This window comes from Marmota flaviventris, chromosome 17 (genome assembly GCF_047511675.1).
Source record: "Marmota flaviventris isolate mMarFla1 chromosome 17, mMarFla1.hap1, whole genome shotgun sequence".
NCBI classification, from domain to species: Eukaryota; Metazoa; Chordata; class Mammalia; order Rodentia; family Sciuridae; genus Marmota; species Marmota flaviventris.
Window position 1 is genome coordinate 3,491,545 of NC_092514.1, and position 72,089 is coordinate 3,563,633.

The window sequence follows — 72,089 nt, forward strand, 5'->3', positions numbered from 1 at the left end:
GTCCGGACAGAAGGGACATGCTATCAAGTTGTGGCTTTGTCAAGTTGACCAAGCTGTCTGGAGACAGGTGAAGCCATGAAGACACATGAAAAATAATGAGATTCTGATTCAGAGAAACAACCTAATTATGAATGATTAAGAAATAAAAAGAGAATGTAACATATTTACTTTTAAATAGAGCATGAAGTATAGTCATACCATGCCTAGTACAATTGGAAGGAATATATTCCTGCCAGCTGCCGGGCTGATGAGATGACCTGGGTTTAAAGGAGCTGATTTCAACAATACACCTAGAAAACGGTGAAGAAACCATGCAACACATGAACATGAGTGTTGAGGATGGGACTCCTCTGTAACCCCAAGAGTCAGCTCCACGCTCAGCAGTGCTTGAAAAAGCAAGAGTGAGAGAGCACACCTGGAACCCCCCTATTTACTGGTGAAAATACATTTGGTAGAATATTCCACCCAAATTAGGCAAGGGATAGGGTTTCAAAAGGTGGAGTCTTGCTTGGTGATGTCCTGTGGTCAGCAGATGATTGATATCTTGGCAAGTCACACCCACCTCAGGTGCTGTGTGTGGGATCACATGCAGAGCAAGAAAAAAGGCACACTTGCATCACACAGACCAATTAGTGCACAAGGCCAGACCAGTCCTCTCGTATGCTCAAATGCACATAGCTCACAGACACAGTCCATGGATGACTCCCAACAATGTATGATCATTTTTATATCTCAAAATAGTGATTTTTTTAGGCTTTGTGAATTTTTGCTTTTTTTTGTAATATTTATTTATTTATTTTTTGCATTACAATTCTTAATACACCCTTATATCATAATTTATCATATGTCTGACTATATATATCAAAATAGTGATTTTATTACTTGCTAAATGATGAGGAAAATATTTGGATCAATTAATCACTCAGAGTCTGTAAATAAAAGAATACACAAGATAGTTTATGGAGAACTCACAGAGAACCTTAACCACACCAGGGATATTGTAGGTAAAGAGGAAGAAAAGTACATTGAGATCACAAGATAATTCCAGGCAGAGGGCTTCAGACTGCTTTCTCAATAACAAAGGAGACACTTCATCTTTGGACTTGAAAAAATCAAGACCTGTGGGAGGAACCTGGCTTTCATGTTAACAGCCCAAAACTTTCTAGTGAGATTTTTACATATTATGGGAAAATCATTTTATATAACTGGCTAAATAAGAAATAAACTGCCAACATAGAGCATATAGGAATGCTGTACCACCTGACCTAAAATTTATAACAGTACATTATGTGAATTAGCTAGTCCACTTGGCTTTTTCTTATATAAGTGTCTATACCAGACTTTAAAATTCAATTATCAGTGTTTGACCAAATAAACTCCTTCCTCTCTCTCTCTCTCTCTCTCTCTCTCTCTATATATATATATATATATATATATATATATATATATATATATATATATATATTTGTATATGCACAAAAAAATGGGCGTACCCATACACCCAATGACTTTTTAAGACATATAGTTTTTGAGAGTGTTAAACTGCAATATATTCCAACATGATATAAAATAAATACATTTCAGTAAAATAAAATAAGGGGCAAAGGAACCTCTCATATGGATGAAGATAAAATATTGGGGGAGACATGAAATAAGATTTGTGCACATGCTAAATTGCCTGAAGTGCAGTTTACTAATCCAGCATTTTCTCCAAAGAATTTACACTGATTTTTAAGAACAGGCTTTTTGCAAAATAAATATTTATTGAATGACTTAATATCTGTCTTTTATTTAAGCTTGTTATTGAAAAACAGTGATGTAATTTCTCCTACTAGAACCCCAAGGTAACAACCAAGGAAAAGTAAAAATGAAGAATAATTACATGACAGAAAAATAATGAACGATGCCATCCATTTACATGCCACACAATTTAAATACTTTATAACAGTTATAATGAAAACTGAACTTAAAGAAGATAGACCAGTTTTATTCTGTGTGGAAATAAAGGTGGAGAGGAACATTTTTCTCTTATTTACCCTAGTGTGATATATCTCATTTATAGAGCTGCATATGTTTCACTGCCATTGCATCCCTGGGATAGATTCCACTTATTGCTGTAGATGGTTCTTTTTAAAGGGCGGTTGAATATAGATTGCTAGTGTTTGTTTTTTTTTTTCTTTTTTTTTTTTTTGAGGATTTTTGCAATTATGGTCTTTAGGAGTATTGACCTATGGTTTCCTTCACTTGTAATGTCCTCATCTGGATTGAATATGAGGATAATGCTGCTTAAATAGGAGTTTGGAAGTGTTCCTTCATTTTTGTTTTTAAAAGAAATTTGAAAAGGATTGGCACTTGTGTTTCTTCATAACTTTGTAGAATTCAACAGTGAACTCATCATATCTTACACTTTTCTTTGGTGGGAGATTTTTTATTACTGATTCAATCTCCTTACTCATTATTGGTCTGTTAAGAATTTTGTTTTTTTCAAGGTTCAGTCTTCCTATTTTAATGTGTCTGGGAATTTGCTCACTTCTATAATAAATAAATGAATGTAATTTGCTGGGATATAATTTCTTATACCAATCACTTTTGATTCTTTGTATTTCTCTGTCATAAGTTGTAATGTTTCATTTATTTCTGATTTTTAAAAAAATTGAATCTTCTCCCTCTTTCCTTAATTACTCTAGCTAAAAGCTTTGTCTATTTCTTTTAATCATCAAAACACCATCCCCTGGTTCTATTGACTGTTTTTTTTATTGTTTTTCAAGTCTTTACTTCATTTATTTCTGCTATGAACTTTATTTCCTCTCTTCTAAGTTAAGGCCTAGATTGATTTTGTTTTCTAGGTATTTGAAGTGTAATGTTCAATTATTTATTTGGGATCTTTCTCTTTTTGATATCAGCATTTACGGCTCTAAACTTTCTTAAGAGTACTTTTAGTATTTTGCATTTACATTTTGTTGCATCCCATCAGTTTTTCTATGTTGTCTTCACTTTTGTTAGTCTCAAGATTTTTTTTTAATTTCCCTTGTTAATTTTTCTTTGAACTTAGTTTGTGTAAGAATATGCTGGGTTTTTTTCAGATTTGTGGGTTTTTTTCCAAGAAACTTCCAGTTATTAATTTCTTATTTCAAACCATTATTATCAGAAAGTATACTTGATATGATATTAATCTTCTTCAATCAACTTGGACCTGTTTTCTGGCCTAAACTATAATCTACTCTGGAGAAAGTTGTGTGTATTTGAGAAGATTATGTATTTTGTTGCTGTTGGTTGGAATTTACTGGGTGTATACATTAGGTCCACTTGATCTAAAATACAGTTGAAGTTTTTCTAAAGAAGATTTACAAATGACCAACAGATTTATGAAAAAAAATGATGAACATAATTTTATCATTAAGGGAACCTGGATTAAAATCAAAATGAGATATTGCTTCCCTGCTTAGAATGACTATGGTCAAAATGGTAAAAGAATTTCTGTTGGTAAAAATGTGGAGGAACATATGTTAGAGGAAACACAAATTAATATAGTTACTATGGATAATCATTTAAAATTCCTCAGAAAATTAAGAATGAGATTATTATGTGATCTAAAAATCTCACTTTTGGATACACACACACACACACACACACAGGAAATGAAATCAGTATGTTGAACAAATATTTACATGCTTATGTTCCTTGCAGCATTATTTATAATAACCAAGTCTTGGAATTAGCTTAAGTTTTCATCATTGGATAAATGAGTAGGGAAATATAATATAGTGTGTGTGTGTGCGTGTGTGTGTGTGTGTGCATGCGTGTATGTATGTGTGTACGTGTATATGTAACCCAATACTATTCAACCTTTAAAAAGGAAAAAAGAGAGTATGTCTGCCACTTGGGACAACATGGATAAACCTGGAGGGCATTTTGCTAAGTGAAATTAGACAGACATGGGAAGAAACTTCTCATTTATGTGTGCAAACTAAAACCATCAAGCTCATAGGCCCAGGGAGTAGACTCATGGTTACCACATGACAGTCTGGAGGTGAGAAATTAGAAAAATGTTGATAGATTTATATAAAGTTTTAATTAGAATAAAATAATAAAGGATAAGTATTTGAAAATAGAATGCATGTTACATGAGTAAACTATTATGCAAAATAAATTGAGAGGAACAAAAGTGCATATTAAAAAATCATTAACTAATGGATCCTTTTCACAAAGGTTAATGCTAATAGAGAAATAAAAATCTTCTGTCCCTGATTCTGCTACTTATTCATTTTATACAAGCTGCCAAATTACTAAAGTGTTATTACAATTTTACATATACTCTAATATTCGATGGGCTCTAGAGAAATCATGAGCAAAGATGATCTCCATGTTCTTTTTTAAAAAATTCTAATCCCAGGCAGAATCCACACCTGCAATCTTGATGCAAAATTCTTAAAAATGTTTGTGAAATTTACAAAGGGAAACGGAGTATTCAGAAAGAAATGAAGGCATCTGTGTTCTGGATGTTAGCTTTTGAGTCTCTAATTTGCCATTGTTGGGGTGGTAGAATGTTGAGGAGGTGGAGCCCATGGTCATGGGACACAAGAGAGATTCAAATAGTTCTGGTGGGACCAGAGAGTTTTTTTTTTTTTTTTCACTCAGAGAGTTATTACATAAAAATCAAGCTCAGCTACTCCCCAGTTTCTTTAGCTTCTATCTGATGATAGGTTTTTTCCATATGGACTCCCAACATAGTGATGCCTTTTAATTTGAAATTCTTCTCACATCCCAAGTCAAATTTGCAACTGTGACCTTGAACCCTCAGAACTATGAGCAAAATAAATCCTTTTTTCTTTATAAGTACCCAAACACACATATTTTATTATAGTAACAGAAAACAGAAAAATACAGATATCATCCTCTTGAAAAAAGAAAAGATGTTTTATAGTTAACAAATTTATATTTAAAAGAAGAGTTTGGTGTAATAAAATACTAATGAAATTTTAGAAATAAATGGATTGACAGGAAGAGTAAAAGAATGTGTTCCTGAATCAATGGAATAGAATAAAAAGGCAACTATATAAGATAAATGTACACTTCTAAGTAAATCAAAACAACACAGTGGAATTTTTTAAAAGCCTCCCAAGTGATTACTTGAAACTTAAATTATAAAGCTAAATTGTTTTGAAAATGATTAAATATACGTGAGGGCTGAAGAGGAGATACCTAATATTGCTTAAGGAATCAGAACAGTTGGGACATACACATTTATAAAATTGCAACAGAATATTAATGGAGGTGAAGGTAAAACTGATTGTACTGAATTTCTGTCTAGCCTCAATAATTAGAATATTTTAGAGAGAAAATACTTCTTTCAAATGTATAGGACCCAAATACTTACAGGGAAACTACAACACTTCAACTTCAAATAATACAAAGCAGAATAGATTTTGATAATTTTTATTTCATTATATAGCAAACATACAGAAAATTGTATAATATGTGAATGTTTGCCTGAAAAAAACAAAAAAAAAACACATTTACAAATGTACATTCATGAAATTAACACCAAATCTGAAAATAAACATAGAACACATTATCCCCACTGATCTCTTCATGATTACATTGCCTGCTTCTATTAACTGCCATCCTTATCTTCTTAAGCTGCCTAGATATTAATAACAATAGTGAACATGAAAACTTACTTTGCCTATCTTCATATATAAATATATATATATTTTATATATGTATATAAAATATATATATTTATATATGAAATAAATAAAAAGCCTCCAAAGTAATATTAATTATCTATATGTTGATAGATAGAGTTTATGTCTCTAACCTTCTTAACCAAGATATTATATGATATTCATTCATAACTTGGGTTAAGTGATCATTTTCTCTCAATCTTTTACAAAGTATTCAACATCTGAAAATAGCCATAATTTATAATGTCATCAATATTGACAATTTATTAATATTGGGGAATATGGAAAAGACAAGACATGCAGTGAAAACTTCTATAAAATTTGTTTATGTAGGGCATGTGCCCACAAATACCAATCCTGGGACCTATGGCATATATACAACAGAATTTGTTACTTAGTGCTACCCTATTTTCCAAATGGTTTTACAAATTTACACTACTCCAGCAGTATGTGAAAGGTCCAGTAGCCCCACAACTACACCAATCCTCATTCATATTTTTCTTTTTGGCACTAGGGATTGAACCTAGTGATGTTTTACCATTGAACCATATCCCCAGCCCTCATTTTTCTTTTCTTTTCAATTTTTTTTTTTTTTTTTTTTTTTTTGGTGGGGGCAGTCAGTGGTACAGGGAATTGAACTCAGGAGTACTTGACCAATGAGCCACATCCCAGCCCTATTTTGTAGTTTATTTGGAGACAGAGTCTCATTGAAGGGATTAGCTCCTTTCTTTTTGCTGAGGCTGGCTTTGAACTTGTGATTCTCCTGTCTTAGCCCCCGGAGCTACTGGGATTACAGTCAAGCACCCAGTTTCTTTTCAATTTTGAGACAGGGTCTCACTAAGATGTTTACAGCCTCACTAAACAGATGCAGTTGTCTCACCCTCCTGAGATGCTGGGTTTACAGACTTATTTTACTTCACCCAGCCCAATACGTGTTCTTGTTGAATTTTTGCACCTTACCTATTGTAGTGGTGGCATAGTGAAGTGGTAAGAAACAACCAGAGTGACATTAAAGTAAGACTTCATTCGAAGTGCTTTCATGTGCCTGGTCCAGTAGTCCAACACCTGTAATCCAACTACTCAGAAGCCTGAGGCAGGAATATGACAAATTCCAGGGTAGACATTGTCTCATAAGTAAATAGATAAATAAATAAATAAATAAATGACTTCTGACTGACAGCAGTTGTACTGTAGTGGAGAACATTATCTCAGGTGGGCTCTTTGTTTTGTGAATTCAAAGAATAAGATCCAGGGAAAAGAGAAAGGTAGAGCAGCAATATTTATTTGAAAGAGAAAAATGTTCCCAGGTAAAGGACAGCCCCAAGGGAGGTTAAGGTGTAGAGCAATGTAAATAGATGGTCTCAAATGCCATTATATCCCTGGCTCTTCTTTATCTGGAGGGTCAAATGGCATTTCTGATGGCCCAGTGCAGGTGATCAGTGGAGACTTTGTAAAAGATAAATGCTACCAAGGACCAGTAAAACCCTTCAAGGTCCGATTTTGCGAGGCCTATTAGAGGTGTGCACAAGTTTAATCTCTTAATTACATGATTGAAAGGATGACCCCAGCTTTGGGATTGCACATCAATTAGTGGGAGGAAGTTCTTTGGGTTCCTGCACATTTTGTGGTTGACTATTGCTAAGGGTAACTAAGGAAGAGTTCCTGTGAAGAACTTCTGTGGTTGAAACTAGCTGGAGAAGCAACAAGATGTTCTCAAGACCTGGTGACTTTTTTAGAATGGCATGGTCTCCTTTCCGTCTGTCCCTGGGGCCCTTATTCCCATCTTCTGTAGGTGGTCTATCTTTCTGTCTTAGTAGCTCAGTGGTAGCACCCCAGGCTCATCTCCAGTACCACCAAAACCAAAACATATATATGGTGCTTCCACATGCAAAACAGTTTGAGTTTTTTCTTGGAGAAGAGGGTGAAGTTTGCATAGAGCCTTAATATAAGAGGGGTTAACCTGAATACTTCTAGTTTAGGAATAGCTGGATGTAAATTGTATTTCTCAGAAGGAAGAATTGTATGGTCATTTAGCATCCATTATGTAGAAACTACACAGTGTTGTGTAGGGAGCAAAATTTGTGATGAATAAGGTCAGAGGAAGTCCACAGTGGAAAATTGGATGTTATTTAAAATTGTTATTTAAATAGCTTTCTTTTTAATGCACTTATTTAAGTCTTTGTCCTTGACACAGGTTTGGCAGGCATTCATTTCATTTTTCACTTTAGATACTCGCTACAAATTCTCAATATATACTCTGTGATGGGATTTGGAACCATTTAGTTGCATTGCTCTATGCCTTATAAACAGTTTTATTTACTATGCAATCTAACACAACTTTTTCTCTATGATTAGTTTTTTTCATAACTTATGAAGAAATATTTCTGTACCAAAGTTATATATATATATATGTATGTATGTGTGTATATATATATATATATATATATATATATATATATATATACATATGTATGTATGTATACATATATATATTCTTGCATATTAATATTATTTTAAACAGCTTATTTTGCCTTTCAATACACTTTAAGCAATTTATATATTTATTTGCATGAATTAGGTAGGGTAAATTTAACTTCCTTTTTTTACATATAAATAGAAAGTTATCAACAATGACATGTGTAAGCAAAACATAATTTTGTTTTACTTTGGAATGCCATCATCATTATTTGTTCATACATGGCAGTGTTATGTGCACATCATTTTTGAGACTGTTTGACTGCATTGACGTATATGTCTTCCTCTGGGACAATGTTATTTTGTTTTCATTTCCATAATTTTAAAATAACCTGAGGATCTAGTAAAACAACTCTTTCTTGTTTTCTATTTCTATGGTTTATTATTAATTTCTTTGTTTCTTTTGCATTTTCATGTAACTACACATTTTCAAGTGGCAATTATTCATGTATCTAGATTTTTTATATTCCGTGATCATTAAAGCTTATAACTTTGTAAAACAAAGGGAAATAAAATTTGATTAAAATTTAAGGAAAAAGTAATTGCACAATTCCAGAAGATATATGTGTACTTAAAAAATATGAAATAAATATGAAGAAGAAATAAATAAAATGGAGAAATTAATAAATTATGTTGAAAACATAAAAAAGAGATTTTTCTAATTAATATAGTATTCCATAATATAAATTTAGAAAGTAGACTATCAACATAATTACAATTGTGTAAATTTTTAAACTAAAATAAATAATAGCATGTATTACTTTCTGAGAATGTTTTAAACATATAAATAAAGTTAAAAATAATTTAGTAGTGTATAAAATACATAGGAAAATTATTTAAAGTGAAATAGAAAAGTCAGAACTACTGTTAGTGTAGTTTGAGGTGGTGAAAGCCTTTAGTCCCAGTGACTTGAAGGGCGGGCTGATTGCAAGTTCAAGGTCAGCTTCAGCAATTTAGTGTGACTCTGTCTCAAAATTTTAAAAATCTGGAAAAGCTGTTCAGTAGTAAAGTGCCCATAGGTTCCATTTCTAGTACTACAAAAAACAGAAAGAAGGAAAGTAAGAAAGAAAGGAATAAAGGAAGAAAAAAGGAACTAAACAACTTGAGTCTAGTGTTACAATCTTTACATTATAAATGAATATTTATTTATATATGAAACATATAATATTTAAATTTATTTAATTAGTTTATTATGTATTACTGAAAAAAGGGTGAAATGCTTTCATTTTATTTAACAAACTTAAGTAACTACATGGAAAAATTTAGTGAAATTAATTCCAAATGGATACTGTAGCTTAAACTTCATTAGGAATATAAATGCAAAAATTCAAAATAAAAATCTATTGTTATAAATATCTCCATTAATTTAACAAATGCAAACACTTTATCAGTTTAATTATTTTAGGAAATGCATAATCTCTTCTATTTTGTCATGATATTATATAATTTTGTGATTAACTATTTGCAAGGACAGTATTATGGTTTGGCTATGAGGTGTTGCCAGAAAGCTTCTGTGTTAATGCAGGGATATTCAGAAGTGGAATAATCAGATTTTGAAGGATGTAACCTAATTAATTCATCCTAGTTTGAATGGCCTAACTGGGTGGCAATTGTAGCCAAAAGGGATGAGTCTGCTGGAGGGTGGATCACTGGGAGTGTGCCATGGAGATGTTCATCTCCCTGCAGCCCCTTTTCTTTTCTCCTTCTGCTTACTGGCTCTCTTGAGCAAAGCAGAGCTTTTCCACCATTTCCTTCAGCAATGATGCTCTCCTCACTTTGGGACCAGAGCAATGGAGTTGGCAAACCATGCATTGAAACTTTGAAATTGTGAGCCAAAATAAATTTTTCCTCCTCCAAGTGTTCTTGTCTGATATATTCATCCCAGCAATGAAAAGTTTACTAACCCAGACAGGTTCAATAGATAATATTTATAGAAGGATGGAAATTACCAAAACCAATAAGGAAGTGTGAGTATGTGGACTGTCTCTCCATGTACTCTTCACATACTAATTCAATAAGAGCAAGAATTAAGAAAGATCTAGGTATGTGCATGCATCCTAAGTGAATGAGTGAGTGAAATAATAGAAGAATCAATCAGTGTCACTGGCACAACAGAAAATAGTTCTTTGAAATTAATTGTCCTTCAAACAATAGTATTTTAAGTATTACTTGTCTGAATTAAATTTTGCATTCTGTTTTACTTCCTCCTTCCCACAGTAGCTTTTCCATTCACAGGTATAACTATTATCTTGGTTAAACATCTTTCTCTTCATTAAACTTTGGATATCAAGAAATACAATTGCTAGTATAATGCCCTTTATTTCATCTCCATTCGAAAAGTAAGTATTTGTAATTTTAATGTGAATATTAATTTTTACAAACACATTCGTATTTCTATACAATCAACTCTCAGGGCCTGCCCCAAACAGGAGCTATGCACATACCTTTAAATCCTGAGTAAAGAGGTACTGGATGGGTATTGCACCCTGCAATGCAAGTGGAATTTACTTCCACTTGGAAAAGAAAGGTGCAGCTTTGGGAGTGGGAGTCACCCGATGAGGTTGAATTACACCCACCTATTGGTTGTAATTCTATCATTTTGCCCATTTTTGGACAGAATGTACCATAGATTAGCTTCCCCTATTAATAAAACCTGGGTTCAACGTGTGCTCCTTCTCTTTCTTGCCTGCCCTGCCCCACTTTGTGGTAGCTCTGGCTGAGGAGTGGTCACTGAACCCAAAGAAAAAAGTAATATCTGTGTCTGTGTCTTTATTTAATCAGCTCAAATTCACTTGGAGTGACCCTGATTGATTTAGTCATGCGTCCCCACAATCAACCTTAAAAACATAACATTATTGCTATTTTTTTTCTAAAATAAAATAGCATCTTTTTTCCCAAAATACTAATTGGGATCATATTGAATAAATATACAAATTTGGGAAGAACATACTTCTTGGCACTATTGATCAATAAATATGGAATTATATATATATATATATATATATATATATATATATATATATATATATTCTTTACCATGTCTCAATAATGTATTATAATTTTCAGAACAGAGGTCTTATGCATTTTTCTTTAGGTTAATGCTTATATATTTTATATTTGGGGTTACATTGTATTTTCTTTTTAACACAAAGTATACAGTTCCTAGGGCTGTGTTTGTGGCTCATTGGTAGAGTGCTTGCCTTGCATGTGTGAGTCATTTGGTTTGAGTCTCAGCATTGTATATAAATAAATGAATAAAATTAAGGCCCATCAACAACTAAAAAAACTAAAAAAAAATACAGTTCTTAAGGATATAAATTTATTTTTAAGCAAAAATTCAGCCACTAGCATTATTTCAATCAATTGTTTTTCTCAGAATATTCCTTCCCAGAAGAATGAGATACTTCAGTCTTTGTAGTAACTATTGCTTTTAAAAGAACTGTGTATAAATCTATCAAGTTTTCCAATGTTTTCTGCAGCTATGAATGCATAGTTTTTGTTTTATCAAATAATAACCATTTATATGATTTTAATATATTCTGAATCCAAAATCATACTTCAGTGCTTGTTTTTAAAGAAAACAACATTCAGCCTTTAGTAAATAATTTCTACTTCTTTTAAATGATCATTATTGATTGACTACTTGCTACTTTATATGCATTATGAAATGCATGTGGTATGAATGATTTCATTAGTGAATTCACAGTAAGCCTGAGAAATAAGACACTGCTACATTGGAATTACAAAGGAAAAAGCTGAAGCTTACAGATGTTGCTGGTCTTGCCCATACTCCTTGATCAGAACTGCATAGAAGGGCTTTAATTTCAACCTTCCTGACCTCAAGATTCCCTTGCTTAAATATTTCATGATGTTGCCTCAACTTTTGCAAAACTCACTATTTTCCTGAAAATCATGGTAAAAGTTTTATCTTTATATCACCATTTTATTTCAATAAAAGCATCAGCTTTCCTTGACCCATATGCTTGTGTAATTCTGAGCTTCCAGAATATCATTACTCAACATTCCCTTAGTCCTAAGTAGAACATCATTTTAGTAGATTTTATGTATTATCTGTTATTGAAAATTGGAGCCATCGCTCAGACATTTGATTTATGTCTTCTGATATACTAACTAGAATTCATTGAAAGAATAAGGTGATTTTTTTAAAGTATTGATTAAAGTATACTGTCACAAGAGAGTGAATTCTGAAGAGCAAAATGCAAGGAAATATAAGGTCATCACTAACGTTTAGTAAGCACTTAATGCTCAAAGGAAAAAGTTTTATATTTAATCATCATTTGGAATGACTAGTATGTACTATATTAGGATAAGACATAGTTTTCAACTTGAAGAATTTTAAAATAAATGGCTTACTTATGGCAACTGGCATTCCACTTATCTGTGATGAACAGAACTGATTTGCACTACAAAGAGTGAAGATTCAGGGTTTTTTACTAAATTTCTAAAGCATGACAATTTCCAGCTACATAGTGATTTATAGAGAGCACATTGAAGATTAGCTCAATTCGTTTTCAGTTTTCAAAGAATAATTGACAACTGCGAAATATATCTTGAAACAGATTATTACCACATGTTCATTTATAGTATTTTCCATCATTTTATTATGAACGTTTAAATTGTAGAAAAAATTGACAGAATTTACCAGTGAACATTCATATGCCTTATGAATACTAGCATGAAATTTGTAAAACATTTGCTTTATTTGTCCATATTTCCACCTCTTTATGAATCAATCATCACTTTTGTTTTTGATGATATCATAAGTGAATTGTTGGTGCCTCCATGCACTTCCTCTTACTTGTTCAGCATTAGCACATACTTCTATACCAAAATTTAGAAAATGCTATTTTGTATATTTCTGTATCTTTGGAGATTTAGAACTTAAAAAAAAACTGTTTGTATATTTCTTTTAGTCAGCTTTTTTACTGCTGTGACAAAAGAACTGACAAGACCAATTGGAAGAGGAAAAATTAATTTGGGGGTTCATGTTTTCAGAGGTCTCAACCCATTCCATTCCTTGAGGTTTAAGGTAAAACAGAATATCATGGAAGAAGAGTGAGACTGAGATAAAACAGCTCAGGGCATCATATCAGGAAGCAGAGAGGTAGAGTTCCACTCAACAAGGACAAACTATATATCCCAAAGACAAATCCACAGAGGCCCACCTCCTCCAGCCATACCCTACCTGCTTACAGTTAGCATACAGTTAAGCCTAATCAGTGGATTAATACACTGCTTAGATTTATGCTCTAGTAAACCAATCTTTTCATCTCTATGGCTTTTTTTATTGTCTTCCTCATGAGGTTTTGAGAGACACCTCACATCTATGATAGCAGTACTGTTATCTTTTCATCCTTTCAAATTAATGCAGCTATAGTGCTGTCATGATTTATAAGTAATAAACGATGTAAAAAGGAAATGGCTGTTGTTGTTTCTGGCCATGCATAACATGTCTAAATTAAAAACATGGTTGTAAACTGGAGATTCTGTCACCTTTGCTGCAGCTCAGCAGGCAATTTTAATTCATAAATTCATCAGCAGTGTTGTCTCAGATCTCTGCTCTGAATGCTGATCCTCATCATAGAATCTTTTTAATTACTGTCTTCAACTGCAAGTGAGATGTTTATGGCAACAGACAGAACTATATGGCAGTAGTCTACAAGGTCACTGTGTGACCTGTGAGGCAACAGCACAGCAGATAAAATTGCTGAGGATTTCAAACACTTCAGGTTTTGATCAAATTAACTCTATTGGAAGCAGTTAAATAAAACATTACTGAACATGTTAAATTGAAATTATTTCTGCCTAAGAGACTTCAGTTGAACTAATAAGACTGTGCTTTCCTAGGGATTCCTGAGTTTTCATTCATTTGAGGAAAAATGATTTTGGTTGTTTGAGTTTTTTATTGTCCCGTTTAATCAGGACTCCAACATTATGAATACAGATTTAATTTTAACTGGCATTTAACCCTTTCATTCACCAATTTCTACTGATGTGTAAGAAAATGCTGTGACCAATATACTCAATTATCAAAATATGACCAGCCTCTTATCAACTATACTATCAACTCTTATAGACTGTAATATTCTCTGTGGAGAAAAAAAAATAATATGCCCTTAAGGAATTTATAGTTTTGGGGCTGGGGATGTGGCTCAAGCAGTAGGGCACTCCCCTGGCATGCTTGCGGCCTGGGTTTGATCCTCAGCACCACATACAAACAAAGATGTTGTGTCCGCCGAAAACTAAAAAATAAATATTAAAAAAAAACCTCTCTCTCTCTCAATATATATATGTCTCCAGCCTCTTATCAACTATACTATCAACTCTTATAGACTATAATAGTCTCTGTGGAGAAAAAAAAATAATCTGCCCTTAAGGAATTTATAGTTTTAAAAATAAACACATGGTCAGTAGTGTATAAAATGTTTAATTGGAGGGCTGTGGATTTGGCTCAAGCTGTAGTGAGCTCGCCTGGCATGCTTGCGGCCCAGGTTCAATCCTCAGCACCATACAAAAAAACAAAGATGTTGTGTCTGCCGAAAGCTAAAAAATAAATATTAAAATTATCTCTCTCTTCCTCTCTCTCTCTCTCTCTCTCTCTCTCTCTCTCTCTCTCTCTCTTTCTCTCTCTCTTTAAAAAAATAAATAAAATCTTTAATTGGAATGTATTTTGCAATGAGTTGCCTTTAGGAAGTATAAGTAATAGTGCCAGCCTGTTGATTAGATAAGAGTGTGTGGTTGTTATAAAATTCCAGCTTATGTATTTGAAGACATAATTTTAAAATTTCTTTTTTCTCTATTTTCAGAGATTTTCCCATAGCAGCTTAGTATATTCATTAATATTTAACACAAAGTTTTATTAATGTTATTGATGCTTTTTTTTTCCTTTTTTTGGTACTGGGGAATGAATCCAAGGACACTTAACCACTGAAAAACACCCCCAGCCTGTTTACTTTTAATTTTGAGAGAGGGTCTCATTAGGTTTCTTACAACCTCAATAGGTTGCTGGAGCTGGCTTCAAATCTATGATCCTCCTGCTCATGCTCTGAAGGAGCTGGAAATACAGGCATATGCCACCTCCACTGGCTAAAATGAATTCTTTTTAACCTGTTTTTTGAGTGGTAATGAAAATTGTATTGATGATTTCAGTATGATTTTATACTTTTGATTAAGGAGGGTGATGTATACATTAGAGATGCTGAACATTAACTTGATTCTGGGGTTTCTGGTTAGCTGTGCAAAATGAAAAATTTTTAGGGACTTGATTCCCAACAGTCATAATCCCCAAACCTGCTTTGATATCAGAAGACTTGTAATTAATCCTATTGCATTGAAAAAAGAAACTCTCACAAATTCTCATGAAAATAAAATGATATAATTACTAAATAATAGGTCAACAATATGAGATATGTAAATGTAGGCATCATAGAACTTAAAAATCCCTTATAGTCAGCACTTGACACTAAACTAATTCTGTCTTAATAAAAACCATTATAAGATGTACCAATTAGTGTGTTTGAAGTTGGTAATTTTCTGATTATCTCAATTAACACAAGTACATATTTTGAACTTCTATTTAAATGGATATATTTTTCAAGAAATTCCATGTAATTTAAATTCGATCTGAAGATACATGTAGCTCCTTATCACATTCATAAAATTGAAATAAATGCAATTGGTAACACTCAGTTCTACTTTTTAAAAATCTCCATTTCTCCCAGGTGCATCATGCACTAAATTATTTTAGAAATGCTTTGTTTATATTCCTCCCAATTTTATCATCTGCCTTATCTCCCTCTCACATACCACAGAGCATCAGCAGTGATATCAACTGCAAAATTTTCCAATGTCTTGACCCACCTGAGTTGGGGTTAAAGTGCTAACCATTGATGTATTTCTGTAACTATGATAATGCTCTCTATCCCAGATGTTCTCTTACCTTCACAGTTAATTTGTACCTGAAAAGCTTTATAATCAGGGCTGGGGTTGTGACTCAGTGGTAGAGCGCCCACTTCATACATGTGCAGCCCTAGGTTCGATCCTCAGCACCACATAAAAATAAATAAATAAAATAAAGGTATTGCATCTGACTACAACTAAAAAAGAAATATAAATAAAATAATCAAAAATCCCATAGGAAAATTCATTTCCAAGAAAACCCAGCTTTAATTTAATGCACAAACCAGCAGTCCTGGCATATTTCCAACATTTGAGGGAATGACCACAATTTGCTAATAACATTTTTCTTCTGTTGGTTAATAAAGTACCATAGTCCTCTGTAGAATTATTCCTCCCAGGGTTAAAGTACCAGTTACATAAGAAAAAACAAAAACTAATGTTTGCTGGTTTGGGGAAAGGACAGATGCTATGGTTGTGGAAGGACGTGGCCCCCCATGACCTGCAATCTATTCAGATAGCTACCTTGAAGGACTTGAACTAATGAATGCAGACATGACCACCTCCATGAAAACAAACAATCAAAATGAGAACTCTTGTTAATAGAAAAGGTCAATGAAAATGTAGTTCAATACACATTTCAGACTTCCTAATTTATTGAACTCAGGTAGGACCACAAAGTTCTGATTCTTTATTTAAAACATAGCTATAAAGTGCACAATGTTTCCCCAAATGCAGTGTATTCATCAGTGTATCATATCACACCAACTTTATCTCTGATTCTAAAATTCTAATAGCCCAGGTGTAATTATTCTTCACTTCTTTAAATCTGAATCCACTCATTTGGCTAATAGGGCGAAAATTTACCCCCTGCTCATATCAATGATGATTTTTTTCATCAAAGATACAATGGGACATTCATAAGATATACATTAGGATCAAAATCTAAGAGGGTGGTTACAAAATACATTTCTTCCTTCATTTATTTTATTTTGGAGTATTATAATTATACATACTAGAAAGAATATTTATGCCTTATTTGTACATGCATAGAACATAATTTTATCATTTTCATTTCTTATTCTTTCAATTTTTCTCCATACCTCCCTGCCCTTGATCCCTTACTTTACTAATTCCCCTTCTATTTTAATTATTATTATTTTAATTAATGTGTTATAATTCTATATATTCATTGTAGTATATTTGTACACGCATGTAGCATAATTTGGTAATTTTTTCCCTCAATACTTCTGCTCCTCCCCCCTCTAGATCCCTTTCCTCTACTCTCTTAATTTCCCTTCTATTTTCATAAAATCCTTTTTATTCTTTTTTCTTATATACATTCTGTCTTCCACATATGATAAAAAAAAATTTGACCAATGACTTTATGAGACTGCCTTATTTCACTTACCATGATATTCTTGAGTTTTCTCCATTTATCAGCAAATAACATAATTTCATTTTTCTTTATGGCTCAGTGAAACTCCATTGCTCACATAAACCACATTTTTCTCATATGAACTTTCACTGAAACAAATATTCCAATAAAATATTAATGATTACAAGTTTTACTTGCATTTCTCAGACACATTAAAAGCCATCTGATTTTTAAGATGTAACTAATCATATAACTACTATGCTTTCATCATTTTCTCCTCATTCACTCCCTTCTAAAAGGACTGAGTTCTCACAGTGCTTGTCATTCTCCTTTATATTTTACAGATCAAACAAAACAAAACAAAGAACATTATGCTTCCATCTTCCTTGGCCATCCTTTGAGTTTGGAAACACCAGGAGGGAGGCAGATAGGAACTCTGGTGACACTTTTCTTTGACATACACATTACAGTAAGATCTCTGTATCTCCAGGATCTCTATCCAAAGATTTTGTCAATTGTGGATTGCAAATGCCCAGGATGGTAAGAGGGAGGGGACTTGTATCAGTACTGAACATGTACAGACTCCTTTTCTTGTCATTATTCCTTAAATAGTATAATAGCTGCTTACAAGGCATTTAGATTACATTAAGTATTATAAGTAATCTATAGATAAGTTAAATATATGAAAGAGTGTAAGTCAGAATTTTGGTATCTTCAGGGGATCTACTACCAATTCCCTTTGGATAACAAGGAACAACTGTAGGAAGTGTGTGTGTGTTTGTGTGTGTGTTTCTGTGTGTGTGTCTGTGTGTGAGTGTGTTGTGTTTATTCCATTTTAATTAGATTATTCCAGGCTCATGAAGCTATAAATGTGTGCATGACCATAACTAAATATACTATATTAAAACTATCAAGTGGTATATGCAAATAATTCTAGTTACATCTTCAAAGTGATCTAGGCAGGATAATGACAAATGTTGCCCCAGTCTGGTTATGAGGTTGGTTTGAGGGAAGAACACCTTTTAAGTGGGTTTAGCCCATTTATAAACAAAGAGAGAAAGGAAGAAAGAGAGAGAGGGAGGGAAGGAGGGAGGGAGTGAGGGAGGGAAGGAAAGAAAGAAGGAAAGAAAGAAAGTTAGTTTAGATGAATGAATGTCTGGGCCTGGGCAAGGGAAAAAGGAAGTCAGAGGCACTGTATGTGTGAGACATTGTAATTGTGCAGATGATATCAGTCATACTTACACATGTTAGAGAATGATATGGACTGACCTTAGCTCCATAAATTGTACTACTTTGATTGAGCCTGATAAAAGATAAGATAATCAGAGGAAGTATATGGTAAAGTAACAATTTTATAATAAATTTAAAAAAAATAAATAGAAGGTTAAAAAATAATACAACAGAATAAAAATTTACTCAATGAATGGAACATTCAAATCTTTATTGAATTGATTTGAGGATCACAAAGCCCTGCAATGATTTCTCACCTGATCTAGAATGATCACCCATAGTGTCACAAAATGACAGCACTGAGAATATGTATCCAATAGAAATAAAGTGAAGTTATTAAGGAAATGTCCTTAGGAGCCTGTTGTCACACAGAAGTAGAATTTTGTCATAGAAAAACTTAAATACTAAATTAACAAAGGGAGATCCCATACTTAATTTAGTATTATTTTGTAAATAACATATAATTGCACATATTAGTGTATTTCACAGTATTCCTACATATGTGCACAGCATTCATTGATCATGTCCCATTACCAACTTTTCCCATATCCTGCACCGTTCCCAGTTTCTAGTAATCTCTATTCTACTTTAAAGACAACTTTTGTTGTTCTTTTATAAGTTTTCACTTATGAGAAAGGGTATTCACTGTGACTGGCTTGTTTCCTTTAAAATTTTGTCCTCCAGTTCCATCAGTGTTGCTGCAATTATAGGATTTTTTTATGGCTGAACAATATTCTTTTATTTATAGGTATTACACTGTCTTTATCCATTCATCCATTGATGGGTATTTGAGCTAATTGCATGTTTAATTACTGTAAATGATACCACTATAAACATGAACATGAAGATATTCTTTGATATATTGAATCTCTCTATTTATCTATCACTCCATCTAGCTCCAATCAGGAGTGAGATAACAAAATTATACGGTAGTTCTACATTTATAATTTTTGAGGAAACTTCATAGTGTTCTTCATAGTGGCTAAACTAATTTACATTCTTACCATGGATATTTAAGAGTTCCTTTATCTCTATATCCTTGGAGGTTTTATTTTTATTTACTTTTTGATTGATTGTTTTTGATAATAGCCACTCTAACTGGGGTGGAAAATGAAATAAAACTATATGATACCATCATACTCCAGTTTAAGTGTCAAGGTTTTTGTATAAGAAACACAGAAGGAAACTGGATAATATTTTTGAAATATGTGTTTTGGTTTAGATATGAAGTGTCTCCTAAAAGCTTATGTGTGAGGGGCTGAGGTTGTGGCTCAGTGGTAAAACTCTTGCCTAGTATGTGTGAGGCACTGGGTTCGATTCTCAGCACCACATATGAGTAAATAAATAACAACTAAAAAAACAAATTTAAAAAAAAAGCTTATGTGAGATACAATGCTAGAATATTTAGAAGAAAATTGATTGGGTTATGAGAGTCTTAACCCAATCAGTGCATTGATCCTTTGATAGGGATTAACTGGGTGGTTAATCCCTAGGCAAGTAGAGTGTGGACCTGTGTCTTTGGGGTGCATGTGTGTTAGCTGAGCTTAGTCTCCCTCTCTGCCTCCTGATGTGATGTCCTAAGCTGCTTTCCTCTGAAACACACTTCTGCCATGATGTTCTGACTCACCTCAGGCCCCAGGGAATGGAATTGACTATGGACTCAGGCCTCCAAAACCATGAGCCCCCAAATAAACTTTTTCTCCTTAAAGTTGTTCTTGTCAGGTCTTTTGGTCACAGTAGCAAAAAAGTTGACTAAAAATATATACAGAAAAAGAGAATAAATCACCTTTAGTTCACTATCATAATCTTTTTTTTTTTTACTTTTCAAGAAGGTAGATGATTCTGAGACACCATTTCCTAAAAACAATTGTTTAACATACAGACTCTAGACATTGTAATCCTAGTTCTGTGTGCATATATTTCTCCTAATTCAGAGTAGATTAAAACTGAAGGATTTTTCTTTTTTTGTACAGGGATTAAACCTGAGTGTTCAACCACTAAGCCATATCCCTAGCCCTTATTTATATTTTATTTAGAGGCAGGATTTCACTGAGTTGTTTAGATTCTCACTAAGTTGCTGAATCTAGCTTTGAACTCATGTGACGCTGCCTCAGCTTCCCAAGCCATTACAGGTGTGCACCACAATACTTCGCTCAAAATAGTGGACTTTTAAATACAGCAGAAGTGGCATGTCATCTGGCAAATATGCAGTCATAATTTTTACCAGTAATCTTTCATCCTTCATCCATAATAAGCCATTGCTATCATTTTCAGTACCTTTAGGTACTAATCATACTCATCTTGAGAAAATTTGAAATGATGGCTTCCTCTTGGCATTGTCTGGCTTCTGAATTTGGTAGATGTGAGCACAGTGCCATGCTTATCTGTCCTATTATACATTTAGAATTTTTAAACAAATCAAACAGTGAAGAGCTTTCATATTGGAGTAATGAAATTTTGAAACTCAGGATGCAATGGCTATTTCAATGGAAACATATCTCAGGCCATGGAAACAGATAATTTGATTTTCAAAAGCCAAATTAAAACTCTGAAGAGGGCCAGATTGATACATATTTTATTCTTTAATTCAGAATGTTAAATAATCTTATTTTGTACTTTAACTTCTGTACATTTGTATGTAATAATTTTGATCTTTTATTTTGTTATAGTTAAAGCTTCGTCCCAGGGTTTCATAAACTAACTTCCAGACCACTCAAGTATAATTGAATCAAGTCTTTATTGAAGCACACCGGTGCCAGCTGACCAGAACATAAAGCTGTTCCCCTGATCAGCCCGGAACAATTGCAAGGGCACTCCTTATAAGCCTCAAAACCACAAAAGGGATGTTCAAGGTCTAGCCAATGCAAGCAAGCCAGGTTACAGAAGCCAGAGAGTGTAGTCAAGTGGCGGGAAGCCTAACCAATTACAGTTAGCCCAGTCACCCCAGTTATAGAAACAGCTCCCCTGCCCCCATTACCCTAGTTACAAAAACAATGCCCCATTAGGTTGTTTTATGTTCTTAAAGGTTTCTATAGCAAAAGGAAAAGAACATTTTGCCCCAGTCATGACCCTTCTACTTGGCATGGTTGTTTTACAGGATGAAGTCATAAGATAAAATGGAGTCACATTTGCTCCTACTATCACAATTTGTTTGGATTTTAATTCCCAAAGGAAATTTTACATTTAAATTCTGCTTGCAAATTTTGTAAAAGTGAGGAATTTATAATCAAATACAGGATATATAAATATTTGCATTTTACTTTGAAACTACTTAAAATTTTGACATTTGATATCATTATAGATTTTTAAGTTCAGTTGGATAATAAATCTGAGAATAATTATAATAGGATAGACTAAGCATATTTAGCCTTGATCACAGAGACACACTAGAATTAAGGCTGTAATTATTCTTTTATTATGCATTCAAAATCTTCTGGTGTGAAACTTTCTCAGTGATCTTGGTGCTAGGAAGACTTGCAAAGGAGAGGTGATTGGTATTAACAGAGCAGAACAGAAGGTGTATGACAGCACACCTGATATAATGCACATTTTCCTCAAAGTATAGTCAGAGACTACTTGATTATGCTCTTAAAAGGTTGCCTTTGGGTTGAATTAACCCCTACAAAAAGTGGAGGTTTGTTTTATATGGTTTGGAGAGATGCTTCTTATCCATCTTTGATATACTTTTACTCCCTGAAGGAGAGAATTCTGGATGATTATGTTTTAGATAAAATGTTGTGCTCTAAAATTTCGTATATTAAAGCTCAGGGCCCATTGTGACTACTTTGGGAGATAATTAAGGTTAATTGAATTCTTAGAATGAGGTTCTATTTTCAAAGGGCTGATGTTATAAGAAGAATCACAGATGTTATAAGGTTCACTGTCTCAGCTTGAACATAGAGAAAAAGACATGTGAAGACACAGTAAAAACGTATCATCAGCAAGTACAGAGGGAGACTTCACCTGAAGGCAACTCGATCTTAGATTTTGGCCTCGAGAACCATCAGAGAATAAATGTCTCTTGTTTAAACCACTCTGGGTGTTCTGTTAGGGCAGCTCAAGCAAACTAATACAACTCCTGATCTATTTGTTATTTGCGTCCCTTCAAATACATTAACATACACAGATGTTAATATGATATTTGTAAAGAAACATCAGTCTTTCTAACTAAAACATTAAAATATTAGCCTTAAAACAATAGCATTAAAATCTTAATCACAAGAGTGTATCAAGTTTGTATTGACTAAAAATTTCCCTCCTGCCTCTGCTTAGCATCAACTTTCAAAATCCCTGTGTTTGTGCATGCATGTAATCAGTGTGAATATGTGCTTGTTATTGTCTCAGACTTCTGTGGTATATGACTATATAGAGTTATGTGGTTTTAGAAGGAAAGTTAATGATATGTACTATTTTGAGAGATATATGAAAACTTGCACCTAAAAGTTATTTTGAGCTATTTTAAAAACTACCCCTGAATCTCAGTGGTAAAACATAATAAAATATTTCATGCTCAAAAATTTTATGTTATCTCACCAGGATGACAGTGCCACATGCATTGCTCTAGTTATCCATGCTGTTTTGATTCTGCAGAAGCATGTCTCAAAAAAAAAAAGAGAACTTTCTTCATTTACCATAATATGGGAATAGAAATTTGTCCATGTTTCACCAAAATTTAATATTCTGCTTCCCAGGAGAATCACAAGAGACTAGTAGTTGGTGAGAGTTAGTCACATGGCCCCACTCAGCCACAAGGTATAATAAAATGTTACCACCTTGTATGCTCAGGAGAGGAGAGTTAGATATAAGGTAAGCAACTGAAGCCCTTTTCTAATTCAATTGATCATATGTGCATTTCCTTTATCACACGAATGAGCACACTGAAACTCTGTAGATTAAACAATAGTTACATGACCTTGATTCTGCACCTGTCCAATGATTGCCCTCAAAACACTTTTCATCCAGACAGTGATAAAATGGATTGTGAGAAGACATTTGGATTCATACTGAAGACTGTAAACATGTATTTTATTCTACTGTACCATGTTAAAGGTCAAACAATGTCATGAATACACAAACAATCAGAGAGAAGTTTATAATTGTACCCATAGAGAGATTCTCTGGAAACTAATTGGGTCTGAAGCAGGTAACTATTTTCACACACCTTTTTCTCAATTAGAAACAGGCACTCATTTGCTGACTACCACTGGTGTCAAAGGTGTACCTGGCACATAATACTTTTTTTCCATATGAACATTATTTTTGAGAATTTTGCTAATTTAATCTATTACTTCTACCTTCTCCTGTGCAAAGTTCAAATCAATATAAATCATTTTGATGGATGCATTTAGTTCTGTGTATTTGATAGACTAGTATGATAAAGTTTTCTAGATTGTCTTACTCCTTGAATATGATTACACTAAATGCAGGGGATGCTATTATATTGGAATAGGCACAGTTTTTTTTTTTTTTTTTATTTTCCCTCAATCTTTCCAACTAAAGATTGAACCTAGAAGTCTTCTACAGTTGAACCACACACCAAGTTTTGAGACAGGGTTTCACTAAGTTTCCCAGGCTGGCCTTGAACTTCCTAAGCCTCCTGAATATCTGGGAATACAGGAATGTGCCACCATGCCCAGTTAAGATAGATGTTCTCTTTTGTTTGTTTGTTGTGGGGCTGTGAATTGAACACAGGGCTTTGTGCATGTGAGGCAAGAACTCTACCAACTGAGATATATTCCCAGCCCAAGGTAGAGTTCTTAAAACAATTGTTAGAAGTGATTTTCTTGAACAGATCTATTCTAAATATACCATAGAACAAGTATAATTTAAATTTGTTAGGAAATGCATAAAAAGCAAGTCTTCAAAACATTGTCTTTAGATGCTTAGTCTTTTCCTTGTGAAAAAAAAAGTCATTTTTCTCTCTGAATATAGAACACATGAAAATCAGGTAAGAATACATGTTCTTGTTAATTCAACCTTGAGGTAGTGCTAACTTAAATATTTGAATAAACTGCTACTGTTTTGACATTCTCCAATGTTCACTCTACTCCCACTGGTCTCTTAGGTCTCTCTTTCTTTTGCCTGAGATGCTGGGATTTCAACTTGTCAAGATCTTTTACCTCCATCAAATCTTTGCTCTCACCTAACCTTCTAAATATAACCAGTGTTATATATATATATTCAATATTGCCATCTAATTCTCATATGCCTTATCTCCTTACACCACTCTATATTTTGTCTTCTTTGATTTCTTTCTTTGCTTAAAATGTAACCTTGATGAGAACTCCGATCTGTGTCTTTATTCTGTTGTTTGTGTATTTTCTGCTTCTGGTATAAACCTGTTATAGAGTGAATGCTAAAGTCCATTTAAGATCTATATTCTGAAACTCTGCCTCTTAATGTGATTTTTATTGGGAGGTAGTTGTATATGGGTTGTAATCAGGATTAGATAAGGACATGACAATAGATCCCTCATGGATGGGACTATTGTTCATATGAAAATTCTAAAACAGCCTGCTTTTCTTTTCTACCATGTAAGGTCATAAGGAGAAGGTTCCTACCACCTATTAACTACAATGAAACCCCTCACCAGTGTCTATGTCTACCAGCACCTTCATTTTTGATGTTCTAGTCTCCCAAGTTACCTGATTAAAACCACCCAATTTTTGCTCTTACATTTCACTGTAAGCTAAGACAAGCATGGACTAGATGTTCAATTGGTTGGGTATTCCCCTGAATAGATTGTGGATAAATTTACTTGTGGAACAGTTATTATTCCTGGGGCTGGGGATATAGCTCAGTTGGTAGAGTGCTTGCCTTGCATACACAAGGTCCTGAGTTCAGTCCCCCCAGTTCCACAAAAACAAACAAACAAAAAAACTCAGTTATTATTTCTAAAGGGGTCATAAGAAACCTTCATGATGTGGGTTCTCTGCAGTTCCACAGAGGCACATGCCTCCAAACTCCCACAGCAATTCATGCTTCATCCATAGCAAATTTGATTCACATAATGCTTTCCTGATCCTACTCTAGTCAGGCTGATGAATGGTTTAAGCATTTTACTTTTATACCAGAGTTTGGACTGCAAAGTTAGTTGTCATTTAGACCTTATAACCACTAAACAATATGTAAGATTCTACTTATGTTGATATCTTATATTGTCTGCTTAAGGATTTTATCTAAACTACAAATAAGTGTTATATTATCTGTATTTTTTTTCATATTACTTGAAAGAATTTTGAAATTTCTCTCTATGCGTTGTGCTTCTTATATAATTGCATTTTTATGTCATAATATTGTTTACTTACTTTTGACTCTACAGCTAGACTCAGTGTTCTTTGATTTTTTTCTTTTAATATTTTGGTATTCCATGCACCAAGTGTAGAGTCTTACACAAGGAAAATATTCTTTAAATATTTAAAAAATGTGCAAAAGCTGCATTCATTTGAACTCTTCGACCTGTCTTATGTTAGTATCTGACAAATTTAAAATACAACTTGCGAATAATTCATGAAACCTATTCCAGGTCAGGATCCTCCTTGGTCCATTTAGCTGACTTGTGTAACTCAAACTATCATGCCAAGTAAGAACTGCAACATTTTTATTTATTTTAAATAAAATTATAATCCCTATGAAACTGTTTTAAGAAGGTAGAAATGTATCATTAATTCAGCATTAAATCATGAATTATGGCAGAATAAGAACTATTGTCTTAAGGAGGATGGTCAGGAGAATTAGAAGGACTGAACAAAAAGGAGTGATTTTAGAAGTTACACTTTTGAAAAAAGATTAGTTTTCTTTTGTCTATTAAATTGTTGTATGTGGATGCGGAAGTTTTGTATCTCCTCTTAGCATTTGCTTCTATCAACAAAGATTAAATTATATATCAAAGAAAAAAGATTATTTGCAAATTATGAACACATTCAACATAATGAGAGTTTATGAAAATCTCCAATAACCTCTAAGTTTTGAAATCAAAATTTAGATCACTGTGGTATAGATAATCACCTTTATTTTATAATGCAGTCAGTATAAAATAGATTTTCCTTAATGCCTATTGGTGAAAATATTTAAAACTAAATTATAAAATATAATCTACTAATTGAGAAAATATTAACAAATCATGTATTTAATAAAATTCTTATTTATGTGGTTAAATAAAGTTCTATTTCTTAAGATTTTAAGATTTGTATTAATAACATACATTTCAGCCTGTCGTGGTGGCTCATGCCTATAACCCCGTGGTTCAGTAGGCTGATACAGGAGGATAGCAAGTTCAAAGCTAGCCTCAGCAAAAGTGAGTTTCTAAGGAAATCAGGGAGACCCTATCCCTAAATAAAATACACAAAAGGGCTCGGGATGTGGCTCAGTGCTTTAGTGCCCCTTAAGTCAATTCCCAGTACCCTCTACATATGAACAAAAAACAACAACCCAAAAACATACATTTCAAAAATGTTTGTAATTAAATTAATTAAACAAGTGTAAGTATAGCTTAGCATTTAACAAATATTTTCATATTATTTACTTAGAAGTCATTTTACTTCTGCTCTTTACTTTTAATGATAATATGATAAATATTACTACTGAAATTTTAAAAAAATTGAGTATGTATTTATATGTGAATTGAATGAACATATGATTTTTATGATAAGATATTGTTTGTAACAGATGCTAGTGTTAACCTAGCATGGCAGCATTAGCACTCAGAGAACCAATCAATTGAGAGTAATCAGTTTGATCCATGTTCTTTAATTTATATGCTAAACAGATGAACTGAATGGATTGTTATTACCAAACAAATGGCTCCTTGTTATTAAAGTTCTCCTGGATTTTATGTGGTTGTTCATGACACCTAATCCATTGTTCTTAACTAGGCAAATGGAAATTTTAAGTATGCAGTATAAAAATTGAATGAAAAACTTACCATACATCACTAACATTTATGAAATGATCACATCAGAATATTATTATATTAAATTCTTTTTAATATTTGCTGTAGAAAGTGGTTATGAACTCTAAAATAAATAGCATGTATTATGTAAAAACATAAACTGGAAGGATAACTTAGTGTTGATTTTATAGTATAAATTTTAGTGTATAATAACATTATTTCAAGTGGAGTTTTTTATGTAATTTACTTCATTTATTTTAACCTATACTAAGAGAGAAACATCAGTTAGAAATATGAATTTATGAAAAAGAAAACAGGAAACCAACATGCACAGAGCAGTTTCTTTTTTTCTGAATTTCAATATACCTTGAAATATTAAGTGTGATTATGAAGATTGCTCATTATAATGATGTTAGGACATGGTAAACATATTTTAAGTATAGGTAGTGATTAAACATGGAAGAAGCATATCAAATTATTAATACAGGTCATCATTGGAAAGATGTTGGGGTCTTTTCTATTGCCATTATGATTGCCTTTATTGTGAAGTTGTGGATGAGAAGGAGCAACAAATCCCAGATCAGTATCTTCACAGCAATTGGGCTAGATTGGTGGAGTTAAGTGTCATCCTCATTATGTTAAAGCAATCAGTATTTATTGGAAGCCTCAATTATTTTAAAATAGAAAGTTAATATTTATCATTTCAATGCTTAATTATAATTAATAATCATCATGCTATGTCACTGAAAGAGTTTGATATCCTAAAGTCAGCCAGACAGCATGTTTCCATGAAGATCCAGCCCAAAACAATGATGTTGATTATGTTAGAATGAGGTAATTATGTATTCTGCCCCTTCTTAGCAGGATTTCTTTAGACTCTGGTAGGAAAATATATTCTTCCTAAGTACATAAATAAAGGCTTTTTGTACATAGAAGTATCCATGATTTTTGTTGGATATTGTTATACATATTAGATGAGTAACTAATGTCTAATTAAATTCTTATTGAGTTGTAGACTGATTTTTATAACAAATCACCAATAATATGTTTGTTCAGTTCTATGTGCATTTTTTTCTATCAATTTTCCACTTGCATTTTTTTTAATATTGAAAATAAACACCTAGTTTCACTAAGTGGGCTACTCGATGACAAAGAATTTGGAGTGTGATGTTAAATGTTTGAGAGGCTTTGATTCTCTCACATGCACTGTCTGCCAGGGATACACCCCAAGATCCCAGTGTATGCCTGAAACTGGAGACAGTACTGAAACCTCAATACACTGTGTTTTTTTCTAACACATACATACATATAATAAAGTTTAATTCATACATTCAGCAATGGCAGACATTGTGACATGGAGTTTGGAAAAAAAATCACATCTTGAGTGGGATGGCATAAGAATTTACCACAGTAAGAATAATGTAGAATTAAAACTTGTGAGTGATTTTTGAAAATTAAATGTAATATTTTCAGATTCCTATTGACCATAATCAACTGAAAAAAGGGAAATCAAAACTACTAAATGAGGATCACTATGTGGCAAAATAAGCTGAATCATCACTAAATGTAGGTTTCCCTGTTCAGATACTATAACTTTTGCCCACTTTGTTCATCTAAATTCCACACATGCTCATATAAGCTTGCTAACTCCATTGGTGGGAAAATGTTTTTCTCCATTAAACCATTGTGAGTTGCTTCTGGCTTACATTGAATATAGATAATGAAAAATAGACTGATATGTTATCTGGCATTGAAATAAGAAATATCCTTCTCTATTTTGCTAGGATTATCAAGGAAAATAAAAACTTTACCTGAAACCAACCCAAGAACTGAGGTTGCTATGAAATTATTATTTTGTGATCAGTGAATCAATAAGTAGAACATTCTCACATACAATCCCTTTTTTTATACTCAACAGCATGTTGATATTTCTATTTTTCCACTTTTTTTTTTTTTAACTTTTGTGATATGTTTTATTTGACCCTAAATATCCAAATTATTATCATCACCATATGGAATAACATAAATGTTTATTTGATGTTCTTTTTTTTTTTTTAGATATTTTTATTTGTTTTTTTTTTTTTTTAATTTTTTATTGTTGGCTGTTCAAAACATTACATAGTTCTTGATATATCATATTTCACAATTTGATTCAAGTGGGTTATGAGCTCACTCCAGTTAGATTGGCAGCCATTATGAAGTCAAACAACACCAAGTGCTGGCGAGGATGTGGGGAAAAGGGTACACTTGTACATTGCTGGTGGGACTGCAAATTGGTGCAGCCAATTTGGAAAGCAGTATGGAGATTTCTTGGAAAGCTGGGAATGGAGCCACCATTTGACCCAGCTATTCCCCTTCTCGGTCTATTCCCTAAAGACCTAAAAAGAGCATGCTACAGGGACACTGCTACATCGATGTTCATAGCAGCACAATTCACAATAGCTAGACTGTGGAACCAACCTAGATGCCCTTCAATGGATGAATGGATAAAAAAAATGTGGCATTTATACACAATGGAGTATTACTCTGCATTAAAAAATGACAAAATCATAGAATTTACAGGGAAATGGATGGCATTAGAGCAGATTATGCTAAGTGAAGCTAGCCAATCCCTAAAAAACAAATGCCAAATGTCTTCTTTGATATAAGGAGAGTAACTAAGAACAGAGTAGGGTCGAAGAGCATGAGAAGAAGATTAACATTAAACAGGGATGAGAGGTGGGAGGGAAAGGGAGAGAGAAGGGAAAATGCATGGAAACGGAAGGAGACCCTCAGAGTTATACAAAAGTACATACAAGAGGAAGTGAGGGGAAGGGGAAAAATAATACAAGGGGGACAAACGAATGTCAGTAGAGGGGGCAGAGAGAGAAGAGGGGAGGGGAGGGGAGGGGAGGGGTGATAGTAGAGGATAGGAAAGGCAGCAGAATACAACAGACACTAGTATGGCAATATGTAAATCAATGGATGTGTAACTGATGTGATTCTGCAATCTGTATATGGGGTATTTTTCCACTTTTGTCTTAAATTTACTTATTGCTTGATTTTTTCTTCTTATGTCAATAAATGGATGCCACATTCTTCCTGTTACTCTACCCAAAATATTCACAAAAGAACCTATAGTACATATTAAATGTTGTTATAAATGGATAAATATATTCAATATTAATTTAGCTTTAAAATAAAGAGCAGAATAAACCAAAATTTTTAGAAATTAAATTTTCATACTTTCTAAAATATGTAATTGTTTGATTATTTAATAAATTCTTTATGATTTTTCATAAAATACATGATTTATTTATCATTTATAAACTGGTGAAAATTGACTATTTTTTCCTAAATAGTTTGATATTTGTCTCATAATAAATTTTACAAATAGAGGACTGGGATTGTGGCTCAAGCAGTAGCGCGCTCAGCTGGCGTGCACAAAGCACTGGGTTCGATCCTCAGCACCACATAAAAATAAATTAAAGATGTTGTGTCCACCAAAAACTATAAAAAAAAAATAAAAATTCTCTCTTTAAAAAAAATGACATTAAATTTTACAAATAGAGTCAAACATATAAGAAATTGTTTGACAAATAACCCAATCATAAATGGGCCAATCACCTGAACAGACACTTCTTAGAAGAAGATACACAATCAAACAATAAATATATGAAATAATGTTCATCATCTCTAGCAATTAGAGAAATAAAAATCAAAAGTATTCTAAGATATCATCTCACTCCAGTCAGAATGGCAGCTATTATGAAGACAAACAACAATAAGTGTTGGCAAGGATGTGGGGAAAAATACATTGCTGGTGGGACTGCAAATTGGTGCAGCCAATATGGAAAGCAGTATGGAGATTCCTTGGAAAACTGGAAAAGGAATCACCATTTGACCCAGCTATCCCTCTCCTTGGTATGAAAACATTACCCGTTTCTTTTGGGTATTTTATTTTTGGAGAGTACCTTGGTAATACCAATTTCAAAGAACTGGTGTTCTATAAATTCCGCTAGTAACTCAGTAATTTATAAGCAATCCTGAACATTTGCTAGAGAAAAAAGATTTCAAGAGTTTGATGGGGCATATACTGAAAACTGAAAGGTACTTTTGCCCCTCTGTACTTAAAAAAAATAATGCACAAAAAATTATGTTGTGCTCCATTACAATAAAGCAATTAAAATTGATTATATAGACCTACATGTGTCAACCAAAATAAACCTAAAAAGAAATAATATTAAATAAAAAAATAATTTAGGTAGAACATAGACAACACTATTTATTTTATAATACAACAAATTACTTCAAAATTTAATAGCTTAAAACAACAATTGCTTTGATTATTTCTCACAGTTTCTGTAGGTCAGAAACACATGGGAGTGTCTTAGCTATGTTCTTCTGGCTCCAGGTGTGCATTAGTTTGCAGTCCAGTGTTGCTTGAGGTACCATTATCTATTAAATTTAAAAGATGGAACTTCTGTCAAGACGGATCACTCATGGGCTGGCAAGGTGATACTTTTTGTTAATGGAGGAGGCCTCAGTTCCTCCTCATATGATCTTCTCCAACTGGCTGTTTCTGTGTCATCTTGGCATAGCAGGTGGCTGAACAAAAGGGAAAGATCAAGATACCAAGGAAGAAACTTCAATGCCTTTGTAACTAGAGAAGTCACACATTGTCACTTTTCTCAGAGTCTACTGATGATGTAGACTTGGCTGTGATGCAGTAATGGAAGACAAGATTCAAGGGCAAGAGTATGAGCCGGCAGAAATCATTGGGGACTCTCTGAGGCAGGATACTAAAATCTTTTCTATAAATGTCAATAAAATTAAAAGCAATGATATCTATTTTTAGATATAATATATGTCACCAAATGTAAAAGGACCGTTATGGAGATGATAAACAACATGTTTAGAGAACACTTACTTCATAGGAATACATAAAGATAAGATTGGAGAATGCCACAGAGGATCACTAAGGGTGCCAATTCAATTTAATTGAAATTCAATTCAATTGAAAGGCTATCTAAATTAATTATAGAAGAGCATGAGGATTGCTTTGGACATTAAGAGCTTATGATCAAGTTTTCTGTAAATTCTTATAGATTAATAGGACTTCATATTTAATAAATATACATGAGCAGGCTTTAAAAATTGCATGAATTATAAATGAATATTTTTTTCTACATGCATTTGGTAAAAAAGGACACTCTGACAGATATTGGCAAATGTTGACTGCCCAGCAAGAGTCATAACTTCATGCCTGAGGACTGGCCTTTCTTTAGTTTCCTTTGACAAAGCCCTCAGTTGGCAGGAGTATATCCTTGAAATTGAAGATGTGGTTCTGGAAATCCAAATGTGTGTCAATAACAAATGGGAAGAAGAATATTCTATTAATAATGATATCTATCTATATATATATGAGATTATAAATATATATACACATATTACCTTAAAAGGTGAAGCTATGGTGCTGATAATATATAATATAACAATACATTTTATAATGTATAATCTATATAATATAATATGACATATTATATAATATATAATATATGATACATAATATAAAAATATATAATATAAAATATAAAACTATTAATTGAAACAATCCTGTTTTCAATTTCTTGTACCATATATATGTAATATATCATATGAATATTATAATAATATATATATAAGATATCATTATTAATATATCAATATTATAATATATAGTGCATGCAATATTATATATTGTGTTATAATATATATAATATACAAAGTTATATGTAGTATATATTAATATATTCTATAGTATATTATTTATTGTATGTGTAATATATAATATGTTGTATGTAATATATATAACATTCTATTCTATTATGTTATGTTATATTACATTACATTATAATATATGATGCAATATGATATATCATATTATATTATATAATATGATGATATATTGCATAATATAATATCTTATATAATATATATTATATATTATGTGTGTGTGTGTGTGTGTGTGTGTGTGTTTGGTACTGGGAATTGGAAACCGTGGTGCTTTAACATTGAGCTACATTCTCAGGCCATTTTATTAATTTATTTTTAGAGAGAGTTTTGTTAAGTTGCTTAGTGGCTCACTAAGTTGTTGAGGCTTGAAATGAACTTTCCATCCTCTTGTCTCAGCCTGCACAGGGATTACTGGTTTGTGCCACACTCCTGGCCCAAAAAGGGCTATGTTTTGCAAGAACACTGTCCTCCTTCATGACAATACTAGATCTCCTCCACCTTAGAATCTATCTCTAAATCTCAAATCCATATTAATAGCCAACATTTCTACAGCAGTTATACTGTGCCAGTCACTGAGATAAGTACTTTAAATATAGTATGTCATTTATTCTTAAGAAAACCACACAAATTTATGAAATGCCCTGTAAACAGGTAAGATTATTTAGGCAAGAAAAGTTAAGTAATTTGTTATATAGCAAAACTATGGCAAAGCAAATGTTTTACCTAGGAAACAGGTGCTGTGCTGTGGTGCTTCATTGATAGTGATACTTGTCACTGGTTTTCCTATCAGCACCATATCTTCACCTTTTAAGGAGTCTTCAGAGTTCTGTGTATCCTACTTTCAGCTTTATATTTGGCAATGCTAGTGCTATAATCTTTCCAATGAGAACTCAAAAGCTGTGTCTTTGTGGCTTGCATATCACATAGAAGATGGTTAACATGTGCCAATTTGAGTTTGGCGATGCTCAACATGCCAGAAAGATAGGAGATCACCAACAGTCTTCTCTAATGGGGTACAGGTACAAGATCAGGTAGGTGAAACCAAGTTTTACAATGGGAATCTGGAAACTGGATGTTTCTGAGAACACTCCAATTCTGAAATTTTATTAGTGGAATATTCTATGTGGTACCCTCCATCCATGTCAGATGGCACTTTTACTAGGAAAGATTGCTTATCTTTGCCAGATTTTCTACCAAGTCATTATTGTAGTTCATCTATGCTCTCAGAATCCACCCCTCAGAAATTGTAGTCATGGATCCAAGGATAACATCGCTTTGTTCATGACACAGCCCAGGACTTACAATGGCTCTAAAACAGTCATCAGCCCTGAGTTTCAGTAAATTTTTATTCTTGGAACCTCAATGTCCATAACTCTGGGAACTGTTCAAACCACTTTTTTTTTTTGTGAAGATGTGTAGTAGCCTCATGGACTGAAGTTTTCTCAAGATAATCAGATGATATGAAACCTGATGCATTAAAAGATTTACTTTAAATATATATCAGAATTTTATTTATGTAATATCCTTTCCAAGTGAGAGAAAGCATAGAAATTCATTTTTAAATAATATTTTAAATAACATTTTTAAATAATATTAGATAAGAAGATTACCCCACCTCTATTCTACTTATCTTCTGAAGGTTTTGGCTTATTACAGAGTTTGAAACCCCTGGGCTTTATCCCAATGCTAGATCTTGGCCTGTGCTCCACAAATTGAGATACAATTTTAAAAAAGAAAGCCCCTGGCTATTTTGCTTTGTTGTTTAGTAGCTTAAGAGATCTAAAGCACCCAGAACAAGGGCTTTGCAGCTGCTATGTTTTTTTCTTTGTTAGAAAGAATCTTGCAGACTTTTTCCCTACATGGGCTTCTTACTGTGTTGGACTTGTCTTCTCCGACTGTCCAAATAATGCCTTAGAGAAAGAATGCCAGTAGTTAAATATGGATTTTTATCACAAAAATGTCCTCAAAGCCTGGCATGAAAACTTAGGAATGGTAAGCACTGTACAAGTTTTATTTTCCCTTATTTCTTAGGTAATGAGTTATGAGTGTTGTCTAATAGGAAAAAAAGTGAAATAATAGCTGAAACTATGCTTTCAACTATCAATCTATGAAAAGAAAATAAATTCAGCTTAGCCTTTTTCTAGACTGTGCAAGCTTCCCCTTATAGCTTTCCACAAGCCACATAACATATTACAACAGTTAGCATATTCTTACAAGGTTATTTTCTTCTTGTGATCCCTGCATATAAACCTCCACAAATATTTTGAAAGACCTACCCAATATTTAGAAAATATCAACTTGGAATCATATTGCCCATACACAGAGCATGTTTTCAAAGTACAAGTTTGTTTTATTTTAATTTGAGAGTCAGTAAACACATGACAATAATGTTTATGAAGTTCTGCTACGTGCATTTTACATGTGTTATTAACATCTCATTCCTTTGAGTTGGATTCAATTATTTCCCATATTAAATACCTATAGAAACTAATGTTTATCATTAAAGGAACTTGTAAGTTTAGGTGGTGACTAGGACATAAAAAAGTTGTAAGAAATTCAAATGCAGAAACCCAACACCAAACTACTTGCCAATTTTTCAGTAGAGCCATGTGAGAGAAGATGTTGAATGCACACATTGTTGATTACTATCCTACAATATTTGATTGCAGAATCTAATAATCTACAGTTCTTTAAGTTTCTCATGTGATTCTGCTGAGTGCAAGATACTAAACATCTGATTTATGAAATTTAAACTTTTCAGTTGCAGTTCTCTGATGAGTGTGAATTCCTAGGTTACTGAAAGCTCAGTCACATGAGAATTTATTATTTTTTAGCATTATAATTCATCATATTTTAATATTATAAATCTATTTCAGATATTGCATGAAAACAATCCCTATTCCCAAGCTTTGACAAAGACAATTCTTTTAAAAGCTAGTAAAATATTTGTGTTAGTGACACATTCATCATCCAAAGGTCACAGCTCTGAAGTAGGAAAAAGTTAATCTGGGAAGCTTTGGCTGAAATACTGCTCTGTAGTTAATATAAGCAGGGCTGTCACCATTAGGACAGTGAAAGGGCTCTGCTATTCCATGACTCTGGGGGTGGCTACAGATGCCAAAATGAACTTTTGCTCACAAATTGAAACACTTTCTCAAAAATAAACAAATACAAATTAAAAAAAAAAAAAAAAAAAAAAAAACAACTTTGACCTTTAGAATCTATTATAAATATACAAGGTGAGGAAAATTTAAAATATGACCTTGAGAATGCTAATATAATTTCTTAAAAAGCATAATGGTCAAGCCATCTTTAGGGTTGTAGAAGTGATTTCCAAGTTAAATCCTGAACTCAACATGAGGTTAATTAGAAGGGGATCAATAAGTTTTCTGAATCAAGACAGTGTGGCTTGATAACAAATTTACATTTTTCAGATTTCTAAATTTAAATGGTAAAATCATAAAAATATAAAAATTTCTTTCATTCATTTGTATTTACTTTAAGCATGTTTTGAGAGAAATGATAACTGATTGGAGGAACAGATGTTTAAAAAATCAGGAAGCTCTAGGAAATGACTTAAAAAAGAGAATGAGACCCCCAAACCCCGCGCCTGCTAGATAGGCAGAACTGTGACCACCGACAGAAAAGGCACAGTGGCCCGCGGAGGGGCAGAGTTGCCAACCACTCCAGCAAGGTAGGTGGGCCTGCGACCCACCGGCAGAACAGGACCAGCGGCCTGCTGAGAGGCAGAGCCGCCCCCACCCCCCGCGCCTGCCAGGTGGGTGGAACTGTGACCACCAACGGAAAAGGCCCAGTGGCCCACGGAGGGGCAGAGCTGCCAATCACTCCTGCAAGGTAGGCGGGTCTGCGACCCACTGGCAGAACAGGAGCAGCGGCCTGCTGAGAGGCAGAGCCGCCCCCCACCCGCGCCTGCAAGGTAGGCGGAACTGTGACCACCAACAGAACAGGCCAGACCTGCAACCAACAAACAGAACAGGCCCAGTGGCCTGCGGAAGGGTAGAGCCACCCCACCCCGCGCCTGCAAGGTAGGCGGACCTGCGACCCACTGGCAGAACAGCCCCAGAGGCCTGCAGAGGGGCAGTGCCGCTGCCTGCGCCTGCAAAGTAGGCAGAACTGCGACCACCGACAGAACAAGCCTAGCGGCCCGCAGAGGGACAGAGTCACCACCCGCACCTGCAAGGTAGGCGGACCTGCTACCAACCGGCAGAACAGGCCCAGTGGCCTGCCGGCGTGGTAGGCACATTGCCCCAATTGGAAGAGGGGCAGAGCCGCCGCCCACGCCTGCGAGGGAGACTTTGCAACTATACAAGACCATATAAATATATAGGGGGAAAATTCAATAGCACAAAGTTTCACCAAGCAGAAAGAAATGCAAACAGTATGAAGAGACAAGGAAAGAAAGGACCACAAGCAATGCAGGTCAACTCAACGTTAGAAGAGGTAATAGCTGCAGCAGATGGAATGTCAGATACAGAATTCAGGATATACATGCTTCAGATGATCTGGAGTCCCAAGGAAGATATCAGACAGCAAAATCAGACAATGAAAGATCACTTCAACAATGAATTACATAAACAAATCCAAGAAGCAAAAGATCAACTATACAGGGAGATAGAGGTTATAAAAAACAAACAAACAGAAATCCTAGAAATTCAGGAAGCAATAAACCAACTTAAAAACTCAATTGAGAATACTACCAGCAGAGTAGAACACTTAGAAGATAGAACATCAGACAATGAAGATAAAGTATTTCAACTTGAAAAGAACATAGACAGCTCAGCAAGACTGTTAAGAAACCATGAGCAGAACATCCAAGAAATATGGGATAACATTAAGAGACCAAACTTAAGAGTCATTGGGATACAGGAAGGTATAGAACTCCATACCAAAGGAATGAGCAATTTATTCAATGAAATAATACAAGAAAACTTCCCAGACTTGAAGAATGAGACAGAATCCCAAATCCTAGAAGCCTACAGGACGCCGAATGTGCAAAATCATAAGAGATCCACACCTAGACACTTTATAATGAAGATGCCCAACATACAGAATAAGGAGAGAATTTTAAAAGCTACAAGAGAAAGGAAGCAGATTACATTTAGGGGTAAGCCAATCAGGATAACAGCTGATCTTTCAACACAGACTCTGAAAGCTAGAAGATCCTGGAATAACATATTTCAAACACTGAAAGAAAATGGGTTCCAACCAAGAATTGTGTATCCAGTGAAATTAAGCTTCAGGATGGAAGATGAAATTAAAACCTTCCACAATAAACAAAAGTTAAAAGAATTTGCAGCTAGAAAACCATCTCTTCAAAACATCCTCAGCAAAACATTACAGGAAGAGGAAATGGAAAATAACAATGAAAACCAACAGTGGGAGGTAGGACAGTAAAGGGGGGGGGGATAATCAAAGAGGAAAACAAACCATGTTTAGTAACAGAAATAAACAAATATGGCTGGAAGAACAACCCATATCTCAATAATAACCCTAAATGTTAATGGCTTAAACTCACCAATTAAGAGACACAGGCTAGTAGAATGGATCACAAAACAAGACCCAACAATATGCTGCCTACAGGAGACACATTTGATAGGAAAAGACATACATAGGCTGAAGGTGAAAGGTTGGGAAAAATCATATCACTCATATGGACTTCGGAAACAAGCAGGTGTGTCCATACTCATATCAAATAAAATAGATTTCAAGCCGAAGTTAATCAAAAGGGATAAAGAGGGACACTACATACTGCTCAAGGGAACCATACACCAACAAGACATATCATAAATATATATGCCCCTAACAATGGTGCAGCTATGTTCATCAAACAAACTCTTCTCAATTTCAAGAGTCTAATAGACCACCAAACAATAATCATGGGAGACTTCAACACACCTTTCTCACCAATGGACAGATCTTCCAAACAAAAGTTGAATAAGGAAACTATAGAACTCAATAACACAATTAATAACCTAGACTTAATTGACATATATAGAATATACTACCCAACATCAAGCAGTCACACTTTTTTCTCAGCAGCACATGGATCCTTCTCAAAAATAGATCACATATTATGTCACAGGGCAACTCTTAGACAATATAAAGGAGTAGAGATAATACCATGCATCTTATCTGATCATAATGGAATGAAACTGAAAATCAACGATAAAAGAAGGAAGGAAAAAGCATACATGACTTGGAGAATGAACAATAGGTTACTGAATGATCAATGGGTTATAGAAGACATCAAGGAGGAAATTAAAAAATTCTTAGAGATAAATGAAAACACAGACACAACATATCGGAATCTATGGGACACATTGAAAGCAGGAAAATTCATTGCTTGGAGTTCATTCCTTAAAAAAAGAAAAAAAAACAACAAATAAATGATCCCATACTTCATCTCAAAATCCTAGAAAAAGAAGAGCAAAACAACAGCAAAAGAAGTAGAAGGCAAGAAATAATGAAAATCAGAGTTGAAATTAATGAAATTGAAACAAAAGAAATATTTGAAAAAATTGACAAAACTAAAAGTTGGTTCTCTGAAAAAATAAACAAAGTCGACAGACCCTTAGCCATGCTAGCAAAGAGAAGAAGAGAGAGAACTCAAATTACTAGCTTACGGGATGAAAACGGCAACGTCACAACAGACAATTCAGAAATACAGAAGATAATCAAAAATTATTTTGAATCCTTATACTCCAATAAATTAGAAGACAGGGAAGGCATAGATAAATTTCTTAAGTCATATGATCTGCCCAGATTGAGTCAGGAAGATATAGACAACCTAAACAGACCAATATCAATTGAGGAAATAGAAGAAACCATCAAAAGACTACCAACTAAGAAAAGCCCAGGACCGGATGGGTATACAGCAGAGTTTTACAAAACCTTTAAAGAGGAACTAATACCAATACTTTTCAAGCTACTTCAGGAAATAGAAAAAGAGGGAGAACTTCCAAATTCATTCTACGAGGCCAACATCACCCTGATACCTAAACCATACAAAGACACTTCAAAGAAAGAAAACTACAGACCAATATCTCTAAATAACCTAGAAGCAAAAATCCTCAATAAAATTCTGGCGAATCGGATACAAAAACATATCAAAAAAATTGTGCACCATGATCAAGTAGAATTCATCCCTGGGATGCAAGGCTGGTTCAATATACGGAAATCAATAAAATGTTATTCACCACATCAATAAACTTAAATATAAGAACCATATGATCATCTCGATAGATGCAGAAAAAGCATTTCACGGAGTACAGCATCCTTTATGTTCAAAACTCTAGAAAAACTAGGTATAACAGGAACATGCCTCAATATTGTAAAAGCAATCTATGCTAAGCCTCAGGCTAGCATCATTCTGAATGGAGAAAAATTGAAGGCATTCCCTCTAAAATCTGGAACAAGACAGGGATGCCCTCTCTCACCACTTCTGTTCAACATAGTTCTCGAAACACTGGCCAGAGCAATTAGACAGACGAAAGAAATTAAAGGCATCAAAATAGGAAAAGAAGAACTGAAATTATCACTATTTGCAGATGACATGATTCTATACCTAGCAGACCCAAAAGGGTCTACAAAGAAACTATTAGAGCTAATAAATGAATTCAGCAAAGTGGCAGGATATAAAATCAACACGCATAAATCAAAGGCATTCCTGTATATCAGCCACAAATCCTCTGAAATGGAAATGAGGACAACCACTCCATTCACAATATCTTCAAAAAAAATAAAATACTTGGGAATCAACCTAACAAAAGTGGTGAAAGACTTATACAATGAAAACTAGAGAACCCTAAAGAGAGAAATAGAAGAAGATCTTAGAAGATGGAAAAATATACCCTGTTCATGGATAGGCAGAACTAACATCATCAAAATGGCGATATTACCAAAAGTTCTCTATAGGTTTAATGCAATGCCAATCAAAATCCCAATGGCATTTCTTGTAGAAATAGAGAAAGCAATCATGAAATTCATATGGAAAAATAAAAGACCCAGAATAGCAAAACAATGCTAAGCAGGAAGTGTGAATCTGGCGGTATAGCGATACCAGTCTTCAAATTATACTACAGAGCAATAGTAACAAAAACAGTGTGGTACTGGTACCAAAACAGGCGGGTGGACGAATGGTACAGAATAGAGGACACAGAGACAAATCCACAAAACTACAACTATCTTATATTTGATAAAGGGGCTAAAAGCATGCAATGGAGGAAGGATAGCATCTTCAACAAATGGTGCTGGGAAAACTGGAAATCCATATGCAACAAAATGAAACTGAATTCCTTTCTCTCACCAAGCACAAAAGTTAATTCAAAATGGATCAAGGAGCTTGATATCAAATCAGAGACACACCGTCTGATAGAAGAAAAAGTTGGCTACGATCTACATACTATGGGGTCGGGCTCCAAATTCCTCAATAGGACACCCATAGCACAAAAGTTAATAACTAGAGTCAACAAATGGGACTTAATCAAACTAAAAAGTTTTTTATCAGCAAAAGAAACAATAAGAGAGGTAAATAGGGAGCCTACATCCTGGGAACAAATCTTTACTCCTCACACTTCAGATAGAGCCCTAATATCCAGAGTATACAAAGAACTCAAAAAATTAGACAATAAGAAAACAAACAACCCAATCAACAAATGGGCCAAGGACCTGAACAGACACTTCTCAGAGGAGGACATACAATCAATCAACAAGTACATGAAAAAATGCTCACCATCTCTAGCTGTCAGAGAAATGCAAATCAAAACCACCCTAAGATACCATCTCACTCCAGTAAGATTGGCAGCCATTATGAAGTCAAACAACAACAAGTGCTGGCTAGAATGTGGGGAAAAGGGTACACTTGTACATTGCTGGTGGGACTGCAAATTGGTGCAGCCAATTTGGAAAGCAGTATGGAGATTTCTTGGAAAGCTGGGAATGGAGCCACCATTTGACCCAGCTATTCCCCTTCTCGGTCTATTCCCTAAAGACCTAAAAAGAGCATGCTACAGGGACACTGCTACATTGATGTTCATAGCAGCACAATTCACAATAGCAAGACTGTGGAACCAACCTAGATGCCCTTCAATAGACGAATGGATAAAAAAATGTGGCATTTATACACAATGGAGTATTACTCTGCATTAAAAAATGACAAAATCATAGAATTTACAGGGAAATGCATGGCATTAGAGCAGATTATGCTAAGTGAAGCTAGCCAATCCCTAAAACACAAATGCCAAATGTCTTCTTTGATATAAGGAGAGTAACTAAGAACAGAGTAGGGTTGAAAAGCATGAGAAGAAGATTAACATTAAACAGGGATGAGAGGTGGGAGGGAAAGGGAGAGAGAAGGGAAATTGCATGGAAATGGAAGGAGACCCTCAGGGTTATACAAAAGTACATACAAGAGGAAGTCAGGGGAAAGGGAAAAATAATACAAGGGGGACAAATGAATGACAGTAGAGGGGGTAGAGAGAGAAGAGAGGAGGGGAGGGGAGGGGGATAGTAGAGGATAGGAAAGGCAGCAGAACACAACAGACACTAGTATGGCAATATGTAAATAAATGGATGAGTAAGTGATGTGATTCTGCAATCTGTATATGGGGTAAAAATGGGAGCTCATAACCCACTTGAATCAAAGGGTGAAATATGATATATCAATAACTATGTAATGTTTTGAATAACCAACAATAAAAAAATTAAAAAAAAAGACAAAAAAAAAGAGAATGAGAAAATATCACCACCTACAGTTTGATGAATACCTAAATTTTATATACTCCAGAGAGAACATTGTAAGAATTGAAAATGTTTAAGAAATAGCTGAATCATAAACCCTGTGTAATTCTCATTAACCAACTCCACTCCCCTGATTCACTTTCTGTTTCTCTCCAACACTATCTTTCTTTATTTTGAATACATTCTGTTATATAAAACTGTGTGTGTGTGTGTGTGTGTGTGTGTGTGTGTGTTACTGGGGATGAAACCCAGGGCCTTGTGCATTAGCAGCAAACACTCTACCAACTCAACTGTATCCCAACCCTATATAAAACTTATCTAGATAGGTGGAACCAGATTGCATGATTTGATCCTATGATTAATTTATTTTTGTTCTTTGGTGTTTTTTATTAAAACTCTTAGGTAATGTTTTAGTCACTATAATGTTAGGTGATGGATTTTTGTAACCAGTCTTTTAAGAAGTTACTTTGTTAGGAAGTTCATCTGCACTAAGGATCTGAAAGTATTTCTTTTGCTAGGGTATCATATACTGCTCTACATTGTCCACCTGAAAGATGAAGTTATTTGTTCTTGAGCTCTTGAACATCACCAAGGATTTCTCTGGTGGTGAAAACATCCCTGTATTTAAGCTGTGGTTGAATTGAGCTGAATGGACTCCAGTGGTGAGACAGAAGGCCTGCAGTTGAAAGCCCAAAGTTGGCTATGAAGGTGGAAAGATATTCTTGTAGAGTGAATCTTAGGTTACACACAGTTGTCTCTTGCTGCAATTTGAGTGCACACAGCACACTGATAAGTACAGCTTGGGACTAGAGGCATCTTCTATCAAAGGCTATTGTATGTTCCAGTTAGGCAGATATAAACTTCTGAGGAAACTACATACTTTTTTTTCTGTAATGGATGTGATAATTTACATTCCCACCCAGGGGTTCTTCACATTCTCACCAACACTTGTTCTCTTTTGTCTTTTTGAAATATTCCCCTATCTAATAGATGTGTGGTAGTATTGATTAGCATTTCCGTGTTGATAAGAGATACTGAGCATTAACCCCAAATTCCTATTAGACAAGATGAATAATTTGAAGAAGGCTATAGTACATCACGGTAACTGCAGTTAATAATAATATATTGTATACTTGTAAAGTTCTAAAAGAGTAGATGTTCTCATCATAACAAATAATAAAGTATGTGAGGTAATGCAAAATAAGTTCAATAACTTGACTTAGTTTTTCATTGCACCATAAACATATATAATTTTTACTTGTCAATTAAAATGAAATAATAAAAAAGTAACTTTTAAAAATTGTTTTATTGAATGGGTAAAAATTTTTAATGTTTTAGGGGAAAATATATTAAAATAAAATTTAGAGTTGTTAATTTTTTTCTGTCTCTGAATTACATGTAAGTTTTTATAAAAGCTAAATAAGACACTTGCCAGTATTACACCCCTTCGAAGCCCTTTATTTAGGTTAGAAATATCCAGGAGATAATACTCTTATTTCCCAGTTTCTTTGGGAGGAGGAGAAATTACTCTTCTGCCTTTTTCAAGTTGCAAAACTGTCTCCTGAAATAGAGATGTGAGGTATCCAATGTTTCTTTGGATTAAGTGTATTAACACAGACTGGGTTATCCAATTGCCAAGGGCATTTGGATTAACTGTATGTGACAAGTAGTATTGCCAGTTTCTCTACTTGAAAAATGGTTATGGCCTGCCCTAAGAAGATGCATGCAACTGCTTAGTTATGCAATAAACTGTTATGTATAGTACATTTTCATTTAAGGTCTATTTGTTTTTGTTTTTGGTGGTGTTGTGTTTTAATCTTTCACCTTCATGGAGAGCTTTTGTTGGTTGGCAGGAGATCTTATTTTTAATTATGTTTCCCCAAACGTGTATAATTTGCTAATAAATCAGTGTTTATATGCTATCCTCAAGCTACTCGATATCAACTTTATTTCTCTCACATAGTAGACTGAGAACCACAGTGATAAGGAATAGTGGTTAGGGCATTAGCATGTGTGGATAGACATTGTTAGCTAACATTTGTTTTGGAGAAAGTCATGGTAGATATTGCAGATTGTATACTGGGAAACTTTTGATAGCAAAACAACTTCTTTTTGTTTTGTTCTTTGGTGTCTTGTGCCTCCTAGAAATGGTGTGTTTCTTCAGATTAGTTATTTTTTTTTTTATTTTGGAGGGATATGGTTCTTTTTCCTTGTTAATTGATAAGCAATGATGGGGGGAGACAGAGAAAAATTGTGTGTAGTCATCTCCTTAATCTGGAACATCCAACATTAACCTTAAGTCGGAAAAAGAGAGAGATGGATGTATTTTTGTTTGGTTGGTTGTGTTAATGGGGATCAGGGGCACTCAACCACTGAGCAACCTCCCTTGCATGGTGTCACTGGGATTATGACCCATCACTGCACCTGGCAAGTGGATAACTCTTGACAGTCTTCAGAGGCAATGCTGCCTTCTGCAGGTATCAGGGCTGAGTGGAGTTGGAGAAGTTGGGTACAGGGAACACACTCTGATGTTGACAAAGAGTCCTGTTTTACTCTCCTCAGCCAGGTCTGTCGAGGTAGAAGGTCTGTAGAGTGAGAAGTCAAAATCCGTCTCACTTTTCTTTTTGTTATTTAATATTTATTAACCAGTAAATGTCATAGTAAAGGGAAAAGGAGGAGTTTTTCTTTTAAAGTCTCTCCAGTGTTTTATATTGACCCTAAAATTTATTTTATTAGCCTCAAAAATAAAATAGAAAAGTACAGAAAATTAAAAAAAATTAAAAATAAATTCTTTGAAAAATACTAGGGAAGTCTTCAGAGCAGAGGAAATGTACAATGAATGAAGAGGAGTTTATGACTTTTGTTGAAATAATGGTTACTTACCTGTCATAATATGATTTCCACATCAAAAATACACCATTTAAAAAAGTGCCAAGTTCCTGTAACTTTGTAAACTACAATGGAATTATATGAGATTGCTTAGGAATACAGAAAGGAAAGTAGTTACTAAAGGCATACTGACTCAATTTTTCTTCAATGATTATCTCAATTATAATAGCTGGCTACCTATTTTTGACTCCCCTGATTAATTTTTAAATTCCTGAATACTTCAGTAACTAAACTACCACTTTAGATATTCCTCCCCCTTTCTTTGTCCTTCATTCCTAACTTTTTCTTAAAAAAAAAAAAGTTTTCTTCATTAAACTCTCAATAAAAATGCAAATAAATGCCCTTGTTGAAGGGTTGGGTTTTAGTTAGGGTAAAGCAATCTCATAAGAAGTTGGCATTTATCTGAAAAGCTAATGAGCACCTGGCTTCATGAGAAAATAAATATTTTATAAGGGCTGATCTTGATCATCTCTCCAGTCTAATTTGTAAATTTAAAATTCAACTTTGTTAAATACCATCTTTGTTCCTTGAGAAAGAATTTATTTTCTTGGCACTGAACAGTTTTCTCTTCAACTGTACAATTAATTCATGAACGGATGATCCAGATGCTTCTTTTGTTTGATCTTAGGTATCTTTTAAAGACCAACCATGTAAATATGCAACTTTTCTTTCACTGACCAATATTCTTCTCTTCCATGTTTTTATTCACCATATCTCAAACACTGGCTTTCCCAGCCACTGTTTGAGATATGGTGAATAACTTTTTTTTATTTATTGGTTGTTCAAAACATTACAATGATCTTGACATATCATATTTCATACATTTGATTCAAGTGGGTTATGAATTCTTATTTTTACCACGTGTACAGATTGCAGAATCACATTGGTTAAACATCCGCGTTTATACATACCGCCATACTAGTGTCTGTTGTATTCTGCTTCCCTTCCTATCCCCTTCCTATCCCCTCTACCCTCCCCTTCCCTCCCCTCCCATCACCTCCAGAGCAGGGAGGAAGAGCACAAGAAGAAGATTACCATTAAGCAGGGATGAGAGGTGAGAGGGAATGGGAGAGAGAAGGGGAATTGCATGGAAGATGGAAAGAGACCCTCATTGTTATACAAAATTAAATATAAGAGGATGTGAGGGGAAAGGGGGAAAAAGAGAGAAATGAATAGAGAGAGGTATTTAACTTTTATTTCACATCCATATCTGGCTACTCATACATCTCCACTTCACAATTTTCATTGTTCTTCCTAAAATTAAAAGTTACCATTTTAATTTTAGAGCACACCCTGAAACTGACCAAGTTATGCTAAGTGCTAAACACATAACACAATATATAAAAATGAATCCAATTTTTATCTGTAACTATAATATACCATCCAGCAAAATGAATAAATATAATGGAGACCCGTAGGGCAGAGGAAGTAGGTCAGGGGAAAGGAAGAGAGGAGGGAAAAGGAAGGTACTGGGGTATAAAATGGAGCAAATCATGTTATGTTTATAAATGAGTATGTCATATTGAACTCCACTGTTATATACCATTATAATGTATGAATGCAATAACAATAAAAATAGAAATTAAAACATTTCCTATGCTGTGAAACTTGGTCCCAGACTTTTCTTTATATCCTAGGCTTTATAGTTTTCTGACTCACTCAAAGACATCCATGATTCAGTGTGCCTCTGTTTTGGAAGTAGAGCTGGTATTCTCCTCCCTTCAATTTGTTTTTTATTCCTAGACCATTAATTTCTATAACCTCTTACCTTCTTCTTCCTTTCTGCAATCCAAAGAAATCGGAGTCAATTCCTCAGTTTCATATGAGACTTTTTCCTGTCTCTGGGACTTCATATTCTAATATGTTTCAGTATTGAGGTCATTCTCAGCATTAGTGAGAATGATCCATTTTCATCTTTTGTGTTCTTTATACCTCAAAACTACTGAGCTCCTCCTACATTCACTTGAGCCTACAGAGCCATCCATTGAGGACAGTTCTCCTTGAACTGGCCCCATCTTCCCACATTTTTGCTTGTAGTTCCAGAGAACAACTGTACAATCTGCTGTGCTTGCAACTTCTTGAGATAAGTGGGGAGCAGGAGGGTGCCGCAGTCTGGCTGGGCACAATCAGGAGCCACTTGTCAAAAGAAACTAACTTTATTTTTAGAACCACACATGCCAAACAAAACAGCCTCTCAGGAAAAACCCTCAGAGCCCCAACTGCCACCACCGCTTTCCACAAGCCTCTCTCTCCCACCCAAGCCTCTCTCTCCACCTCCCACAATCCTCCTGCTCTTGAGGCTGATTGGCTGGGTCACGTGGGCAGAGCCAAAAAAGTCCCCCAATGAGCAGCTCCGTGGTCTGAAAGGGCAGGGAAACAGCCCAATGAGCATCACCGCAGAGGAGCCAATCAGCTAGATGTTGCTGGGGCCGCTGTGAGCCAATCATCAGCCAGCAGCTGGAAGTTTGCTGGCAGCTAGAAGTTTGCTGGGGCCCCTTCGGCTGTGGCTCTCAACATCTCCCCCTCTCTGTTTAAACAAAAAGCATGTGGCTTAGGGACCGTGCCTTCCTTAGGTTGTCCAATAGTACATATGGTCCTTACCCGTTAGATTGGTACCATTGCAATTGGATCTTACCCGTCACTGACTACTGGTCCAGTACAGCCACACCTGTGGAGAGGTCTTTGTACCAGCGGGGGGGGGTGAGGTTCTCAGCCTCACCTCTGTTGGCCCCCAAATTTTAGCTGGACGATCATGACAAGCAGAAGGGAGGAAGATACACCAAGTCAATTGACGGCTCCTTTTGGAAAAATTGTACCACCGATGACATCATCAGCAAAAATACCCCAACACTACCACAAGTCGCTGCACCAACAGATAGTTCACAATGCATACAGGTGAGTTCACAATGTGTCCAGGCAAGTTCTGCAAGCAGTTCAGTGATGGCTATTGCAGAAGCTGTAGATTGGTTTTATCTTTGACTTCACCAGCACTGGGATGAAGATAGGAATTCTGGCAATAAGGGCTAAAGAAAAAATTATGTAACATTACAGAAGGCACTAAAAGAAAACAATTTTCTTAACAATTTACATTATCTTTAAGAGAATTATTAAATATAATGAAAAGGAAAGGTAAAAGTAAACAAACAGATCTGTTAGCCTCCTTTTTTGTTCACATATTAAAACAATCCTCAACAGTTGTTTACCCAATTTAAATTAAACCATTTAAATCACGTGAATATAAAAAAAATTGGATCCATTTTTTCATGAGCGCTCATCATATATGATATATGGACATACGTACATTCAAACATATAACACAAAACACAAGTGTGAACACATAATATAATACATACAACACATAACATAATAATAAAGGCCTTATAACTTTTTACAGGTGAAATTTCCATTGCAATGTTTAAAAACTTTATAGTCAAAAAATAGAACTGATCAGCAAAACATTATCCTAGGTCTGTATGAGCTCAAAAAACGAAATAGAATGTGGGAAAGGGCAATAATAAGATTGATATTGAAAAAAGCATCCTGGTTCTATCGCAGATGTAAGGATAGCCAAACTGGAGTTTTGGATATCAGCTGTTATGGACTTGAGTCAAATCATCTTCTTTTTGGTCTGTAGAAATCGCTTTAGTTAAACTCTCTGGAATCCAAATCGGCTGCTGTTCTCCCTGTGGAAACACACAAACAATCCCCCGACTCCAGACAATCACTGGGTCAGGACCTTGGTTAATCTCTCTGGAATCCAAATCGGCTGCTGTTCTCCCTGTGGAAACACACAAACAGACCCCCAACTCCAGACAATCACTGGGTCAGGACCTTTCCATTGTCCTGTTAGAATATCCTTCCAAAGTACCTTGGGCTTATGCACATTTTTTGGACACATATGCCTTTCTGCAGCACTAAGTCCTGATGAATCCAAATTTAAAAAGTTTAGAGTAAAAAGGGTTATTTTAAGTTTATCTTTGGGGAATATATACCCCTTCCCAATTCTGTCTTTTTGCTTTAATAAGTACATTTTAATAGTTTGATGAGCTCTTTCAACTATGCCTTGTCCCTGTGGATTGTATGGGATTCCTGTTATATGAGTAATGCCAAATGATGAGCAAAATTGTTTAAAAGAGGTAGAAGTATAACCAGGGGCATTATCTGTTTTTATCTGTTTTGGAACACCCACAGTGGCAAAATTTTGTAAGCAATGAGCTATAACATCTTTAGTTTTTTCTCCGGCATGAAGGGAGCCCATCAAAAATCCAGAAGTAGTATCAACTGTAACATGCAAATATTTTAATTTTCCAAATTCTGGCAAGTGTGTGACGTCCATCTGCCAAATATGGTTAGGTATCAATCCTCTAGGATTGACTCCAAGATTAACTTGTGGTAAAAAGGTCACACAATTTTGACATTGTTTTATTATTTGTCTAGCTTGTTCCTTAGTTATTTTAAAACACTTTTGTAAAGTATTAGCATTGACATGGAACCGTTTGTGAAAATTTATAGCTTCTTCAAGTGTAGAGAAAATATGTATGTCATGTGTAGTTTTATCTGCTAAATCATTGCCCAAACTAAGGGCTCCAGGCAATCCTGTATGTGCCCTGATATGTCCTATAAAGAATGGATCTTTTCTGTCCCAGATTAGACTTTGTATAGTGGAAAGCAATTAGAAAACAGTAGAGGAAGGGGAAATCCTACCAGCATCTTCAAGGGATACTATAGCATTAACTATATACTGACAATCAGAAAATAAATTAAATACAGAATCTTTAAACATCACAAAAGCTTGTAAAACTGCATTAAGCTCTACCTTTTGAGCTGATTGTTTGGGTACTAAAAATGTAAAAGTTTGATCAGGTGTAACTATTGCTGCTGTACCATTATTTGATCCATCAGTGAATATATTTGGAGCATTCATGATAGGGGATTTTCTTGTCATTTTTGGAAAAAATTACAGGATGCGATGACCAAAAGGACAATAAAGGATTAGATGGTAAGTGGTTATCAAATGAAACATTAGATTTGCACATGATTATTGCCCAAGTATTTAACTCATTAGCTAACTCATCAATTTGATTCATAGTATATGGAGTAATAATTTTATTGGGAGAAATTCCAAACACTCCCTTTGCTGCTTTTATTCCTTTGAGTATTAATTGTCCTACAGCCTCAGGATACCTAGTAAGATTAGGGCTGGGAGAATAAGATAAATGTATCCATAATAATGGACCTTCTTGCCAAAATACTCCTGTAGGAATATTTTTTTGTTGGTAGTACAATAAATAATAAAGGCAAACTTATATCAATTCTGTCCAAATGCATATTTTCCATATATGTTTCAATGATTTTTAATACCTTTCTTGCTTCAGGCGTTAACATGCGGGGTGAATTTGGATCTGATGGACCTTTTAGGATATCAAAAAAAGGTCCCAACTCTCCTGTTGGTATACCTAAATAAGGCCTTATCCAATTTATGTCTCCTATTAACTTTTGAAAGTTGTTAATTGATTTGAGTTGATCTAGTCGTATTTGAATTTTTGGTGGACGGACCATGGTTGAGGATAATAGAACTCCTAAATAATTAATTAGAAAATTTAATTGTACTTTATCTATTGCTATCTCTAGATTATATTTTTTAATAAGTTTGTAAGTGTGGCATAACATTCTAGCAATGTGTTTTTAGCTTTGTGTGCTAATAATACATCATCCATATAGTGAAATATTTGTAGTTCAGGATTTTGATTTCTAAGTGGCTGGATTACTTTGTTAACATAAATTTGACACATAGTTGGGCTGTTAGCCATCCCTTGAGGGAGTACTTTCCATTCATATCTCTGATCAGGACCTTCATGATTCAGTGCAGGGATAGTAAATGCAAAACGTGGACTATCTTCAGGATGAATTGGAATTGAAAAAAAAACAATCTTTAATATCTATAACTAAAACGTACCAGGTTTTTGGCAAAGCAGACAACTGCGGAATCCCCGACTGAGCAGGTCCCATAATAACCATCTCATTATTAATGGCTCTTAAGTCTTGCAATAATCTCCATTTACCAGATTTCTTTTTGATGACAAAAATGGGAGTATTATGGGGAGATACAGAAGATTGTATATGTCCTTCCGCTAATTGTTGTTTGACCAGGTCATGGGCTGCTTGTATCTTTTCTTTAGTCAGGGGCCACTGAGGAACCCATACTGGTCTTTCTGATTTCCAAGTAATTTTTATTGTCTCAGTGGCCCTTTCTGAAAATCCAACCCATGTCTGTCTGTTCCTTGATCTATTTGTATTGGTGCTACTATACCTTGTTCTTGTTTTTCTAATCTTTTTCCTTTCCTAAAACCTTGTCTAGTCATAATAGTGGGTGCATTTTGGTTGATGTTACCTGTTAATGTCAAACCTAATTGGTCTAGGACATCTCGTCCCCATAAATTTACGGGAAGATGATCCAATACATATGGCTGTATAGTTCCTTCACATCCTTCAGGATCCTTCCAATCTAATACCATTGCACTTTCTATGGGGATTAGTCGCCACTCCTAGGCCTCGAAGCGTTTGAGTGGCTTGTTGTAATGGCCAATGTTTTGGCCATTCTTGACAAGAGATGATGCTAAGGTCTGCACCTGTATCCAGTAGCCCATTAAATTCATGTCCTTGAATATTTAGTTTTAGCATGGGGCGAGAATCTAAATTTAAAGAAAGCATAGCCCAATCTACACCTGTGGAGACTAATCCCTTGGAACCTCTTTCTACAGTACGACTGGAAAATTTATCATGTAGGCTGGGTATTATTAGTAACTGTGCTATTCTATCTCCGGGTGAAATTACTGATATACCCTTTGGAGAACTGGCTATAATTTTTATTTCACCTTCATAATCAGGATCAATTACCCCAGGACTTATCATAAGTCCTTTTAGAGTAGAAGAGCTGCGTCCTAATAATAAGCCTACTGTTCCTTTGGGAAGAGGTCCTTTCACCCCTGTGGTAATGATTTGAACTCCCATCTCTGGAGTTAGATCTGCTCTGGCGGAGGTGCAGATGTCCAACCCTGCACTCCCTCTGGTTTGTCTGATGAGGGATCTGATGGACAATGTGTCCTGGGAACTACCCTGATGGTGTTGCTGGGTTCCTCCAGTGCTCCGTATATTTGTGGTTTTGGGCCCCGGAGCATTGGGCCCCCCTGTCCATTTTTTGGCAACAGAGCCTGATGCCTTTCTCCACGATATTGTGGATAAACACCTGGTCCTTGTTCATTTTTTGATAATGGAGTACCCTCTATGGTGGTTTGAGAATGGCATTCATTAGCCCAATGTCCCCCTCTATGGCATTGTGGGCAAATACCTGGTATTCTACTCCTTTGATACCTAGTTTTGTTAAACCCTCCTCCAATGGGGCAATTCCTTTTAAAATGTCCTGTTTGTTCACAATTGTAGCATGTTCTTGGCCTGGCATCTAAAGCCTGTTTTACTGCAGCTGCCACAATTTGCCCTTGTTCATTAATGTCTCTGGCATCTAAAGCCTGTTTTACTGCAGCTGCCACGACTTGCTCTTGTTCATTAATGTCTCTACATAATTTAATATATGTGTTTAAATCTTCATGTTTCCATGGTCTAATGATATCTCTGCACCAACGATTCACTTGCTCATAAGCCAGGTGTTTTAGTAATGGCATTGCTTGTTCTGTATTCCCAAAAACTCTGGTAGCTGTTTGAATTTGTAGAATAAGCCTATCTACAAATTCAGCATAAGGTTCATTAGCTCCTTGTATTACCTTAGATAATTGAACTTGTAAACCTCCATGTCCTTGTAAAGTCTTCCATGCTTTAATTGCATCTACACCAATTTGTGCATATACACCAGGATCATATGCAATTTGTTGCTGCTGATCCTCATAAGGTCCCTTTCCTAAGAACATATCTAGATTTCTCTGAGGATAACCAGCTGCTGCATTTCGCCTAGCCGTCTCCTTGCAAAATTCCTCATTGGCAAGCTTCCATAACAGGTATTGTCCTCCATTTAGCACAGCTTTACACATATTAACCCAATCTGCTGGCATCATGTTCAAGTTGTTAATGGATTCGACCATGCTTACAGTGAAGGGTGCTTGAGGACCATAGGTTGTTACAGCCTCTTTTAGCTGCTTCACTGTTTTGAAATTTAAAACATGGTAAACTCGCTGCCCTCCTGCCTCAAATACAGGGCATGTTAATATTTGAGATCTTGTCTCAGGATCCCAACTATCAACTGCGGGGGTTGGGGGCCTCCCAGCATATGGAGGTGCCCTTGTTAGTTGGACATTTATGTCCTCTGGTGATAGAAAGGTGTTAGTAGCAGTCTCCTGTAGAGGTGGTGCTGTTGGTTGGACACTTACACACTCTGGTGATAGAAAGGTGTTAGTAGCAGTCTCCTGTTGTAACTTTCCCCCTGATGGATTTTTCTGTTTTACACTTTCTTTTTCTGTCTGACTAGCTTGAGAGGCCTTCTCTTTTACTTGAATCATTTCCTCTGTCTGACTAACTTGAGAGACCTTCTCTTTTACTTGAATCAATATGTCTTCTCCTTCCTCTACCATTGTCTGAACTGAAGTCTTTGAACTAAGCAAACAAGATATGAACGTCCACAATGGCAATATGCCAACTGGCAGAGTCCCTGGGCTTTTCTTTTCTATTCTTTTTAAATATTCACCATGATGGTTCCATTGTGATATATTTAACAACTCCTCCTTAAAAAGCCATGGGCTACATTTTTGTATTGTATCAACATATGCCCTGACTGCTCTTGAATTTACTGGGATGCCTCCTTCCTCTAACAATATACTTAACACTCTTTTGGTTTGTTTTTTACTAATTTCTGATCCCATATTTCTACTATAATACAACCCAACAAGATAACACCAAACAAAACCGAGATAGAATGAAATAAAAATGGAACAACAAAAAATCATTATAACCTTTCTCCCTATCTGTTATTCAGATGCAAATAGTTTTTCCTCAGATGTGAGTGGTTTTTCTTCCATCTCACCCATCTCCAGGGATAGGCAACTTAAAACAAAAGTGAAGCAAAACAAAAGAGGAATCTTAAAATGGCTACCCATCCTCTCGCCCTGCCCTCAGGGGCGAGCAGTTTACCTTATCACTTACCCTCAGTCGCTCCCCGTGCGAGCCACCAAATGCCGCAGTCTGGCTGGGCACAATCAGGAGCCACTTCAAAAGAAACTAACTTTATTTTTAGAACCACACACGCCAAACAAAACAGCCTCTCAGGAAAAACCCTCAGAGCCCCAACTGCCACCACCGCTTTCCACAAGCCTCTCTCTCCCACCCAAGCCTCTCTCTCCACCTCCCACAATCCTCCTGCTCTTGAGGCCGATTGGCTGGGTCACGTGGGTGGAGCCAAAAAGTCCCCCAATGAGCAGCTCCGTGGTCTGAAAGGGCAGGGAAACAGCCCAATGAGCATCACCGCAGAGGAGCCAATCAGCTAGATGTTGCTGGGGCCGCTGTGAGCCAATCATCAGCCGGAAGCTGGAAGTTTTCTGGCAGCTGGAAGTTTGCTGGGGCCCCTTCGGCTGTGGCCCCTTCGGCTGTGGCTCTCAACAGGAGGGCACGGCTGGGCTCTCTGTTCCAGTCCTCATGAAAAAGAGGATGTCGTTTGCTGCTTCACACCAGTGATTCCTATAATCCCGAGATTTAGACCTTGGTCTGGCTGGTCATTCAGGGTGCTTCACTTGGGGTGCAAGTGGGGTGTACATACTTGAGGCTCTATCCATGTTGGACAGGTTTCTGCACCTGAAAGGCCTGGCTGATAATGAACCCTAAGCTTCCATCGTTTCTTGCTGTCTGTGTTAGTAAGACAATGAGCTTCATAAAACTTACTGTGTATGAATGTGTCACTGGACTCAGAGAAACTGGTAATCAGTACACAGTGAACCTGCTTCACAACTCACCCCCCTTCTTTTCTTTTCAAGGGAATTGTAGGTTAAAATTTCTCTTCTGTTACTATAATCCATCATTATAGTAATATATATATATAATATATATATATATATATATATATATATATATATATATATATATATATATAGTATAATCCAACTTCAAAATCACATATACTTCTATTTTTCTCTAAACTGCCAGTCTTTTCCTACCAATAGTTGCTTATTTATTTCATTTAAACTTGTTGTCTATCAGTTCAGTAGCATTCTTGCAAATGCTCTAAATTCCTTTGCATGTATCTTATATGTAACATACCACAAAGAAAATCAAACCACCCAATCAACCAAATAAAAGTCTAATTCTGGAAAAACAAAATGTGGTATATTGTAAACACCACAATTTTATGATAGCAGTATCACAAAAGCCTGTGACATTTTCTGACAGTTTCTTTTCCATTCCTCACTTCAGCTTTCTTCATAATTGCCTCTCTTCAAAGAGTGAACCCCATGTCCCTGTACTTTGTAAACCCCTCAGCATGTGATGTAATCTCATCCCCCCAATTTTATTTTCATACTGGCTTCTCAGCAACCCTAAAATCTCTCACTCCTTCTTTTTCTTAAATGGTTAATCTCTTTGTCTAACCTGATACTTATCATTTATTTTTAAGTCCCTTCAATTAAAAGATAAACCTTCCATTGTCTTCCTACGTCTCACCTCATGTCAACAATCAAGCTTATCAAAGGGCTTCTTGCACTCTGTTTCTCCCACTTGTCAGATCCTTAATTCCAGATCTATCTAGTTTCCATAGCTATAATATTACCATGAGAAAGCTTGTTAATGCTACTGTGTTTCCAAAATAAATGGATATTTGTGTGTGAGGGTGTGTGTCTATTTTTTTTTCTTTTTGCCCTGCAGGGAGCATGTAGTCATTGATCCTTTGGCATTATTTATTTATACTGAAAAAAAACTCCAACATGAAAAATGATTTTCACTTCTATGATGTCATATTTACCTTATGCCCTTCCTACTTCTCATTTACTTTTGTCTCCTCTGTAGATTCAAGTGCCCATACACAGCCAATGAATGCTCAAACTCACTTCTTAGTCCTTTCTCCTTCCAATCTAAGCGCTCAACAGGCAATCTCATTTACACAGAGAGCTTCAATATTAATTACACCATAGGACTCTGAATTCAATCTCCACTAGAGCTCAGGCATTCCTTCTGAACCTCAGACCAATATACACAACTTCTTTTATTTGAGCTCCCCTCAGAATCTCAAAGTCGTCTTAATCCCAACATCAGAAAATTAAATCCCCAATGTCCCTTTTGGAACAAAACCTTGTTGGATGTTTCTTGGTTCACCAAGTTGCTCCATGTCTATCCCACAATACAAACCAGTATCCTAGAGATTTTTCTTGATGTCTATCTCCCTAGAAGAATTTCACATTCTGTCTACTCTCATTGCTTACTAATTGTTCTTTCTAAATATTATAATAACATGTCCATTCATCATCTTCTCTATTCATCATTCCCAAACTGTATTTGTTTGTGGTCTACTTCATTAGTTTCAAGACTATTATAAAAATTCTCTGTTGAAACTTTGTATTCTAAATCCTGCGCTGTAGCCAGGTTAATAATTATATAATTCAAATCTGCCATTCTTATTAAATATTAAAATATTATAATTATTTCTTTTGGTTTCACATAAAAAAATCACAATTTGTAATACAACTTGGCAGACCCCTGCCACTGTAGGCTTATTTTAAACTGAGGTTAATCTACTTAATATCTTGACACAATTTTATTTATATTCTGTCCAGATGTGAATTTGGGTATACCATGTAACTGTGGGTCCTTTCACATATCCCAATAAAGAAGAGGAAACACTCTCTGCATTCTGTTTTCTGTTCTAACACTGTCAGTTTTGTCCATAAGGACAGGAAGAAAAGTGATGACGGTGATGTACAACTTTTTACTTACTTTTGCAATTGCTTTACTTTCTTTCCTACAATGCTATTTAATTCCCTTACTTTCCTGCAAGACACTTACAGTATAATAAATATTTCCCCTTCTTCATTTGTCACTGTCTTCCATCCTCCTAAATAGTGATGATATAAAAAATAAAGTAGGGCTAGGGCTGTGGCTCAGCGGTAAAGAACTTGCCTGGCATGCATGAGGCACCGGGTTCCATTCTCAGCACCTCATATAAATAAATAAAATAAAGGTCTATCAACAATGTATATTTTAGAATTCTTTTAGAAAATTAAAAAAAATAAAAACAAAAAACAAAGTACATGTATGAAGACATGAATTGGTGTGAATATACTTTGTATACAACCAGAGATATGAAAAATTTGTGCTATATATGTGTAATATGAATTGTAATGCATTCTGCTGTCATATATAAATAAAAAATTAATTAAAAAATAAATAAAGTAAATCTTTTGTTCGAGAAGACATTTTTTAAGAAATAGAAACAATATTTTAGTATGTTTTGTAAATTATTCCAGCCTCTTAGTATTAGGGATTTTTAAAAAATGTTCATCTATGAATATAATGTCATATACAGTAAGCATCTTGCTATGACTCAGGATTCAGATAGTGAAATCAACTTAGAGATAGGTTTTGAACTGATAAACACTGATTACTGCAATACCCAAATATGGATTTAAGTGATTATTCCATCTTGATCTATCACTAGGTTTATAGAAGAAAGATAAAAGTCACTTTAGTAAAAAGACTTGTATAATCAGTTAAAGGTAAATATTATTTTGGTTGTATTTTTTTCTGAATTAAACTTTTATATATGATCATGTATTATTTGTTTTCATGTAAAATATACCATAAAATGTAATGGATTAAAGTTGCAAATATTTACTACACAATTTTAAAAGGTAAAAAACATTACTGAGCTAGCACATTCCGATTCCTGTTCTTTCATGAGTCAAGGTCACAGTACAGTTTTTGTCTAAGTTGCATCCTCTAAAGAGGATTGTTAGTAAGTTTTTCATAGACCATTTAGGTTGCAGTAACAAATGCTTTATATTGGATGATTTATAAGTTACCAAAGTTTATTGCTCACAGTCCTAGAGTCTAGAAAGACAAAGATCATGGTGTCAGCAAGTTTGGTGCCAGTTCCTGGTACATAGATTACTGTTCTCTTGCTTTGTCTTCACATGGTGGAAAGGGCAAAGGAGTTCTTTGGGGTTTCTTTTATACAGGCACTACTCCCACTCATGATGACTGACCTTGTCAACTACACAAGGTCCCACCTCCTAACACCACCACAGTAGGTATTAGGATTCCAACATATGAAATTAAGAAGGACAAGAACAGTCAGTCCATAACATAACTACTTCTAAGAAGCCTCAATCAGTTAATTGGCTGTCATCTACAGTCCCTCTTCTTACCATATCACCTGAATATTTCAGGGCCTTTGTTCTCCTGGTGACTCTTCTAATAAGATAATCAGGAATCATTTACCTGGTGATGGGACTCATAGACAGAGATAGAAAGACAGAGAGTGATAGAAATAGAGAAAGTCACAGAGATAAGACAGACACATAGGGAGTCAGAGTACAGCAAGAGTTCACTCAGGACTACCATCCTCCTCTTTTATGGGCTTGTCTTAGAAGCTGCATTCCAATTCTGAGACATTTTATTTCTTAGAAAGGGGCCACTAAGCCTAGCTCACACTAAAGGGGAAGAATATTAAACTCTACAACTTTATGTGAAAAAGATAAAAAATCATTGTGAACATGTTTTGAATAGTGTCATAGTTCATGAATCCATATAAAACCATTTTAGAAATTTCAAGAATTCTTCTGTTATTTAAATGTAATTTTCAATTAAACATTGTAAATTCCCACCTGTGAAACAAACCATATGGTTTGCTGAAATAACACATACACAAATACATGCATACATGCATGCAAACTCATACATAATCAGATATATAACCTTAAAGTTTGTGCAGGAAAAATCCTTGAATTTTCAAACACACTCATTCATTAAAAATAAAATTACCTTTGTGCTCCTTTTAGCTGTAACCTTTAAGCAATCAATGACTATATACTTGCTGTAATCATTCTTTAAAATTAGAATTATTGAAAAGCTTTATGATCACTGATGAATGAATGAAAGCAATATTGATTTGTGGCCAAGAGAAATGATTTCAGGCAGTAAACAGGTGCAGTCCTAGAAGAAATCCTTTCATTCTGCCACTTTCATTATTGAAGTGGGCCAATTTTATATAAATTAATCACATTTTTTTGCGTTAATCACAAATTGTCTTATAATATGTGAGGTGATATTTCAATTTCAGTAATTCCTGGGTGAAAACAAGAAAAATACAGTTAAGAATGTATAATAGTGGGGCTGAGGCTGGGACTGGTCTCAGTGGTAATGCACTTGCCTGGCATGTGTGATGCACTAGGTTCGATACTCAGCACTGCATTTAAATAAATAAAATAAAGTTCTATCAACAATTAAAAAAAATTAAAAAAAATACATAATACTGCAATTATTAAGTAGAAGAGTTGTATAATTTTCTCTGCTATTTATGTTTTATTACATAATTTAGTGTGTTTTAGTTTGTTTTGCTAATAAAACTGATTTATACACTGTAAGTATGTAAATGAGGATGGTATATTTACTTATTTATATAATCAGACTCTTCCCTTTCACTGATGTTAGGATGGATAGGAAAGTGAGTTGATATATTCAGGTCTTCAGGTTAATTGGTTCAGGAATTCTAGTAATGTTTCACATGTCAAAATTGCATTTTGTTGCTTAATTAATAAGTATATCCCCCAATGTAACAGATAATGAAAGTATTTGAAAAAGTGATAATCACTACTTTTAAACCTGAAAATAAATAATAATGAGTCACTGTACATTGAACTAGTATATTATGATGTTTCAACATATTCCCCATTTCCTAATTAGTCCTACATTCTTTGGGCCAATAATATGATATTTGGGTAATTTTCCTTCTCACCTTTATTATTTCCTGAGAGGATTTTCATTGCAAAACTACTAATCCCAGTCTGGGCATGCAGTTCAATGGTAGAGTGCAAGGCCCTGGGTTCAATTCCTAGAAGCACACACACACACATCTCAAACATACTCACACACACTCGCACACACACAACCTGCTAAGGCTCAGAAACCAAACCAAAATAGGTTTGAATATCTCCATATTGTTTTATCCTTTGATCACAATTTTATTCTTCTCTTTGTGACCCATTTCCTCATTTTTTTCAAGTTCTTTCACTTGCATGATATTTTCTAATCTCGATCTCTCTAAATATATATATATATTTCAGTAACCTTTTCCATATCCTTGTCTTCCTATGTCTACCAATTAAATTTGAATTTCCTCTACATTTAATTTTTTTCTTCTACTTCTTCTTTCTCTTCCTCCTCCTCTTTCTTTTTCTCCTTCCTCCTCAACCTCATTTTCTTCTTCTACTCTCCTCCTCCTCCTCCTTCTCTCTCCCAAAACAAATGTACATACTTCCATGTATTTAAAACCCATTTATATTCTAGGGATTAGAAATGCATATCTCCAGGCCAGATCTATGCTCAGAGTCCAAACTTCCTTTAAAAATTCAACTGCGCATATACTCAAGATAATGTAATGCAGTTCACTATTTACTTTTAATAAATCAATTATTTTCCTTATTCTGAATATTTGCTTTAGCATCTCCTTCTGTAACTATCCATATCAAATCTATCTTTTAACTTTGACAATGTATCCTCATCAATATATAATTCCATTCATTTTTTTTATTTTCATAAGTACTAGTTTTAACCACCATGAGTTACTGAAGGATCTTAAATTAGCCTTTTGTTTTACATTGAACATTTCCTTCCTCAGAAATTCCATTCAATTCATTCTCAAAATTTTAATGAACTACATTTTTCAAAAACTCTCTAAACACAGAGTTCCCATGTTTAGCACAATGTTCAGAATCTTAGCAGTCTCCTGACCTACAATTCTTGACTTGCCATTCTGGCTTCGTGCCATATTTGTTTACCCATAATCTCTTGTTTCTGACACAACTTTTCAGTTTATCTGAAAGTTGCGTTCTGCTCCACTTGTGGCCTTTCACAATTCCATTTTCTCTACCTTGAGTTGTTTCCTCTATCTTAGATGGTTATTAAGGCATCATTAATCAGTTCTCAGCTTAATTTTCTTTTCCTCAGTGATTGATATATGTACTCAATTCAAAAATAGGATGAGCAATATCAGAAATCTTTCGTCACGCTCCAACATTTCCTTATATGTAATTATATGGGATGCAATGTTTTAGACCCAATAATCATTATTCATTCATTTGGAAACACTTCACAAGATTCTTATATATAATCACCTATCTGCTGCAGTACTACAGTATCTGATGTCCACATGAACTCCATGCACATTTTGAGAATTAAAAAATGATGAGCAGGTTTACATTTTATTCTCCTTTATTTTTAAATAAAATTATAATGTTAGACATTTTATTACAGCTTTAGAGAAAGAAACAAATTAGGAAAAACTTTTAGAGTATTAGAGAAGGAAAACAATATTTGAAGGTAAATGAGAGTATAAATGCAGGTGCATTTGCACTTCCTAATTATTAATAATCTTGTCATAGGTAGAAATCATGTTTACAAAAATTCTTCTGATTTATCTATACCTTAGTCCTCTCAAACTCTGTACATTTCAGGAGATACACTCTCCATGGGAACACAATTTGGCTTGAGGCTGATTGGTTTCAGGTATAATCAAAACTTCTTTGTCAGGGCTGAGGTGGTGGCTCAGTGGTAGAGTGCTTGCCTCACACATATGGGGCACTGTGTTCAATCCTCAGCACCATGTAAAAAAATAAATGAATAAATACAGATATTGTGTCCATCTGCAGCTAAATAAATAAATAAAACTGCTTTGTGTGAAACATAAAACTTTAGGACTTATGCTTTGCTACCCTTTTGCTTTGCTACCACAGTGCTCTTAATAGGTTCATCTAACAGCTTTGTGCTGCAGACCTACCTACAAAACTCAGACTGTGATTAAAACTGTTTGCTCTTCATTCTTCAGCTCCTATCCTTTGATGAGGAGGTGGCAGAGATTTGTAACTCATTTCTCTTTCAGTTTTGTTGGCCTAGTGAATTTCTTCAAAAACAATTTTTAAAGTACTACATTGTCCATAGTTTTGAGTAGGAAATGGAAAACACAGTAGGCATCTCAAGCAGAAAGCACATTTGATACATACAGAATTGTAAGAAGCAAACCAGCTGCAAGTATGTTTGTGGCTGAAGGCATGGAAAGGACCTGGGTTATTGAATTCAAAGCCACACAGCCATTCCTGCCTTCCTGGGTAGGGAGGATATTCCTGTTACAAAACTTGAAGAATGTCAATCCACAGAACTGGTGATTTCACATAAGGATACTAAGTACTGTCTCTTCCACTACCATTGATATACTCTCTCCTTGACATTATGACAAAATCATCAATAGTGAGATGGGTTTTGACTTACTCCATTCTTCCAGTCTGAGAGTGAGCATACAATAGATATGTGGTATAAATTGCTTTCAGAACACTGCCTCACATGAAGCTGCATTGCTGGCTTTGTTCTGTTTTAATTCCCCAACCTGTTCAATTGTAAGAAGGGTGTAGGTGTTAAGGTCTGTAAAATGTTAAGGTCTGTAAACAAGTAAGTATGGTGCCTGGCAAATGTTAGAGTTTGTAAACAAGTCTGGATGGCACCTGGCATTTTGCCAGAGGGAGTGGTTTGTGAAGTAACACCAGCAAGCCATTAAGTGTGGAGATTCCTTATTGGTTGACTGCTGTATCAAGTTTATGTTAATTAAGATAAGCTGTGTGGAATGTATATATACCACTCCTGTCCTACAATAAACAGCTCCTACTCCTGCTGTATCAATGTACACAACTTGTTCGTCACCCCCTGGTTATTTTGCTGCAGCCGGATTGTGGCATGTAGGTGTTGAGAAAACTTTTTCACAAGGTGTATTATACATCTGTCATAAAAGCTTCCAAAGAATCTCTATAAAAACAGTAGCAATCCTCTCTGACCCTGTGTCAAGCCCCTCACTGTAACAATTACTAGGTTTAATTATATTACTAGGGTAATATAATTCTTAAATGGAATATCATCCCAAATATACCCTGAAATCTCTTGAATGTCATTCATCCGTGCAATCCATCCATCCATCCATTATAAGGCGTTCCAATTGTTAGCTTCTCAATAAATATATTTTAAATCATTAAAATAACAGAAAGAACAAAAATCAGCTGTATAACCCAAAACCCGGATTGCTTATAAAGTTCCTACTCAAATCTTCTATAATATATACCACTTAGGCCAGTTCTCTGTTAATTGATAAATATTGCTTTATATTTTTATTGTCATTATACATAACTAAAGCTATGCTCATGATAATAAGTTAATTTCATGCATGTGTGTATAATATATTGTATTTTCTAAGCTACAATAACTAGAAAAATTAGATTTTTGTGCTCCAAAACTAACTAATAATATATATACATTCTTTAGGAGGCATTGCAGGCTAGTAATGCAGGTATTTGTTTTTGTTTGTTTTTCTTTATCTAGGGTCTAACTCTCTGGTCAGTCCCTAAAACTCTCTCAGTCTCAACTCTCTAATAGGCAATAAAACATTTAAAGACTATATTGATAGCAACACTTAATCTTTTATTTCAGTGTTAACTGATGCAATTTAAGCATGGCACCAAACACACTCCAACAGCTTGATTGACTTGCGTTAATTATCTGGTTCTTTCATTGCCGTATTCTTGCTCATAATAAGAGGTTATCCAGGGATGAGCCCAGTAACCAAATTTCTGCTCTTGTCCATATTATCTTATATGTTTCTTATTCTTTAACATGTGAAATTCTTGACAAAACTCTTACTTTTAGATCTCTCCTTTCCTTTACTTCTATAAATGTATTCTAGAATTTTTCTATTGTGTTTTTTATGTTCACTGTTTTTCTAATTCCTATGCTACTTTGTCACCTCTCATCTCCTACACCTCATAAAGTTAAATGCTCCCTTGGAGTTCAAGTACCAGGTATTTGGTCTGCTCACTTTTCACCATCTCCCTGCATGCCATCAGCCATCCCTGTGAGTTCAGTTCCCATGATTTACTCATTACTCTCATGCTGTATTTCCAGTATCCATCTCTTTCTGGTGATTATATGCATACATGTGTTATTTAACAAGCTTATTCCTGCAGTGTTATCCATACCCACCAAAAAGCAGCTAGCTGAGAATGGGACTCCCCACCTATCACATGCTTTGCCAATAAATTCACACACAACAACTCCCTAGATTTTTTAGAAAAATCTTCCAAGTGATCTCATTAATTTTGTGACACTATAAGACTTTTGGTTTCCTGAAGGCATGTAGCTACTTCACAAAAACCAACCATGAAAACTCTGTTTTCTTTCTTTTGCAATATTCTTTTTTTTTCTTTTTTCTTTATCTAATAACACCTCATTTTCTGAAATGTATCTATTATCATTCCAGTTGTGATTGAATCCTCTTTCATAGCCCTTAAAATATCAGTTACTGTAAATAGCATCAATCTTTATAATCATTTTTTTTAGAACAGTGGCAATTTCAAAGCAATTTTGTAGCTCAGACTGATATAGGCAAATTGATAAATTGTTAATCAATTAACAAATGTATAATTAAATTCAATGACTCAAAAATATGTTTGACTTCAAAATCCAATAATGCTCCAAAATACTTGAATTACAAATTGTTATATAATATTGGAAATAATCCTCTATTTTTAATATGAAGCAAAAAAGAGTAGAATTATAAACAGGATAATAAAATAGTAAAATAAATACATTATTTTAATTAGGTAAATCAACACAGGTGTTTTAGTTAGTTGTTTTATCACTGTGACCAAAAGATCTGACAAGAATAAGATATAGGACAGCCAGGCACGTAGTACATGCTTGTAAGCTGAGACAGGAGGATCTAAAGTTCAAAGCCAGCCTTAGCAAAGGAAAGACTCTAAGCAAGTGAGAACCTGTCTCTAAATAAAATACAAAAGAGGGCTGGGGATGAGGCTCAGTGGTGTAGTGCCCCTGAGTTCAATTCCCAGTACACACAAAAAAAGAATAAAGTAGACGAGAAAAATTCAGTGCTCATAGTTTGAGAGATCTCTATTCATTATTGGCAAACAATTTTCCTCTTGGACTGAAGTAAGGGAGAACATCATGGCAGAAGGGTGTAAAAGAAGAAAGCAGCTGAGGACATGGTGACCAGGCAGCAGATAGAGAGAACTCTGCTCAACAAGGAAGGGGGAAAAAAAGCCCCCAAATGCATACCACTGGTGACCCACATCCTCCCGCTACAACCTATCTGCCTATATTTACCACCCAGTTAATTATTCAAGAGGATTAATGCACTGATTAGGCTAAGGCTCTCATAATCCAATATTCTTGGTTTATCTCACACATGAGCTTTTATGGGGATATCTCATATCTAAACCATAGCAAGAAGTAAGATGAGTGGTTACATATGGAATCAAAACAATTATGAAACATTCCAAGTATGTGCTTATTGAGCAAACACTTGTGTGTTATTTTCTATGTGCAAAGCACTGTTTTAGGCAAATTATAAATATTAATTCATATAATTATTTTAATAGCACTTTTCTTTATCCCCCATTTATTGGTAAATAAATGAGGCATAGATCAATTAATTAGTTCAATGTCAAGCCCTAATAAATTGTAAAGCCAATGCTCTGGCCCTATCTAGTGTTCATACATTTAGTTATTGAAACTTGTGCTTGTAAGACATAGTTTTATGTATTTTATTTCTGATTAGTAGACTATTTATTAATAGCATTGTGGTGTTTTAATTATTTACTAATGGTAGCAACTTCTCATATATGAGCTTGCTATTGCTGTGAAAACAAAAACATCCTCAGTTTATAACAGTACCAATTAATTACTGTGCCTCTATGTAGATTAGAAGTCTGGATGCTGCTCTACCAGTTCTCACTTTTGAGATCTCATAAGAGATGCATTCTTATCTCTAAGCCTAATTGTTCATAACTCATTCAGGTAGTCTGCAGAATCACTCATGCTTGTAGGAATGAATTCCTTGTTTCCTCAATGACTATCAACTATGGGCTACCACATGTCCTAGACACTGTCTAAATTCTATGTCACATGAACCACTCTATCTTCAAAGCCAGAATCATCCTCACCCCAAATCCTTCTTATGTTTCTAATACCTTTATCCAGGAAGACCTCGGTCCTTACAAGAGCTCTCTTGATTAGGTCAGGACCACAATGAATAATTGTTCTTCAAGTCAACTTATTTAGAATTTTTTTTCTTTTTTTAATTGAATTTTTATATATGACAGCATAATGCATTACAATTCATATTACACATATAGAACACATTTTTCTTATCTCTGGTTTTATATAAGTATATTCACACCAATTTGTGTCATCATATATGTACTTTGGATAATGATGTTCATTATATTCCACCATCATTTGTAACTCTCTGACCCTATCCTTTCCTTTCCTTCCCATCCCTATTCCTCCCATGCTCCCCCTCCCTACACCACTAGGAATCAGACTCATTATATCAGAGAAAACATTTGGCACTTGTTTGGGGGGATAGGCTAACTTCACTTAGGATTATCTTCTCCAGTGCCATCCATTTACCTGCAATTGCCATGATTTTATTCTTTTATTGCTGAGCAATATTCCATTGTGTATATATGCCACATTTTTTTTTATCCATTCATCTACTGAAGGGCATCTAGGTTGGCTCCACAGTTTAGCTATTGTGAATTGTGTTGCTATAAATATCGATGAGGCTGTATTCCTATAGAATGCTTTGTTTAAATCTGTTAGGTATAGACCAAGGAGAGGGATAGCTTTGTCAAATTGTGGTTCCATTTCCAGTTTTCCAAGGAATCTCCATACTGCTTTCCATATTGGCTGCACCAATTTGCAGTCCCACCAGCAATATATGAGTATACCTTTCCCCCCCACATCCTTGCCAACACTTATTGTTATTTGTATGCATAATAGCTGCCATTCTGACAGGAGTAAGATGAAATCTTAGAGTAGTTTTTGATTTGCATTTCTCTAATTGCTAGTGATGATGAACATTTTTTCATATATTTGTTGATTGATTGTATATTCTCTCCTGAGAAGTGTCTGTTCAGTTCCTTGGCCCATTTATTGATTGGGTTATTTGGGGGTTTGGCCATTTTTTAATATTTTTTGAAGTTCTAGATAGACACAACCCCTTTATTTTATTTATTTAGTTTTAAATGGGGCTGAGGCTCAAAACCAGTGCCTCACAGGTGGTAGGCAAGTGCTCTACCATTGAACTACAACCCCAGCCACATTGAGCTTCAACCCCAGCCCTAGAAATTTAATTATCAACTGCTTGTCAACCTGAAAAGAAAATAAATTACACATTTAAAATTACAGTTGGAGGCTTAAAAATTCCTCCTTCAGTAATTTGTGTATCAAGCAAACAAAAAGTTGATGAGGATAGAGTTGACCAGAAAGCACTTTCATTGAACCTGATCTTATTGATATTTATAGAACATGTCTTGGAACAATAGCTGAATACATAAAGCTTTAAGACTCAAAGTACAAACATTTATATATGGATTAATAAAATCAATTAAGTCCCTGAGATCACAATATATAACACAGAACATTATAAAATTATCTTGCTGTATTATAAACATATAAAGTAATTACACTAAAGATAAATAAATTACACATTTAAAATTACAGTTGGAGGCTTAAAAATTCCTCCTTCAGTAATTTGTGTATCAAGCAAACAAAAAGTTGATGAGGATAGAGTTGACCAGAAAGCACTTTCATTGAACCTGATCTTATTGATATTTATAGAACATGTCTTGGAACAATAGCTGAATACATAAAGCTTTAAGACTCAAAGTGCAAACATTTATATATGGATTAATAAAATCAATTAAGTCCCTGAGATCACAATATATAACACAGAACATTATAAAATTATCTTGCTGTATTATAAACATATAAAGTAATTACACTAAAGATATTTCTGGGGAATAGAGTTGACCACAGTTCTATTGAAAATGAATGGAGTTTCTAATGACAAAAAGAAAAAAAAAATGTACTTAAGCTCTGTACCTTAGTTGATAAAATATTCCCCCACCAGGAGCAGATTATCAGTTCTAGAAATACAACTAATTTACATATATTGGAATTATGCAGTTAATAAATAAATAGCAGATGGTGAAAGGCAGCTTTCTCACTATTGGAGTTAAGGATAAGAAAATGAGTTGGTAATGATACATATGAAAATAGATTAGAGTTTGGGAATCGATCAGAACCCATGTTTAAGTGATTATATTCACAGACGATTACATATGAAAATATGTAGAGATACAAGTCAGTACCTGAGTAAGATTGTAAACCTATTTGTATTGCTCTTCCACAAGAGAGTCTGAGGAATTTATACTTCCTTAGCTTCAAGTACACCTCACTCTTAATCCACAAAACTACAACTATCTTATATTTGATAAAGGGGCTAAAAGCATGCAATGGAGGAAGGATAGCATCTTCAACAAATGGTGCTGGGAAAACTGGAAATCCATATGCAACAAAATGAAACTGCATCCCTTTCTCTCACCATGCACAAAAGTTAATTCAAAATGGATCAAGGAGCTTGATATCAAATCAGAGACACACCGTCTGATAGAAGAAAAAGTTGGCTACGATCTACATACGGTGGGGTCGGGCTCCAAATTCCTCAATAGGACACCCATAGCACAAAAGTTAGTAACTAGAATCAACAAATGGGACTTACTCAAACTAAAATGTTTTTTCTCAGCTAAAGAAACAATAAGAGAGGTAAATAGGGAGCCTACATCCTGGGAACAAATCTTTACTCCTCACACTTCAGATAGAGCCCTAATATCCAGAGTATACAAAGAACTCAAAAAATTAGACAATAAGAAAACAAACAACCCAATCAACAAATGGGCCAAGGACCTGAACAGACACTTCTCAGAGGAGGACATACAGTCAATCAACAAGTACATGAAAAAATGCTCACCATCTCTAGCTGTCAGAGAAATGCAAATCAAAACCACCCTAAGATACCATCTCACTCCAGTAAGATTGGCAGCCATTATGAAGTCAAACAACAACAAGTGCTGGCGAGGATGTGGGGAAAAGGGTACACTTGTACATTGCTGGTGGGACTGCAAATTGGTGCAGCCAATTTGGAAAGCAGTATGGAGATTTCTTGGAAAGCTGGGAATGGAGCCACCATTTGACCCATCTAATCCCCTTCTTGGTCTATTCCCTAAAGACCTAAAAAGAGCATGCTACAGGGACACCACTACATCAATGTTCATAGCAGCACAATTCACAATAGCAAGACTGTGGAACCAACCTAGATGCCCTTCAATAGACGAATGGATAAAAAAATGTGGCATTTATACACAATGGAGTATTACTCTGCATTAAAAAATGACAAAATCATAGAATTTACAGGTAAATGGATGGCATTAGAACAGATTATGCTAAGTGAAGCTAGCCAATCCCTAAAAAACAAATGCCAAATGTCTTCTTTGATATAAGGAGAGTAACTAAGAACAGAGTAGGGACTAAGAGCATGAGAAGAAGATTAACATTAAACAGGGATGAGAGGTGGGAGAGAAAGGGAGAGAGAAGGGAAATTGCATGGAAATGGAAGGAGACCCTCAGGGGTATACAAAAGTACATACAAGAGGAAGTGAGGGGGAAGGGAAAAATAATACAAGGGGGAGAAATGAATGACAGTAGAGGGGGTAGAGAGAGAAGAGGGGAGGGGAGGGGAGGGGAGGGGAGGGGGATAGTAGAGGATAGGAAAGGCAGCAGAACACAACAGACACTAGTGTGGTAATATGTAAATCAATGGATGTGTAACTGATGTAATTCTGCAATCTGTACATGGGGTAAAAATGGGAGTTCATAACCCACTTGAATCAAAGTGTGAAATATGATATATCAAGAAATTTGTAATGTTTTGAACAACCAACAATAAAAAAATAAAAAACAAAACAAAACAAAACAAAAATGAGTGCCCCCTTGGTCACACAATTAAATTTTATTTTTATTGATCCTTACTGATTTGTATTAATTAATAAATAACAATTTATAAGACAACCTTACATATGTCTTGGAAGACATTTTGTTTTTTAGAATTTGAGGTATATTTGGAGTTGTAGAATAATGAAGGAAGTAAATATTCTCCTAATTCTGTAAAGTCTGGCTACGTTTATTCCCAAGACAGTGAAAGCTGCAAAGACCACACTGTGAAATAGGATAAGGATAATACCCTGTGTTTGTAAACTCCTTATAATCCTCCCTCTAGCGAATATTACTGTTTTATGTCCAAACTTAATGAGTTGAAATCCACTAGATTTTTTGTGGTGGTAGTCTTTCAGTTGACAAATTAATTTACATTAAGACATTAAAAACTGACAGATCAGTTCTATTTTCTAATTGAATTTTTACATTTTAGCATGGACTCCATGTTAACTGAGAGGAATGAAACATTAATATTGAAACAACAATAAATTTTGACAAGATATTTAAAGGTCTCAGATTTGCAAGACTTTTTCAAGGTGTAGAATATCAAAACACAGTACCTCAATCCTGAATACTGTTGGGAAATAAATATGAAAATGAGAGATAATTCACATATATGAGTGTGTGTATATCTAATAAATGTGTGTGCATGCACACACACATATATGCATACATATATGCATATATACTTTTAAATCTATATTTCCTGTAAAATTTTATACACATAATGATTGTTTTATTACTTAATGAATATTTATGTTAGGAAAACAGAATGCAACCACTTAAAGCAAAAGACTTGTCCAGTATTCTATAAACCCAGAAATGAATGAAGGGTTAAGTATTCCAAATGAGAAACAGGTGATGGCTTTAGGAATGGCTGCTCAACAACTGGCTGGCTCAGCCCAGGCAGAGAACATCAGGGGTAAGAGTGGCCCTGGGACATGAACCTCACAGGATTCTTCCTGATGAATATTCAGGATGATCAGACATCACCTGTAAGGTGGTGGAGGATGACACA